This window comes from Puma concolor, chromosome E1 (genome assembly GCF_028749965.1).
Source record: "Puma concolor isolate L17-30 chromosome E1, mPumCon1.1.hap2, whole genome shotgun sequence".
In the NCBI taxonomy this organism is placed as follows: domain Eukaryota; kingdom Metazoa; phylum Chordata; class Mammalia; order Carnivora; family Felidae; genus Puma; species Puma concolor.
In genome coordinates, this window is record NC_141680.1 from 40,979,669 (window position 1) to 41,051,448 (window position 71,780).

The 71,780-nt window shown below is 42.7% G+C and overlaps 1 protein-coding gene and 1 pseudogene across 3 annotated transcripts; both read right to left on the reverse strand.

Moving 5' to 3' along the window:
• Positions 1 to 9,850: 9,850 nt before the first annotated feature.
• On the reverse strand, positions 9,851 to 10,816 carry LOC112854158 (nucleoside diphosphate kinase D, mitochondrial pseudogene; annotated as a pseudogene).
• A 30,258-nt stretch (positions 10,817 to 41,074) lies between these two features.
• SMARCE1 (SWI/SNF related BAF chromatin remodeling complex subunit E1) lies at positions 41,075 to 60,152 on the reverse strand. 3 transcript variants are annotated; one of them, XM_086687258.1, is made up of 11 exons: positions 60,013 to 60,097; positions 57,944 to 57,995; positions 57,727 to 57,770; positions 54,670 to 54,774; positions 49,639 to 49,719; positions 48,572 to 48,703; positions 48,148 to 48,319; positions 44,987 to 45,159; positions 44,125 to 44,226; positions 43,285 to 43,495; positions 41,075 to 41,350 (listed from the first exon to the last, which is right to left on the reverse strand). In XM_086687258.1, the coding sequence occupies exons 2-11, from the start codon at positions 57,948 to 57,950 to the stop codon at positions 41,142 to 41,144; spliced, it is 1,236 nt and encodes a 411-aa protein (XP_086543384.1). In that variant the 5' UTR covers positions 57,951 to 57,995; positions 60,013 to 60,097; the 3' UTR covers positions 41,075 to 41,141. The 3 variants fall into 3 exon arrangements, with proteins under 3 accessions (XP_086543384.1, XP_086543385.1, XP_086543386.1); XM_086687259.1 differs by lacking the exon at positions 54,670 to 54,774; XM_086687260.1 differs by lacking the exons at positions 54,670 to 54,774; positions 57,727 to 57,770 and having other exon boundaries at positions 60,013 to 60,152.
• Positions 60,153 to 71,780: the final 11,628 nt, after the last annotated feature.

Below are 71,780 nucleotides of genomic sequence, written 5' to 3' on the forward strand. Positions count from 1 at the left end.
ACCTGTTATTGTCTTTTGAATTGTAGTCATCTAGTGGTTATGAAATGGTAGCTCACTGTGGTTTTGATTTGCATTACCCTAATGGTGTTGATCATTTCTATATTTCTTTGGAGAAATGCCTATTTAAATCATTTGCCCAGTTTTGAATTGGGTTATTTGTTTTTTTATTGTGAGTTGTAATAGTTCTTCATTATTCTGGGTATAAGTCCTTTATCAGACATAGTACTCATAAATATTTTCTTCCAATCTAGTAGATTGTCTTTTCATGTTCTTTTTTTTAAGTTTATTTATCTATTTTGAGAGAGAAAGAGAAAAAGAGAGTATGTGTGTGTGTGTGTGGGGGGGGGGGGGGGACAGGGGAGGGGCAGAGAGAGAGAGAGGAAGAGAGAGAAAATCTCAAGTAGGCTCTGCAATGTCAGAGTGGTGGCTGACACAGGGATCAAACCCATGAACCATGAGATCATGACATGAACCCAAATCAAGAGTTGGATGCTTAACTGACTAAGCCACCCAGGTGCCCCTGTCTTTCACCTCTAACATAAAATTTTTAAATTTTAGGTCCCAATTCATTTATTTTATTTCATCACTTGTGCTTTTGGTATTCTATCTAAAAAACCACTGCCTAATTCAAGTTCAAGATTTAATTTGTTCCTATGTTTTCTTCTGACAGGTCTATACTTCTAGCTCTGACATTTAACTCTGATCCATTTTGAGTTAATTTCTATATATCATGTTCTCCTCTATTCCCAATTTGTTGGAGTTTGTTAAATGCTTTCTCTGTTTCCATCTTGGTTTTTGTTTTTTTTGTCTTTTATTCTATTAAATATGGTGTATTATGTAGGTTGATTTTTGTACGTTGAACCAGCCTTGGATACCTGGGATAAATTATTGGGTTATGGTGTATAATGTTTTTTTTTTTTCAAAAAAATTTTTAAGTTTACTTATTTATTTTGAGAGAGAGAGAGAGAGAGAGAGAGAGAGAGAGAGAGAGAGAAAGGAGAGAGCAGGAGTGCAGTGAGAGAGGAAGAGAGAAAATCCTAAGCAGGCTCCTCAATGTCAGCACAGAACCCACAGTGGGGATTGATCTCATGAACTGGGAGATCTTGACTTGAACTGGGATCAAGAGTGGGATCCTTAACTGACTGAGCCACCCAAGAGCCCCTAATCTTTGTTATATGCTGCTGAATTGGGTGTTAACATTTTGTTGAGGATTTTTGCATATATGTTTATAAGGGATAAAGGTCTGTAGTCTTATTTTCTTGTGATGTTTTTGTGTGGTTTGGGTATCAGGGTAAGTCTAGTTAGAGATCTGTCAATTTTGTAAATCTCTTCAGTATACCAGTTTTTGGTTTTATTGATTTTCCCTACTTTTTTGTATTCTCTATTTCATTTGGTTACATTCTTGCCTTTATTCTTTCTTTCCTTCTACTTGATTCAGGTTTAGTTTGGTCTTCTTTCTCTGATTTTTCAAGGTAAGAGCTAGGTTCTTTATATGAAATCTTTCTTCTTTTTTCCCCAATATAGTCATTTATAGCTATAAATTTCCAAGCACTGACTTAGCTGCATCCCATAGGTTTTGATATGTTGTATTTTCATTAGAAGCATTTTCTAATTTCCTTTGTGAGTTCTTTGGTACATTGATTATTTACAAGTGTGTTATTTAATTTCCACGTATCTGTGGATTCTGAAATTTTTCTTCTGTTACTGTTTTTTTTTAATTTTTTTAATGTTTATTTGTTTTTGAGAGAGAGACAGAGCACGAGTTGGGGAGGGGCAGAGAGCGAGAGAGGGAGACACAGAATCCAAAGCAGGCCCCAGGCTCTGAGCTTTCAGCACAGAGCCCAACGTGGGGCTCGAACTCATGAACCATGATATCATGACCTGAGCTGAAGTTGGATGCTCAACTGACTGAGCCACGCAGGTGCCCCATTCCTTCTGTTACTGATTGTGATCAGAGACTATAATTTGTGTGGTCTTAGTTCTTTTATTTTTTAAAAATATTTTTATATGTGTAATGTTTATTTATTTTGAGAGAGAGCAAGAGAGCAGGGAAGAGGCAGAGAGAGAGGAAGAGAGAGAATACCAAGCAGGCTCCACACTGTCAGCACAGAGCCCAACACAGGGCTCAAACTCACAAACCATGAGATTATGACCTGAGCTGAAATCAAGAGTCAGACCTTAACCAACTGAGCCACCCAGGCACCCTGATCTTAATTCTTTAAAATTTGTTGAGATTCATTTTATAGCCTAACATATGGTCTATTTGGAGAATGTTCCATGTGCACCCGAGAAGAATATGTACTCTGCTGTTGTTGGGTGAAGCAGTCTATGGACATCTGTTGGGTTCAGTTGATTTATAGTTGGTCAAGTTTTCTGCTTCCTTATTGATCTACTGCCTAGTTTTTTAGTCCGTTATTGAAAGTAGGGTTTTGAAATCTCCGATCATGATTGTTGAATTGAATATTTCTCCCTTTGATTCTGTCAGTGTTTGCTTTATGTGTTTTTGGGCTCTGTTTTTTAACTGCATATATGTGTATTTGTTATATCTTCTTGATGGATTGATCCCTATATCATTACTAAATGTTCTTCTTTGTCTCTATAATCAATTTTTGTCTTAAAGTCTGTTTCGTCTGATATTAGTATAGCCTTTCAAACTCATTTGTGGGTGTTGTTTGCATGGTATGGCTTTTTCCATCACTAGGGTGTTTCCTTCTCTGCTTCCAGTGGTGTCCCCAGCAGTGGCTTCATGTCTGTGACCCTAGAGTCCATCAGCCAGGACCCTGCTGCTGTGGTGCCGGCACCTGATGAGTACCCCCACCTTGGCTGCAGCTCCTGCTCTAGTTTCTGGGCTTTGGTAATACTACTTTCTTCCTGTGTCCCTCCAGCCGCAGGGATGCTGGAAACTTTCTACTGTTATTAATCTCTGGGCAGCCTCACCATCCCTTGTTTGACTTCTCAGCTCTTCCATCACCTGGATAACTAGCCCCCCATATTAAATTGATTTTGTTTTAAATATCTAGAGTGGGTCTTGCTTGCTTCAACCCTGACTGATACAAGGTGATTCCTGTCCCCAAAGAGTTTAAGGTATAGAAGAAGTTAAGGTTAGATTATACCCCTGTTCCCTACAGTTATAACCAAAACCAAGCATGAAATGATGCTTTACCTAAGATAAGGGGGAAAAAAAATCCAAGATTTCACAGAGTAGATGGGCAAGTAGATAGAATAGGATTTCTTCTCCCCAGACATATGAACATTCTTTTGGGGTATAGTGCAGTGGGCTTAGCTCCCTGTATGATCTTGGGCAAATTGCCTCCCCTCTCTGGGCCTCAGTTTTCTCAAGTGCAAAGTGAGGAGACTGGGCTGCCTAGAAGATGCCTAAACTTTGGCGTCTGAGACTCTGAAGTGCAGGACTTTTTTTTTTATGGCATCCTGCTTATTGCTTAACCACTCCCTGTTATTCCAAATCCCTAAATGGAAGCATGAGAAGACCTCATCGAACTTTTCCTCCAGCCCAAAGGTTTTGGCTACTCTCGTCATTGGCATCTGGAACCCATTTGCTTTTAGGGATATCGCAATCTCTTGAACCAGGTGGAAAGGATCCTCAGGGGTTATATCTAGGCAGGGTGTTGGTAAGGAATGTCAGGACAACTTCAGTTTGGAATTATTCTGGAAGCTTCCTCCTGGAGCCCTTTTCCATGTGCCAGATGCTTCTAAGAAAAAATAAATTCAGAGGCAGAAGATCTGTGTTCTAGTCTTGCTTCTGCCATACTTACTATGTGACTTTGCTCAAGTCACTTCCTCTCTCTGGTTCTTGGCTGCCCATCTAAAAAGTTACGGGATTAGACCACATAAGCTCCAGACTCTCTTTTCAGGATATTCCTTGTTATCCTTAGGGATTTTCTTGGTTGTCTCACTGATATAGGCCACCATGGAAAGTCCACAAGTACACTGGGAAGGACTAGAGAATTTTGTGGCAGATACGCCATGTTTTTGGGGGTAGAGAGGTAATGGGCTGCTACTGATTCTGGTCTCCTTAGTAGCTTCTGCCTGATGCTAAGTGGTGGTGCTCGCTTCAAAGCCTTTTCCTCCTCTCACTGTACTGCCAAGCCCCTCCAGCTCTGGCTACGTGGATGTGGCATGTTGTGGCCTGGGAGCCTTCAGTTTCAGTTTCTTAGCTGGTCTCTGAGTGAGACGTTGGGGATTCCCTAGTATTTTCAACACTGATTATGAGCTTTCCCTCATAATCCCGCATGCGTGTTAGCATGCAGTCAGTGACTATTTACTGTGAATACACTCTTTATGGGAGGTGCAGTGTAGGAAGAACTCAGTATGACTTTCCAAGTCCCATCCCATCCTTGGAGACTCAGGATGGCCCACCTCCTCTGCCCTTTCTTCTCTGCACTTCCATAGCATTTTAGTTTGGTGACACCCAAATTGGTATATACGGCCATGGCACGTGAACTATTTTCTATTCTGGAATAGACTCTATGCTTCTTGAAAACAAAATTGTGCTGGGTACTTTTCTGGGTCGTCTTTGCATTGTCTCAAACAATGCCGTGATTTAAACAACAACAACAACAACAAATTTTTTATGTAGTTTGGTATAATTCAATAGTAGTTCAATAATGGGTCCCACAGTGATATCCTCCATCATGGAGGGTTCTGTCTCATCGCACTTGTTATGGAGCATGTGATGCACGTTGAGCAAGAGACTTGAAGCCAGCTTCTTGAGACTGTTGCCTCTTTCCCTCTGGAGAATCTTAGAAGTCAAAGCAGAGACTCTAGAAGTAAAGCCCCTTACTGATGCTTAGGGGCTCGTGGGAGTGGCCACGATCATGTTCAAGCTGTGCCACGGATGCGCTTAATCTTATAAACTGAAGGAGAGGTCTTTGAGCTTATGTTCTCCATTTGGAGTGCCATGAATACTCCAAAGTGTCCATACAAAGGACATGTCCATAACAGAAGCAGACACATAGTGCTTGCTTATATCCAGGGCATCTTAGGACCACTAGGTCTTTGGTCTTTTAAAGACTGATTGCCGGGGCACCTGGATGGCTCAGTCAGCTAAGCGTCTGACTTCAACTTAGATCATGATCTCACGGTCCGTGAGTTCGAGTCCCACATCAGGCTCTGTGCTGACAGCTCAGAGCCTGGAGCCTGCTTCAGATTCTGTGTCTCCCTCTCTCTCTGCCCCTCTCCCACTCGCACTCTGTCTCTCTCTCTCTCAAAAATAAAATAAACACATAAAAAAACTAAAAAAAAAAAAAAAAGACTATTGCTTTATAGAAATGGAGGCTGTCCAACACTGAATTCCTAATAAGCGGGTGCCTGATAAACATTTAATTGGTCGCTAAAGTGACTTTCTTAAGATGCCAGCACTTCCTGCACTATTTTCTTGCGAATTCCCTTTTCTCCTCTTAAATTTACTTTGTTGGGAGTTGACTATAGATGGTGGTCTCAGCAGCAGCTTGAATAGGACCTGTATTGTGGCAGAGCAGAGAACACTTTGGTCCCGGGGAATAGACCCGAGGACATCGGTTTTGGTTCTGCAGTGACTTCGTTTTCATTCATTTTACAAATATTTGACAAGCACGTATGTGTCAGGCATGGCTGTGGAGTCTACAAAAATGAACACCCATGGTCCCTGGCCTTTCCTAGCCCACTTGGGGCACAGTGGATGTAGCAGTCAGCTCAAGCTGACAAAATACCATACATTGGGTGGTTTAAACAATAGAAATTTATTTCCGCACAGTTCTGGAGCCTGGAAGTCCCAGATCAGGGTCCAGGAGAGTCAGCGTCTCTTTCTGGCTTGCAGATGGCTACCTTCTCACTATGTCCTCACATAGCCTTTTCTCAGTGTGTGCAAAGGGGTGGAAAGAGAGGGAGAGGGAGAAGGAGAGAGAAAGTGAGGCCTCTGATATCTTTTCTTATAAGGACATTAATCCTATTGGATCAGGGTCCCACTCTTACGACCTTATTTAACCTTAATTACTGCCTTAGAGGCCCCACCTTCAAATGCAGTCACCTTGGGGTTAGGGCTTCAACATATGGGTTTTGGAGACACACAAACATTTATTCCATAATAGTGGGGAAGATGGAAAAATAAAGAGGCAGTTAACCCATAAGCACTGAAAGTACAAAAATGTGCATGGCAAGGCATACATTAAACTCAATATGGAAAGGGAAGAGGTTGCAAATGGAGAAGTATCTAGGAATATGATTGTATTATTCGTTATACCTTTATATATTTAAATATTTCAGAATATTTTTAAAATAATGGAAGACAAAATATAGTACAATGTTGTAGGAACGAATGGAGTAGGGGTGGGGCAAGCCCAGGAAGCCACTAGAGCACACAGGAAGGGAATCAGGAAGGCCATGAAAAAAGTGCCATCAAAGAGGAGTCGGAGTGACCCAGGGGAAGGAAGGAAGGTAGTGGTGAGTGATCAGTAGCGAGTGCCAAGTCCAGAAGTGTCGCCCAGCAGACCTTGAACAGGTTGCTTACTTTCTCAGCATCTCTCAGTTTGGGAGTTCAGGACACAGGGAGAGCCACACTGTTTAACTTGGCCTTCTTGCAGGGAACACATAGCCTGTGGGTCAGGTTTCTGGTCTTTGTTACCTGAGCGATGGGTAGGTTGTGTTTGGCATGTGAAACATCTTTTGCTTTCGCTGTATCTTTGGAGTGAATGAATCTCTCTCTGCTGTTGTGATGTGTCAATAGATGGTGTGCAAAGCATTTCCTAGAGTTAACTGTTCCTCACGACTCTGCTTGTCCATTCGTCCATCCATCCATTCACCTGGCATCCATTTACTGAGCCCCTACTCAGCCAGGTGTTGAGTCAAGTGCTAGGACTTGAAGGCCCGATAAACCATAGTCAACTAATGACCAAAGAGCATGCCAACTAATGGTAAGTAATAAGTCTCTGCATATGCATGGAGCTTGCATATTTCTAAGCACATTCTTATATCTTATCCATGTAACCTCCAGGGCTACTCTGTTTGCTACGTTTCAGTTTTCTGATTAAGGAAACTGAGACTTCCAAGAGAGAAAATGACTTGACCTTTGATTCCAAGCTAAGGGGCTTTTCCCATCATGCCAGACTGACGCTAGGCATGACCTGACATACATGAAAGACAGGTCCTGGCTGTCCCCCTCCTTGCTTGGAAAAGATGCCCTCATACTACACTTTCTGCACCCTGTCCTATTCTCGGAGGATGTGCGTACTGCTTTTGGGGAAGTCCTGCCCATGAGCAAAGGTTTCTAAGAAGGAGCAGGGAGCAGGATCTGCAAGAAACTTTTGTAGTTATTCGGTTCAACCACCCATATATATATATAAGAATATACCTTAGCTGAGTTGTCTCTGTCTGCAAAGCCCTGAACGTGGTCTTGTCGTTTCTTCCCAATTCTCGGACCCACCTTGTATCCTTTTGATGAACTCCTTTTTCGGAATCAATTGGTTAGAGTTGTGCTTTCCAATTAAGAAGTCGGCTGCTAGACTTTGTAAAGAGTGAGATACTATCTACTGATCTGATCCATCAAGTTTTCTCAAGTGAAACGTGGTCCATGTGCTAATTCTGACAACAAACTGGGAAAATACTGATTTTTCAAGATTAGTTTTTAAAGGCCTAGGTTAGACTAACCGGTCTACTCAGGTATATTATATAGGACATGCAGACTAGATGATATTGGCTGAGTACAAAATCCGGAAGAAATTAAAATATACCAAAGGCATGTCTGAAAACAGTATTTAAAAGTCTGGATTTTTCCCTCTTCGCTGAAATCTCAAAAATGTTAATAAAAACACATTTATCTTTGTCAAACTGAGGCGTCAGCTGAAACATGAGACCACAAGACAAGGTGGGAAGAGTTCGGGAGCAGTAAAGACTGAGCAGGAGTGTGGTAGGAAACATGGTCACTGTAGGCAACCCTGACGGACAGTATAGTTGAAAGTTCCTAAGAGAGTAAATCTTAAGAGGTCTCATCACCAGAAAATTTTTTTTTCATTTCTTTTTGTATCTACGAGATGATAGATGTTAACAAACTGTGGCAATCATTTCACAATATGTGTAAATCAAAGTCATTGTGCTGTGTACCTTGAACTTAATACAGTGTTATGTCCATTATGTCTCAGTACAAGTGGAAAATGTAAAAAATAAAAATAAATAAATACAAAGGAATAACTTAGCTTACCATAAACTCACCGCCCCCCCCCCCCCCCCCCCGCCCCATTACCATCAGAAAGAACAGGGTGAGTCTTGAAAAGGGCAAGAAAGAACAGAGATCTTCTCTAGAAGGTCTGATCTGGAGAGACCTACCAGAAGGAAGCATGCCCAGAGTCCCTTGGAGGGAGCCAGATCTGCAGGAACTCAGTCCTGCCTTTCCTGCAGCTGGAGCCCTGGTCAAAGCACCAATTTCCTGACTCTCCCGAGTGTCCTCTGGCTTCCAGTCCCTCTGGGCAAGTAGATCAAGTCCACGATCATATCTCTTAGTCCTCCCCCAGCTCCAATCCCTGTTTTAGTTTACTTGGGAACAATCTACTCCCATGTGAAGCCAAGCAGAGTGGGCTTCCATCAGTGCTGGGTAACTTGGTTAGTTAGATTTAGGGCTCCAACCAGACAGGGACACCCCAAATTTGAGAAACGTTCTGCTTTGAACTTACCTAGAATTTTGTAACCCAAAAATCTAAAGAAGCAGCTCTCTTAATTCCAGCGTGTGTGTGTGTGTGTGTGTGTGTGTGTGTGTGTTGGTTGGCCAGTGTTACAGATTACATTTGGAGAGCGGCTATAATCTTTTTAAGGTTTGGGGCCTTTTAAGGTCTGAATCAGGCCTTGGGCCACCACGAAGGGCAGGAGCAAGAGGTATGAGGTGAAGAGCTGTCAGGCTGCAGGGGGAAGGAGGCGGCTGTCCAGGAGGAAGAAAGGGAAGGAGGGCCGGGCACAGGCTAGCAGGAGGCGTCAGGTCACCCTGACACCTGTTGCCACGGCCCGGTGGCGGTTTCCTGCTGCTTGTCGGGACACGCGTGCACGGAGAACACAATGGGTTTTGCCTTAACAAGAAGATGCTTCCTGTTTTGCCACCTGGGTTCAGTGCCGAGAGGAAGAGTTTATAGGTCTGTGTTTTTCACGTCGCCAAGCTCTGTGAGGGAAGGAGTGGGGGCAGGTGAGGATGGGGGTCTGAGGAAAGGTGAAAGGGAAAGCAAGGGAGCAGTTGTTCTAGAATTGCTCAGAGAAACCTCATGCCGTTCTAGTTTCGGCCCGTGGGGAGAAGGGATGGCCACACTATGCCAACTGTCCCAACAGCTCCGTGCCAGAGCCCCTGTGTGTGGTGGAGGGCTGCCCAGAATCCCCTTGGCTCTTTTTGTTCCTTAGTGAGAACCTGGTGATGACTTCTGCAGTGACCTTTATCTCGGGGAGGTGGTGAGGGCGACTGGAAACTCGGGCTAAAATAGCCTCTGTGGTGAAAGCAGGGGCCGGAAATGGTGAGGTTGATCTTAAGGCAAGTGATGGGTGAGAAATCCACAGTGCCAACTCCCCACCCCCCAGACCGAGCCCACCATTAGGCTAATCCTACATATTTCACAATGGAGTCTCTACATGTTAGTTAGTTCATTAATTAATTAAGGTGTGTGAGAGGGTAAGCTTTATTTCTACTCTCAGACTCTTACAACTTTCCATAAAGTCTTCATCGTTACCTCAGACATGGCAGAAAATAATAAATGATCCACCTCTGTGCATGACACACTGAATTTTAATGTCCACCTCCTCTCGGGGAAGGGAGGTCACACTACACACTTTTGGAGACACCCCAAAGGTTTTCTGGCACTTTGGTACAGAGAGGATTTGGTCCGAGTCCTTGCTGGCTTAGGATACTTGAAGGTGCGTAAAGTTTGGTTGCTCAACCCCCCCGGGCTGCAGTGGGGCAGAAGGTGGACATGGAGGTGGTCTGGAGCAGATAGGTAGACCATGGATGTGGGCTCGAGTTCTTGTTGACAGAGGTAGTTGATCCTGGGTGGCTGATGGGGTGGCTGAGGGCAGCCTGAGGGCTCAGGCTGGGTAAATGCTGCTTTGGTTGGCTTCGTCTGCCCAATCCACCAGCTCACTGCTCTGGAACCATAGCTGGATCTCCGTCTGGGCCCCCTCCATGGAGTCACTGGTGTGGCTGATGTGGATGCTGAAGTCCCCTCTGATGGTGTCGGGGGCAGTCTCTGCTGAGTCACTGTGTCCTATCAGGGCCCTTGAGGACCAGACCACGTCGAGGCCTTCCCAGACCATGGCTGCCACCAGCCAGAGCTCCCGCAGCTGAGGAGGGCTCATTAGAAGGGCTTCGTCTGCAGGTCACGACCGTGCTTGGCAAGGAGTCTGGTGCCTGTAGCATCATCATCCCCACCCGGCTTGAAGCCCCTCCTCTCAAAGCACAGGATCACATCCCCAACAAGCCGCTGCTGCATCCCATCTGACTTCACTGCAGTCAGGGTCCACTCCTGGGTCCTGGAGGACCCTCCTGAATTGGGGCATATGAACAGGCTCAGGCCCAGGGCCTAGAGCCACTCAGCAGTCCCCACCGCACATTCCAAGAAGCTGCCCGTGATCTCTCACCTGCGGGCTGCTGGCTCAGTGCCTGGAGTTTGTACATGTTAGTTATTAGAAAGCCCAGTGTCTTTATGCTTGTTTAGCTCAAGACCATCTGTTGTGGTGGGAGAGTTTGGAGTTCCAGTCTCAGCCTGGCCCGCCAAGTTTCCAGGAGCCCCTCTCTTGCTTCCTCCTCTGGGGGCTGAACCAGATGATCCTGGATGTCCTCTCTGGCCTCACGGTTGGGGATTCCATTGATCATCTCCTTGATCAAGGAGGGGCTGTGGCATTCAGAGAAGCTCCGTTTAAGCACATTTCGGAAATCCTAGTAGAGCATTGGTGAGAAAGAAAACACAGGAGGAGTCTTGAAACCATCCTTCTCACACAGTTGTTTAGGGAGACCATGTCTACTTTGTTCTCCTCTTGTGCATGCAAAGCCCTTCTCAACACAGCTCATTCACCAGCCCTGGCCTCAGTCTCCAGCCCCAACCTGTACGGAGCCTTTCTGGGCCAACTTTGAGTTCTCCCAAAGCGCTATGCACTTCTCAAGGGGAGAAGTCTCTTTCTTCCCCTGTTAGACTCTAACTTGTTATTTAAGACCCAACTCAAACAGCCCTCAGCTCCTGAGGAATTTCTGATGTCTCAAGCCCACAGCACGCCATTCGCACCTGATGTCCACACCATGCTGTTCACACTGCTGTGATGGCACCCTCAGTCTAATATTTATCCTAGGCATGTATGCATCTTTCTCCATCAGGGTACAACTAAGTGGCACCTTATTTATTTCTTAGATGTTTATTTCACAGCACCTGGCATATTTTTGGTGTTCAACTAGTGGATGTTAAGTCACACCGAAGGGTTTTTCTGTTGAATTGACCCCAAACAGGATTCACCTAGAGCTCATGAAATCGTGGCCACTCTGGTACAACAGGGAGGATTTGGGTGGAGGAGGGAAGCTTAGTGTGCCTATCTCTACCTAATTGCATGGCTACCTGCCCCTGCTCCTTACAGGTTAGCGTCAGCTTTGGCTTCTGAGTAAAACTCATAGGGTCTGTACTCTGGGAAGGCTGGTAAGGCAGGGCCATTAATTTCAAGGATCTTACCTACCGTTTGAGGAAGGAAGGGAGCTAATACTTATTCGGACTCTGCGGCATGCCAGACCCTGCATCACCTCATTCGATCTCACAATAATCCTGCGGGGTAAGTATTCTGCTGCCCATTCTGCAGATGAGGAAATAGAAACTCAGAGAAGTTAAGGACTTTCCCAAAGGGGACTCACAGCCAGTAGCCGAGAGCAAGGAATGGAACTCCCCCATCCATCCTCTTTCCCCTCTACACTCCACCACCGAAAGCCCCAGAGTGGACCGCCTCTACTGCCAACACGTCAGCAAAAATGTAAGCCCCTTACTGTCTGGGTGTTCACACCTACTCACTTCGAAATCAGTCTTCATTGCATTTCTGATTGGCAGAGAGTAGGTCACGTGCTCGTGTCCTAGCTTCAAGGGAGCCTGGGAGTTTGAGTTCTTGACTTCTTCCTGGGGAGGCAGGACCTTAACAAGGGAATTTCCTCCAGAAAAGAAAGGCTATCCGTAAGATGATGGGCATCTACGAATGTGACAGATGTTCGTGACACTGACTCATGCTAAATGTCACACTGAAGGAAGTTATTTTGGGTGCCTGAACATATTTCTCTTTCAAATCCTGCTCCTTTCTTAAAATGTGGTTTGACGAAAGAACTTTTATTACATAATTTTTTGGGATACAATTTACGTAGAGTAAAGTTCACCTAGTTTAGTGCCCACGTCTAGGGGTTTTTATAAATGCATACAGTTGTGTAACCACTGCCACAAGTGAGACACAGTATGTAACAGTTTCATCATCCCCTATAGCTCTCAGAGCAAAGATTTTTTAAGCAGAGAACAAAAATAGAGCTGAAGAGATTCTATGTGTAACTATCAACATATGCACATCAGAATCTCCCCCTCCTTGGCTCCTGCCCCGGGGGTAGAGAAAGACAAAGATTACTGCAAATAGACTGAAATGGTCAAAAGTAAAGTTTCCTTTCAAATGTCAGGTTTACGGCTTAACAATAGAAGAAGGATGAGGTTAACTGTCGTGCCAGCTCACTGCATGAATTCCTGCTTAGTAGGACAGGCACACAGTGCCTTGACCACACGCAATGCTATCCGCAGATCCGGGTAGAAGAAGACCCATTTCTGGCCTTCTGATGGCCCTCCTCCCTGTCGGGCAAATGAGGGGCACGTGGTGGGTCTGTGTCCCCACTTCCGCGTCATGCTCCAGGTCACAGCATCCAGAAACTCCCAGGTTTACGAGGTGGCCAAAGGCTGGCAGTATGTGTAGGTGGTGGTGTAGACATAGCTTAGATGTGCAGGCAGGGGCGGAGAAAGAGAAAAGGGGAGTGGACTGCAGGCCTGCGCTGAGGGCTGGGAGGGAGGCTCTCCATGGAGTCTGAGAACTCTAAATTTGAACACGGCCTTTTAGGTCATTATAAAATACATTTTTCATTATGGAAACATAGATTTTCAAACTAGGATAGAACCTATGTTATTTAACAGTTTATTGGCTTGATCTATAACATAAATATCTGGGCATGTGGTATGTAGGCCTCCATTGCTTGGTACTCTTGCCTGGGCCCTGCAGATGTTTGAGGCAGGCCTAAAGGAATCCATTCAGCTTCCTCAGAGATAGTTACCAAAGCTTCCCGTGGGCCCTGCTCCCTGGTGGTAGCCTTGTTCCCCTCTCCCGGGGAGGTAAGAGAGGAAGAGAACGAGCAGTTTTTAGACATCAACTATGTGCTGGGATCTGACCTGGGCCCAACTACCCTGACAAGTGGGTATATCATTGCCAATTTATAGATAAGGTAATGGAGGCTTAGTGACGTGTAAGTGCCTCCAGGGTGCAAGCCGGGATTCCAGCCTGGATCCAGCTGCGGTGCCCCATGTCACTAGAGAGTTGTACCTCGCTTCTGTTCTCCTTAACACCAGGATTTGTATGGGGCAAGCAGTCAGTCCCTTGGATGGGTTGGAATCAGGCCTGTGCCACTGCTTTGAGGGGGGAGGAAAAAAAAAAAAACAACCTTATGTTTCCAGAACCTTCCCTGGGTTGACCCTATTTTTGTTCCCAAGCATAAAAGGGCAAGGTACAGGTAGCTAGGGCAGAGAGAGTGCAAACACTCAGGTCAAGGAGGTACGTGGGAGTTGGCTGTGAACAAGAGAAAAGAAGGGAGGCGGGAAGGGTTTGGCACAAAAACCCTGGGTTTCGAGTCATTCCTGATTTCAAATCCAGGTTCCACTACGAACTGATTGATTTTGACAGTCATGTAACTACCTGGAACCTCGATTTCAATACCTGCGAAGGTACGATCGCTCACAGAGTTTCCTCTGTCTCTGGAAGGACGACACGAAACCGAACCAGGAAGGTACCTGGCCTGAAGCAGTTTCTCCACGGGGCTCGGTCCCCTGCAACTCCTTCCCCTTGTTGACTGAATCACTGAACTCATTTTGGCATCTTGTAGGTTTCTACAGCTGAGAAATCTAAAAATAAACTTGAATATGGTGGGTTTAGCCTTGAGGTCACTGGCAGACACTTCTGCGTAAATAGCAGAAGTGAAAAAAAAAAGGCCATTTCATTTCTAGTATTTGGAACCTGAGTAAAAGAACTCCTATCATGTAGGCGACTCATAGTAGAGGGGCGGGAGCGGTGAGGGGGCAGGTTTGGTATTTTTTCTTTGTTGTTTTTGTTTTTGTTCTGTGTTGATGTGTGGGACTCTCCAGGGACATGTATCACAGAGCTATAAGGAGAAGGGGCAGGTGGGAAATTTCATTCTGTTCCTGACGTTATAGGACAGATCTGAGGAAAGGGGGAGTGTAGGTCAATGGATGGAAAAGGGGATCTCACATTCAAAGGTCCTGTGGCTGTCATGCCCTTCATACCTCTGGGTTCAGGTCACGGTTGGGCAAGTTTCTTAATTCCTTTTTCGTGAGCTTCTGAAGAAAGGCCATCTTTGGGGACTTGCCTTATTCCTGAAATGCCAGTATGTCTGAGACTTTAAAGTTTAAAGTGTGTGTGTGTGTGTGTGTGTGTGTGTGTGTGTGTGCCACAGAGACTCATAAAAAGAGAAAGCGAGAGGCTGGCTTACTTGGCCATTGCCCACATTGATGGGAGTTACAGGTTCTTCATCTCATTGTTATTTTTAACAAAATGCTTTCCCACCCCTCAAATCTAATGGTCATGATTCCTACGATCCATTTTTATAGGCTCAGTGAGATGAAGTGAATTCTCCCATGGTCTTAAGTGGAAGAGCCAGGACTTAGACTGCCTGCCTTCCTCTTTACACGGGGCTGGCATGGGCCATCCCAAGAAGAGTGTACAGGGTGGGCTCGGGGCCTGAGGCCCGGGGAATCCAAGTCACTCAGACTTTTGCCCTGTGACCTGGAATGCTCTGACTCACTTTTAAAATGGACATAATGACATTATATGTCAGTGTTGCTTTAAAAAAAAAAAAAGGAGTGAATAATCCAAATAAAAACATACCATACCATGCTTGATAGTGCATTGATCTAGAATTCTCTGAAGGTGACTGTGGACAACCAAGTCATCTCCTATTCCCATTGCGAATAGCTGGAGGGAAGGGATTTAAGTGTCAATAAGAGGTTGTGGGATGATGGATCTAAGGGGGAGCTTCCTGACTGCAGGAGTTGTGAGAGCCACTGAAGCATGGAAGTGACACCTTTCCAGTCCCTGAGCCTCTAGCACCTTTTGGTGTTTGCCAAATACCATCACCTCTCACCACCTGTTGGTGCCTGTATTCATCCCTCTCGAGCCAGCTCAAATGCATCCCAACCCCCACACCAGACTTCCCCACATCATCATGAAGAATTTCGAGCTTTTCTTCCCTGCTCCGCAGCATGCCTTTCCTACCTGTATTTAGCATCCATGTTCTCCTTGACTTAAAGCCAAGCCCTTGAATTCCTCCCTGCCCTGAGTGCTCAGATGGCAGGTAGGTGTTCCATTCTTCCTTATCTCCAATACCTAAGGCAGTACTGGCACATAGTCAGTCCTCATTAAAGGGATGCCAAACTTCACTGTGAGTTGCCTGTGGGTGGTTTTTTTTTTTTTTTTTTTTTTTTTTTTTTTTTTTTTTTTTTTTTTTTTTTCAACCTGGTTAAATTTGAGAACTCAATCCCCAGGGCTAGCATGCATAAAAATAAGTACCCTCATGCTCTGTTGGTAAGAATGTAAACAGGTTCGACAGGAGAGTCATTTGAATTACTTTGAATCTGGTATGCCTCTTGACTGTATTGTTTTATTTTCTCTTTCCTTCCCCCCCCCCCCCATCTTCCTAAGGGGTTAGTGAATGGCTTTTCATAAAGATATTGCTATTGTTATGTTCCTAGTGATTTTTTTTAAACAATAGCAAAAATGGGACCAATATTCATATGGATTTGGATAAAAAAGTTGTGGTTTATACATGTGATAGAATACCAGGTAGCCGTGACAATCGGTACATGAATGGGTATTAACCAAGTAAGCAAAGTGACAAAAATCCATCACAAAATAGGAAGCATGGTATGGCCCCAATTTTGAACAAAACATAAGGCTATATCCACGGGAAAGTGGGAGGATTTACATCCAAATGTTTTAATTCTTTTTTGAGGTGGTGGGATTTTAGGGGATTTTAACTTTCTCCTTTTTATTTTTCTGAAATTTCTCCATTTCCTACATGTTCCTATTACATTCAGAGCACGGCAAAACATCTTCAAGTGCTTGAGTTGATCCCCTAAGTAAACGCCTTGGTCCTTGAATTCTGAATACTGCAGAAACGAAATCAAATGTAGGAAGTTAGGGTTGGAGGGGCTGCTGCAAGTTGTCTGGGCCAAGAGGTTCTCAGACTTGGCTGCATATTAGAGTTGCCCGTGGAGCCTTCAAAACTCTGCTGCCTGGTCCACACCCTCTGCCAATAAATCAGAATCACCTGGGGGTGCATCCGGGCATCGGAGTGTTACATTTGTCCATATGATTCTAATGTGCCGCTTTGAGAGCCACTTCTGTTGAGTCGCATTGTCCCACGTGGCAGCCACCAGCCTCATGTAGCTATTTAAATTTAATTAAGTAAAACTAAAAATCCGTTCTTTAGTCACACTAGCCATGTTTTCTTTAATTAAAAATTTTCTTTAGTATTTATTTTTGAGAGAGAGGGAGAGTCAGAGCGTGAGCAGGGGAAGGGCAGAGAGAGGGAGAATCTGAAGCAGACCCCAGGGCTCTGAGTTGTCAGCACAGAACCTAACACGGGGTTCAAACCCACGACCCGTGAGATCATGACCTGGGCTGAAGTTGGACGCTTAACCCGCTGAACCACCTAGGCGCCCCACACCAGCCACATTTTAAGTGCTCAGTAGCCACATGTGGTTAGAGGCTACCATATTGGACAGCACAGCTCTACAGCTATCCTTCAGTTTTCAGGACAGGAGATCAGAAAGGCCTCTTTCTTGGAGGCCTGATGCTCATGGAAAGAGAAAGTCCCTATCCTTGCCTGCTCCAGGGCTGCCTGGGCCATCAATAATCCTGTGCCTAGAAAGTTCCTTATGCTTTCTTGTGTCTACCCCATCCTCCACCTTGAGCATGGGGAAACTTTATGCCACATGTTTATTTTCAAGGGCTCGACAGGCCCAGGCCCTTCCGACCTGTTCAGCCGGGTCAGGCCAGCAGGCGAGCTGTTTACATGGAATCCAAGTGCTCAGCGGAGAGTAGAACAGGGCTGTGTTTTCCACGGCTGCTGAGAAAGGTGAGTGAGCCGAGGCAGAATAACAAAAAGCCACTTCAAAAACATGCCAGAAAAAGTCAGAAAGCAGACACAATCAGAGGTTTGAGAGACACACACTCCCCCCACCCCCCTCCAAACCCTGAAAGAGAGCAAAAACAAGTCACGGGGGAGCCTCTAGCCCTGATAGTTTCGAGACGGTCGCGGTTGCTGACTTGAGAACGCGCCTGTCCCAGCAGTTCTGTGAGGGGCCGGGAGCTGAGACTGTGGGGGCTCAGAAACTTCACCTTAGTTCTGAGAACATTGTGGCCTGGGAGGTGGGACAGTCCCTGAGCACTTGAAGCTCTGGGAAGACAGAGGTGTGTGGGAATGGCAGGGCCAGGCTGTCTGGGTAAGAGTGTTTTAACCCAGATACTGGTAATCTGTTAGGAAGCAGAATCCCACATGGTCCTGAGCTTTGGGAACTTACCACCTGGGAGGGTGAGGGCCCCATGGACATAGTTCATTGTGGAATTCAAAGCTTAAGGCCACCTATGTCCAGGAAGCCCTCCTTTAGGACCTGACATGAGGACCCAACCACAGAGACACCAAATCAGAAAGGGAAACCTCATTCTCCCCTCCCCACTCCCATTTTCCAAACTACTGTAGGCCAGTGAAGTACAGTGAAGGGATCCTTGGAGTTGGAGACTTGGGCTCAAGTCGCAAGCACTGTCATTCCCTTGCCATGTGAGTTGGGTAGATCAGTTTACCTCTTGGACCTGAGCTTCTTGACCTGTAAATTGTAGGGTTGGTGTCACCCAATAGTTCTCAACCCAGGTTATGTATTGGAAAAACCTGGTGAGATTTGAGCCGTTCTGAGATACAGAAATTTTCAAAGCCCCTTAGATGATTCCAGTGTGACCAAGATTGAGAACCACTGGTTTATCCAGGACATCTCAAATGTAGCATAGGAGACCGTAGGAGCCATTGTGTTAAAATTCAGATCATGATTACATAGGCCTGGCGTAGGTTACGAGAGTCTGCATTTCCAACAAGCTCACAGGGGATGCCCACGGGCCACACTTGGTAGTAGCAAGTCTATCTTTTAAAAAAAAAATTTTTTTTTTAACATTTATTCATTTTTGAGAGAGAGAGAGAGAGACAGAGCATGAGCAGGGGAGGGGCAAAGAGAGAGGGAGACACAGAATCCAAAGCAGGATCCAGGCTCCAAGCTGTCAGCACAGAGCCCAATGTGGGGCTCGAACTCATGAACTGTGAGATCATGACCTGAGCCGAAGTTGGACGCTCAACCGACCAAGCCACCCAGGAGCCCTGCAAGTCTATCTTTAATATCCACTTGTCTCTAACTACCAGCGCTTCAATCTATGTTGTATTTCGGGAACTGGCACGGGTTGCCTATTTCTGCCAATAGACACCATCACTTCTAGGCTCTTTCTTTTCTCTCCCTCTCTCACAAGAATCAATGAAATTCTCACTTTTCATTTGAATTCTGACAGATTTGAGTCAAACACGTCTCTTCCCTCCAAGGGCAGAAGATGAAAGATAAAGCCAGGTGGTGATGTGAGTTCCAGGGGGCGGGCAGAGTCCATTTTGCTGGGGCAGGGGCAGCAGGTGGAAAGATACCCGGTAGCTGATAATAACAGGCATTGAGACCCCACTTCTGCTGGGCACTGTTCAAGTGCTTTTTACAAGTTGTCTCACTTACTCTTCACAACAATTTTACGATAAGTACTGATAGGGCCCTTGTTTATACACGAGGAAGCTGAAGCTTAAAGAGAAGCAGAGACTTTTCCTAGCAAGGAGCAGTCCGGGAGTTGAACTTAGGTGTCTGTGTTGACTACTAGTCCATGTAGAGCAGGGGTAGTATTTCAGCTCCATGCCTGGACAGACCTAACCAAACGCAACCAGACCTGATCAGACTTGACCAGACTCAACTAGACCTGACCAGATCTGACCAGACCTGACTAGATCCAACCAGATCCAATCAGACTCGGCCGGACGCAACCAGACCTGACCAGATCTGACCAGAGTCAATTAGACCCAGCCTCTTGGCATCAAGTTGTTGGCAGGGAGAGGGTTGGGAAGGGGTTTGCATAAGTCTAGTCTACCTAAGCAACCTCTCCACTCACCTTCCATACCTCCCCAACCAGAAAAGGGGAGGTGGTAACAGTTTTCCACCCCCTGCTGCTGGGGCCAGGCCTCAGGGCCCTTGCGTGGAGTTTGGCACCTAGATTCACACCTTTCCCCCCCCCCCCCCCCCCCCCCCCCCCGCTTGGCTGTCCCTGCATAATTCTCTGCTGCCTGGATATTTTTCTACTTGTATCATCTTCTTTTCTCCAGGGGAACAGGCAGTGTGTTCAGCTTTGTGACTGTTTTATCTTCCTTTTGTAGGCTTGTCCCTTCCTAGGAGCCTAGAGTAAGGCTTACCCCCAGCCCACTCCCAATAGTGCCACAGAGAAGATCATCTGGGCAACCAACATTACTGCACACTCTAAATGTCTCAGATTCTACTGGGTTCTTAGCCAAAATGGTAGCCAACAGTCCAACCCAATAGTTTTTCCAACTTGACTCAACCCAGGCTTGTCTTACTTCCTGATATCAGGGATATGGGACTGAGTGGGGGTGAGGGGGTGAGAAAGAAAAAAGGGAGACTTTCTTATTGCCCTAGTAGGTCTTGAGACGTTGGAGACAAGGACTTTGTCTTTTCATTTTTGTATCCCCAGTATAGAACATGGTGCCGGGGAGATAAATGTATAATGTTTGTCAGATAAACGAATGAAGGTGATAAGGGGGCCTCATTGCACCAAATGACTGGCAGCACTGATAGCTTGTCCTGCTTGACAGGAGAATCACCTGGCATAGACAGAGCTTGCGAAGGCCCCGGAACCACGTGGGCACAGTTACTGAGAAACTTCTCTCTTTCACCACATCTTCTCAGATTCTGCAGAAGCTCAGGAAAGTGAGGTTTCCTTACAGAGCCCCAGCCCCTTGATACACTGGGTGCATTGCAGAATGCTAACATTGAGAGCAATTAGGAGAGGCCAGGCACTACTTAGGCAGCCCTGGGATTATAGGATGAGGGAATGAGGGGACCCCTCTCTTCTTTACCTTCTGCAGAAGGGGATCATAATATTCTCAAAACTGGGTTTGGATATCTAAACTTGGAGGCTGGGATGAAAAAGGTAGCGGGTTCAATCCACATGGAAGAAATTTTCTCTGCAGATAGTTTTTCTGCTACCAAGAAAGAAAGAAAGAAAGAACAAAAGAGAGAAAGAAAGAAAATAAAGAGAAAGAGAGAAAGAAAGGAAAGAAAGAGAGAGAAAGAAAGAAAATAAAGACCCAAAGAAAAGAAAAAAGGAAGAAAGAAAGAAGGAAAGAAAGAACAAAAGAGAGAGAGAGAGAAAGAAAGAAAAGAAGGAAAGAAAGGAAGGAAGGAAGAAAAAAGGAAAATACAGAGAAATCAGATACATGCCAAGGTGCTAAATGTGGATATGAATCTAAAGTGACTTTGCATTGGCCCCAGCCAGGGAAATGTTCCCATTTATTCGGTTTGTGCAAGAAAATGTTCTCAAGTCAACTCCTTAAGACTCTGTCTTGTGTCTTGAGCCTTACAAGAAATAAGCCAATGAGAAGTATGCCCCCACTGTTCAGGTACCTGTTCTGGTAGGAGTGGGTCCAGCAAGAGGGGCAGAAGTTAGGAGAGGGTCCCTAACCAGACCCTCTGGATTCACATGGGTGCTACTGTTGGGATCACGTTATTGCTGTAGACCCAACTCTTTTCCTCTGGTTTTCCTGGGGGACTGTGAGGTTAATTCACTTATACCATCTTCTCTGAAAGCATCATCCAGTCCAGGGGCATGAAAACTGGTGATTGGTGCTATTTCTATCCCCTCCTTCAATAAATAGCTGGTTTTCTTTATTTAAATTTTTTTTAAATTTTATTTATTGTTGATAGAGAGAGACAGAACACAAGTGGGGGAGGGGCAGAGAGAGAAGGAGACACAGAATCAAAGCAGGCTCCAGGCTCTGAGCTGTCAGCACAGAGCCCGATGTGGGGCTCACACTCACAAATTACAAGATCATGACCTGAGCCAAAGTGAGACGCTCAACCAGCTGAGCCACCCAGGCGCCCCTGCTTTTCTTTATTTTAATTGCCAGGGTTAGAGTTTTTGATTGTGTGGAACCATGAGGTGGGCCTGGGAGAATGGATTAACATTTCTTTCATTTAACAAACATCTCTCCTGGAGTGTCCATCTCCTCCCATGACTTTTATCTGTATGTTGCTGACTTTTAAACCTATGTCTTTGTTTTGACCTCTCTCCTTAATATTAAGCTTACATTTCTTCTTCTTTTTTTAAGTTTATTTATTTACTTTGAGAGAGAGAGAGAGATATTGAGCAGGGGGAGGGGCAGAGAGAGAGGGAGAGAGAGAATCCTGAGCAGGCTCTGCACTGTCAGCACAGAGTCCGATGTGGGCCTCAAACTCTGAACCGTGAGATCATGACCTGAGCTGAAACCAAGAGCCGGTTGCTCAACCAACTGAGCCACCCAGGTGCCCCTAAAATCACCTTTCTAACAAAAGAAAAAAGAAAAGAGAGAGAGAAAGAATGGAAATTGCACGTAAATGATTGCTGTTAGCTTGCGGAAGTCATTCTGCAATACACAGTCAGTGACTCCATTTCCAGGTGCAGAGGCTGAGGCCACGAGACTGGCTAGATTTGCCTAAAATCTCAATAGAAAATTCGTAGCAGTGCCTCTGTTCTGAGATTCACCTGCATCAGAAACAAACCAGGTTCCCCAAAGGGGGGAAAAAAAGGGAAGAAAATTCATGGCAGAATTGGGAGCAGGGCTTCCCCACTCAAAGCCCTGGGTAGAGCCTGAAAATCAGGGCAATGGAATTGATGCGTGTCATCTTGAGTCCCTATTATTAGGCACAGTCTGCCTTCCCCAGGGAAGGGAGCTCTCCTTTGTCTTCCTCTCCCCTGCACCTCCCAGCCCAGTGGAGGGCACATGCTGGGGGGCTCAAGGGGGATGTAGGGAGTTGAAGCTGGTGGTTAAATCTGACTCGTGAAACTCAGTCGTAAACAGCATTAAGTGAGGCAGCCTGACCCCTCCCCATCCTTTCCACTCAACTGTGTCCAAGAGGCTTAGCTCAAATCACCCCGTTTGTAAGAAGACCTTCCAGAAGAACTTAGTCTCTGGTGTTTGAAACAGTTCCTGCCCGTTCCCCTCATTGAACACCTTCTCGATGTGCTAATTTATGTGGGGAAGGGGGAGTGTGGCATATTGGTTTCAAGCGTGGGCCGTGGCTATGAAACCCGTGGTTAAGCCCCAACTCCACCACTTTCCAGTCCTGTGATCTCAGGCAACCCCTCTGAGCCTCAGTTTCCTTATCTCTAAAATAGGTCAAGTCATAATTCCTCCCTTCTAGGCTTTGTTGCGAGGATTATTTGGGACAAGTCACACGGCCTGTGCAGTGCGTTGTCAGGCACTCGGTACATTCTGGCTGCTATTGTCACAAGTTTCCACAACGAAATGTGTTGTTCTTCCACCTTCTTGGAGGATGGTTACCTGTCCTGTGAACCGGGGGAAATAATACTCAATCTTAGTGGATCGTCATGACAACGAAACCAGAGGATACAAATGCTGTGTGAACTTCCTAGGTTTGGGTGTGACGTGTGACTGCCCCCAAGGTTACACAGCTGGCACCGAGTGGCGCCCTCCTGGAACCGCCACACCCTCCCCCAGCGGGGACACACACCTACACGCAGACACAAACGGGCCCAGGGCCACAGCCGCACCCCCTGGGAAAGCGGAAAGCTCTCGGCGGTCTGACCCCTACCGGCGGCCTGGGGAAGTTGTTCTTTCGTCCGGGGATCCGAGCCGGCCCTGGCTGCGGGGAAGCAGAGGGAGTGAGGAGTGGGCCTCGCTAGCACTCAAGAAGCTTCCGGCCTGGCCTGGCCTAGGCCGGGAGAAGTGTCAACAAGTGTGACTCTAAATGAGGCCAGAGGACACAAAAGTGGTGGCGACAGAAAGGTGGAAAGAGGGACAGTTTGGGGGTGAGAGGAGGTTTTGGGGCAGGGCTGGCATTTGAGCTGGTCTTTGGAAGACCGGTAGTGTGTTAAGTTAGTTGGGCTGCTAATTTGATCTTAATTCCCTCTTAAAAATTTTTTTTCTTAATGTTTATTTATCTTTGAGAGAGAGAGAGAGCATGAGCAGGGGAGGGGCAGACACAGAATCCGAAGCAGGCTCCAGGCTCTGAATCATTAGCACGGAGCCCGTTGTAGGTCTTAAACCCATGATCTATGAGACCATGACCTGAGCCAAAATCAGATGCTTAACAGACTGAGCCACCTGGGCACCCCTGACCTTAATCCCCTCTTTAAAGGTCCTGTCTCCAAATCCATTCTGAGGTAGTAGAGATTAGGACTTCAACATATTAACTTGGGGAAGGGCACAACGCAGCAAATAGCAAGTGGGATGTTTGCTTATTACATTCGTTCAATTGCAAAAGTAAAATGTGAAATGCTGAGAAGTATGGAAAGGAAATAAACCACTAAGAGATGACCATATCTGCTCAATCTTTTTTTTTTTTTTTTTTTTTTTCCTAAGTAGGCTTCACACCCAGCCCAGAGCCCAAACTCGGGGCTCCAACTCACAACCATGAGATTACGACCTGGGCCGAAACCAAGAGTTGGACGCTTCACTGACTGAACCACCCAGGCACGTGTCTGTCCAATCTTTTTTTTTTTTAAATAAAAGAAGAGACGCCTGGGGGGCTCAGTTAAGTGTCTGACTTTGGCTCAGGTCATGATCTCACAGTTTGTGGGTTTGAGCCCCGTGTCGGGCTCTGTGCTGCTGGCTTAGAGCCTGGAGTCTGCCTTGGATTCTGTGTCTCCCTGTCTCTCTACCCCTCCCCAGCTCGAGTTCTGTCTCTCTCTCTCTCTCTCTCAAAAATAAATACACACTAAAAAACTAAAAAATAAAAAAAGAATATATGCCTTTCAAAAATAGGTATATAACACCTGTTGTTTTGTAATTGCTATTTTCATTTAACAAATACATCATGAACTTTCCTCCTTGTAATTATTCTTTCACAACGTCACTTTAAATGGCTGTATATTGGGGCACCTGGGTGGCTCACTCCGTTAAGTGTCTGGCTCTTGATTTCTGCTCAGGTCATGATCTTGTGGTTCATGAGTTCGAGCCCCAAGTTGGGGCACTGACAGTGCAGAGCCTGCTTGGGATTCTCTCTCTTCCCCCTGTCTCTCCCCTCCCCTACTTGCTTTTTTCCCTCTCTTTCAAAAATAAGTAAATAAACTTAAAAATAAATGAAAAAACAAATCTATGTCTAAAAAAATAAATGGCTGCATATTGGTTCATTATAAGGATGTATCCACTGTATTCAAGCAGTGGGAGGTGGGATTTTGATCAGCCAAGCCGGGGTAGAGAAGTAGATTTGTGGGAGGGAATGATATGAGCTCCAAGAGCATAGTGTTGGTTACATTTCAGCAGAGTGGAACTAGCCAGAAGAGTTCCCAGAATCAGGTAGATTACACTTACATGTATGTGTAATTTTTTGGGGTGGGGGTAGACTGTGAATGTGACAGTGCTATTTCTTCTGAGAATTCCTGAGGGGTCCCGAGAATTGAGACAGCTGTACAATTTGTGTCTGACTAATCAGGATCTCAATGACACCCCATAAGGCAACTGAAATTCAATATTTGACTCTACAGGGTGAGACTGAACTTAAACACCTACAAGTTTTAATTGAGATGCTATTTTTTTTTTATATGAGTGACTCTTAGTGATGAGTGACTATTGTTTTTCCCATTTCTCATTCCCTTCTCTCCCTCCCAACTGTTTATCCCTGATGAGAGAAATCTTTGATAACACGAAGCAAAATGACAGGGACTTAATGATAAAAATTTGTTTGTCTTGTTTCACACTGAAGACTCTGAAGGGTCCAAAGGGGAAGTTCAGGGTGGACGAGGAGGGCCTCTTGGGGAGACAGGTGTCAGGAAGCACATCTCCAGGATGCCCACCCACTGTGGATTTTAAACAACTCAAAGGGCCATTCAATAGAGAAATAATGCTTAGCCCTGTTAATTTCAACACCTGAGCCTTTTAAATTATGTTATAAAGCCCACAGGCTGTTAGGTTTCATGTTTTTCTATCATGCAAGTGGGAGATGAGGAAATGGGAATGGCTTTGTAGATGATTTGATAGAGAAACTGACAGAAGAGCGTAGAAATACGAAGATGTCAGTTTCTAGATAACAGCCCATTCTCAAGTGAGCAAACCAGTCAGAACTACAGATGTCTGTGAGGGCTTTTGGTTTTTTTCTTTTTTAATGTTTATTTATTTTGAGAGGGAAAGAGAGGGAAAGAGAGAGACAGAGAGAAAGTCCCAAACAGGCTCCACACTCAGTGCAGAGCCCGACTTGGGGCTTGAACTCATGAACTGTGAGATCATGACTCAAGCAGAAATCAAGAGTTGGACGCTTAACCAGTTGAGCCATCCAGATGCCCTGGGGCTTATTTTTTCTTATCTTTCCTTTCCTTTCCTTTCCTTTCCTTTCCTTTCCTTTCCTTTCCTTTCCTTCCTCCTTCCCCTTCCCCTTCCTCTTTTCTTTCTTTCTTTCTTTCTTTCTTTCTTTCTTTCTTTCTTTCTTTCTTGGACATGGCAACCACTTCTAAAGCCTTAGGAATCTTACCAGACCGCTTTGTTGAGTGTATTCATCCAGGGACAAATTTATTCTAACTAAGAGAACAGTGATGGATACCCAAGTCTACACCCTGCCCTGGAGAACAAGATTTATATTTTTGTAAAACTTTTCATCCTAACACCTTGTCAGATCTGATTCTTTGAGTTGGTTTTCTGATGTAGAGTGGCACCTCTCCCTCCTTAGCTGTGTGGGGAGAGAGGCCATTGTTTGCAATCCCTTCTTAGGGACTTATGTTCATGATGATGGCTTGCATTTTGAAGGCAGTTTCATCAGTTAGCATTATAAGAAAAAAAGCAGGCCTGCTGAGCTCAATTTTCCTGGCAAAAATGGGAAAAGAATGAAGGACTGACTTACTAACTGTGAAATGCGGAGCATAGCTTGTTTTGTTTACCGACACCATCGTTTGTATTCCCTTTCATGGTGGAAATTCTGACTTTCTTTAAGTAAAGGGATTAGGTTTATACCCTTCCCTAGTGCTGTGGGTATGATAAGGATTGTGTAACTGATGGCTACTTTTAGGAGCTGTTAGCCCCTTGACTTCAGGGAGCCCATAGGAGAAGTGAATCTGGAAGGATGCAGTTCACTCCAAATCTTTAACAAATCCACATCCTGAAAACTCAATTAAGATGATTTGCTCTACTGAGAACAAACTCAGGGTTGATGGGGGTGGGAGGGAGGGGAGGGTGGGTGATGGGTATTGAGGAGGGCACCTTTTGGGATGAGCACTGGGTGTTGTATGGAAACCAATTTGACAATAAATTTCATATATTAAAAAAAAAAAAAAAAGATGATTTGCTCTAGAGGGGCACCTGGGGGGCTCAGTCGGTTGAGCATCTGTCTTTTGATTTCAGCTCAGGTCATGATCCCAGGGTCATGGGATAGAGCACTGTGTGGGGCTCCATGCTGAAGCATGGAGCCTCCTTGATATCCCCTCTCCCTCTGCCCTTTGCCCCCTGCTCTCGAGCTCTTGAGCTCTCTCTCTAAAAAAAAAAAAAAAAAAAAAAAAAAGACTTGCTATAAAAAAGGATTTAACCACGTTGCAACAATTCACCACATGATTACTTTAAATAGACAGTTCTTCTTCTGCATTTTGTATCTTTTTTTCTTTTCCCAAAAATGAATTTTTTTTTTTTGAGGCTGCACTGTGTGCCTAGCTCTATAAGAAAACCACATAGGCCAGATCTTTAAGGCAAACAGACGCCCCCTCATGCTGTGCAAGCATGTTTTTTGGTGTCTTTGAGCACCCACCTCCAGTGCCTAGTGAGATAGTCATGCCACCCAGGAAAGTGGGAAATGCTGTCTAAGAACAGCGCCCACATCCCAGCAGACAGTCATGCTGGGGGGTGGCAACCCCTCTCCAAATGCCTGTAACACAACAAACACGTGGGAGGGCTAACAGACCCCCAGGCAGAAACCGGGTAGCCAGAGGAAGAAAGCTGGGGCAATGCCGGCATGGTGCCCAGGGCCAGGGTGGCCATAGGGACATTTCCGCATCACTCAATTATGAAAGCTGATTCAATTTAGTTCACTTTAAGTAAAACAGGAGGGTCAGTTCTACCCCTGGGTGGAAGACACTGTCTGGGGATGCAGAATGAGATTTGAGAGCCAGGAAGCAAAAGTGTCACCTCCCTTGCCCCTGTCACAGATGACAGAGATGGCCCCATTCTACTCCTGTGTTGCCCTTTGTGAGTCACTTGTCTGTTATCCTTTCTGAGGAACGCAGATTTTCCTGGAAGGAAGCAGGGCATCACCAGTGCCTCGAAGGGCTAAAGTCTAGGGCCTCGGACAAACAAGGAGAAGGAATGAAAGGAAAGGGGTTTTTAAATATTGACTGAGGGGCACCTGGGTGGCTCAGTCAGTTGAGCATTTGACTTTGGCTCAGGTCATGATCCCGCAGTTCAAGGTCTCATGATCTCCTGAGTTTGAGCCCTGCATCGGGCTACCGGCTGTCAGTGCAGAGCCTGCTTTAGATCCTCTGTCCCCCTTCTCTCCGTCCCTCCCCTGCTCATGTTCTCACTCTCAAAAACAAATGAGCATTAAAAAACAATGTTGAGTGAGGTAGTCCTTCCAATGAGGTGGCTGCTTCACTGTGAAGCCCTATGGGGACAAAAATGGTGTAAGGTAGGGTGTCTGTCTTAAGGTCTGGCCATATGCTAGCCCTGTAATCACTTGGCATTCATTCATTCATTCATTCAAAGAACATTTACCCAGCCCCTCTTCTGTAATATACTACCCATCACCAGCCAGGCTCTGAGGTTACCGTGGTGACTCACGTTGGGACCACACCCTTCGGTAGGTAGACATTCACTGGGCTGGGGTGGGGCTAAGGGGAGCATTTAGACAGCATGTGTCAAGGCCCACAGTCTCTCAAAGGCACACTGGGACCACCTTCCAGCCACACCTCCTCACTCTTCACTTCCCCACTATTGAACCCACTGAACATGACCTTCCCTCTTGCTAGTCCTTCATTGTTCTTCCCAGCTTTGCTCACCCCCAGGTCCAGCACAATAGTAAAGGAATAGCACAGATATGTGTTACTATTAATCCCAGTAAATGTAAGAACAGCTCTCAGAGCTTTGTGACATTATCCGTGCTGGTATGGCTACGGGACTGTGACTCCCATTTAGTGGCTGCTCCTTGGTCTGGCTTCCTTGGGAACTTCTTGTGGGAGGGGGAGCAGGCTTGGCAGGATTGAGTATTTCTGGGCTCTCTGTGCCATTGAAATACCACCTGGCCCCCACCGGAGACCAGTGGGTGGTAGGTCCACGGACTCTAGCATAATCCAGAGACAGTGTCTTCACAGAGTTGCCTGAAGACAGTAACAGTGTGGGGATCATTTAGAGGCATCCACATCCAGGCTGGAGGGGCTTTGACAATATGGTGGTGCATTGGACCAGAAGGCATTACCACTCACATAATTTGTTTTGGTCTCGTGATTCTTTTGGGCTTTGCATCTGGAACGTCAGAACCCAGTCACGTGGCTGCCACCAGAAGATACTGTTAAAATGCAACTCGAAATTTATTTTGGTATTTTTATACATCAGCTGCAAATCTTTGCAGGATTTTCCCCTTCCCAGGGTAAAGAGAGAGAAGAGGAAGTGAAAACAGGAGGGGAGAATTTTCTTACAGCGCCTCTTGCCCTGAAGACAACAACCGAAAACCCCCTTGGGTTTGAGCAGAGCCTTGTACTTTTTAGTAGCTTGTGCCCATCCATGGATTGCCTCATCTGGTTCTCAGAGCTTCCCCCAGGTGGGAGGCGGAATTCTGAGCTGCCCCAATTTCCCTCTCATTTGCAGATAGGAGGCACTCCTGGGGTTGGAGGCGAGGGCTGGACACTGGCTATTTCTGGAAAAGGAGGTAATTCTTCAGAGCTATTCAGCTGGGGTTTCTGAGTTTCTTCAGGAAAGCTCATCCGTACTGGATGGAGAAAGGTCTGTGTGAACAGGGATCCCAGCCGACTATCCTCTGGGTGGAGCCATTCGGCCATGGAAGACAGAGGAGCTGTGCTCCCCAGCCCCGAGGCACTATCTGCTCATTACTCTCAGCTCTGGGACTCTCCTGGATGCTGGGGATCCCCCACCCCAAAGCCCAGGGACTTTGAGAGCTCCTAATTGCAGTATCTGCTCCCAAGAGAGGGCTGACTTCCCCAGAGTCTAGTAGGCATGCATCCAAACTTTCTGGTTGCTTTGGCAGACTTCACTGACAACTTGATATATGCAACAGGCTGATGGGAAGGTGGGGAGAATAAAGAGCCAAGGGATGAAGCCCCTGCTTTCCAGGAGATTTCAGTCTCCTGGTGCGGACAGACTTGCACACAAACACAAGGGTTAAATAGAGGAGTTGGGGTGGGGAAGGGAGGGAGTGCTAGAGATGACTGAGGCAGCCTGATGTTGGAACCCCGAGGCCAAATCCCAGGACAGAGTCTCTGGACCCAGTGGCCCCTGCTCCTGGGACCACATACTCTGGGATGAAAATCAGCAATGCATGATAGGGCAAGTGTGAAATTCCAAAGCAGCCAGAGTGTTTGCAGTTCAGATGGTCCCATTCCTATTTCCCCTTGGGAGCACTCCCTCGTATAGCTTAGTTGAACTGAGAATAAAGGTCTGGGACATGGAGGATGGACAGGGAGCTTGCTGGGGAGGGCACATCATGGTGGCCCTCTCCTGCCTCCCGTGGGTTTTGGCTTGTTTGGGGTTTGGGAGCTTGGGGCTGGAGAAGCTGGGGATCAGGGTTTCTGGGAGGGAAGGGTTTATTCTTCCCTTTGTTTGACAGATATCAAAATACAGGGCTACTGGGCATGCCCACTGGACTACAAACCAAAGTGCCCCAATGGGGAAGCATGAAGATCATCGTGCAGGGGGCCCTCTGCCCCTCCACACACCAAGGTTTGCTATGTCCCTCCTCCGAGCTCCTCTGGCTCAGGGGCCAAGAATGTGACCCCAGCTTGAGGCATTCAGTGCATCTCTCTCCTCTGGTTTCAAGATTCCATCCCCTTGGGCCTGCGCCCAGGTCCCCCTTATCTCGGAGTGTACCCTATCACCCGGCTATCTATTAAGCTGTCAGTAAGTATTGGATGAACACGTGAAAAACGATCCATCACTGGCTCCTCAGCTACCATCTTCTTTTCTGGAGAAGAGGCAGTCTGTTTTTGTCTGTGTCAGAGGAAGAGGCTGGGGACAAGGCTGGGAAGGAAATTTCATAGCAAATCCTCCCCCTGGATCTGAGAGAGCTGAAATCTCATCAGGGTCAGGATCCAGACTCAGGAGACACCCAGCCAGGGCCACTGGGAGTAACAGAGCACTTTGCTCGTCTGACACAGGAGAAAGAGGGCAGAAATGTTTGCGATCTGGCCCTGGCATTGCAGGAATTTGCCTGGCCTAGGGGCTTGGGATGGAGGTCGGTTGGTTTTCAGGTGAGGCCAGGAAGGTTCTACCCAGGTGGATTCCAGTTTCTTCTGTCTTTCTAGGGTACAGCAAGTGGGGTGAATGGCAAGGGGCAGAGGTGCTAGGCGACCTCTCAGAAGGGCCACCTTGGCCCCCAGAACCATGTTTGCAAATGGATAAACTCTGGTACAGAGTTGACTCAATAACGGTTCAAATTTTCTACCAGCTAATACTTACTTCCTTGTCCACAATCCAGGCCAGACCTTGGGGGTGGGGGAGGCCTTGGGTCCTGGGATAGGCCCTGGGTGGAGAACATAATGTGATAGGGCTTTGCCGGTTTCCCTGCAGCATTGAAACCGGATGAACAGGACGCATCCTGTTTAAAGTTTACATAAACGATCCTAAGCCTTTTGGGAAGTTCCACGGAGAGGGGGTGGGGGGATCCGGGGGGATGTGTGAGGGGGTAGCACTGGACCCACCTCTGAGCCCCAGAGCCGGGCCCTCAGCAGCTGGGAACCTGTCCTGGTGGCCTCCTTGGTCATCCACACACACCCCAGCCCTGCGGGACCCCGAGGCTCAGTCTGGCCTCACTGTTGAATCAGAAGCTTCCATCTCTTCGTTTTGCTAGCAACTTGGATTTGTTATCCTCCCAAGACCATGTGTTGGAAGGACACCAGCCTCTTGTTACATCTCCCAGCCTGCCTGGGGGCAGCTGGGCAGAGCCGACGTCTTCACTCCGGGCCTGGGTGTTCCGACGCCAGCTCTGGCACCAGTTAGGGTGGGAAGATCAACAAAATAATTAACCCCATGAGTTAAAAGGAGAATTAATTCTGCTGTGCAAACTTTTGTTTCTTCTCTTCCTGGGGAACTTCAGATGCGTTCATCTAGGACTGTCCTTTCTTTTGTAACTGGTCTATTTCATAACATCATGGGTTTTTGTTTTTTCTTTTGACTTCATTTTTCATTAACGTGTAGGACATGTGAAGTTTATAACATTAAAGATATTTGTCCTTGTTTGTTATAAAATAATGTAACTTTATTAAACCCAGTTTTCAAAAGAGAAGAATAAAAGGTCACCCCTGATCTCACCACAAACACACTGGATCCAATTTCCCTTCCAGTCCTTGTCCAGACAGGTATTTAATTGTGCATGATATAATCCCAATATACATTTACCTTCTGAAAGAATCTAATCTGAGAGCACATGCATGGTCCCATGTCGCTACATGATCTTTCCCATCATGGATAACACACAAAATACCTCCTGTGGTTAGAGATTTGATTGCTTCTTTCACACTTCCACCAAGGTGTTCACCTGTCTTTTCTGGGCTCTGTCAATTCCTGTAAGCCAGGTAGAGAAGGTGGGCTAGCTTTGGGGATCTGGCAGGACTCAGGCGGCTCCAGCTGTCCCTCATATGCTCCCCCAACGCAGGCCCTGGGCCTGATTCCTGCCAAGCGGTTCTTGCTGTACTCAGGCGCCCATAAGGAGCTCCTCACTGCTCGGTAGGGTAAGGGCATTTCCAGGGCATATTTGGGCAAAGTTTTTCATCCATGCTGGTATTCACCCACTGGACTCTGACCTTGTGTATAGACAACTCCTCTACCAGGTGAAAGGCAGGGGCCAGGTCATACTGGATCTTTATTACTGGTGCTTTGAACGTTCTTGGCATATACTAGGTGTTAAATAGTTGTTGAGGGAACAACACTTGAAAGAATGATTCACAGCTCACCAAGAAAAACAGAAGTGACCAACCCCAGCTCTTTCCCCAGGCTGCTGCAGAATCTGACACATTTCTTTGCTTCAGGGCCGAAGGGTTTTGACTCAGGGAAAAGGGCTCTTTTATTCGATAGCTCACTTCCAACCCCCAGATAGCTCCTGCCCCTCTCTCCTTAGAATTCTGGTCCATCCATGCTCTCTCCTCCTCATTCCCTGATCTCAACCAAAAAGTGAAGGTGGTTTAATAACTCAGGATCTCTACCCCTTACACCCGGCTTTAGATCCCCTTTTAGTTAATAGGGTTCCCCTTTTAGTTAATAGGGTGGCCAGCTTGTTTCAGCTTGCCTGGGACTTTCCCAGTTTTAGCACTGAAAGTCCCTCCTCCGTCCCAGATAAATGTGTGAACTTGAGGGTTTTGTCCCAGCTTCCTGCATCCAGTTCTTGGCAATGTCCTGTAGAGGGTGCCGGAGGCACAGCCTGGGAGACAGGCACCCAGGTGGATGGAGCATTTGCCTCCCAGGTGCGAGGCAATACCTCCAGGACACCGTCAGACTAGGGATTCTGTCTCTGGCCAGTGTCTCAGGAAACAGCCCATCTCCTCCCCCTCCGGCAGGGAGCTCACACCTGTTGGCAGAAGAGGGCGTTACCTCATGAGACAAGCCTGGTGTTAAGAGCCCTCTCTGTTTCTTGACCCCGAGAAGGGAAATCATGTATAAATATATTGCACTTCGTCTCAGGCTATCAAACTACCCAGTGTGTTCTAGCTGACAGCAGCTCTAACGCCCCTGACAGCAGGATACTCCAACTTGTGTTGACTAGAACAACTTGGACCACAGCAGAACAAATCAGCTTGCTTCTTTTTAAGTGTGTCAATTAACTATCCACCTGTCCTTGGTCTACAGACCAATCTCGGGAAGTGGGAAATCATAAAATTTACTTTCAAAGTCGGTAGGGTTGGGGGGGGGGTGTGTGTGTGCGGTGTGGGTAAAGATGAGATAATCTTGCTGCAAGAGAGGAGACCCAGGCAGATCCTGCTTTGGGCCTTCTCTTGGCTGTAACCAACAGTGAGTCAGCTATTCTGATAAGCACAAATTTCCCGCTGCTTCAACACATGAGTCCTCTGCTTCGGTGCATGACACCAAGTGCTGAAGTGTTGGTGTGCTCAACTGGGTTGCGAAGTGTTTGGAAACAGATATTATGGTGGCGGGATCCTGTACCAATTCTTGCATTTGCTCACTTTTTGTCATGAAGCTACACGCTTTGGTGATCATTACAGTTCAGTGAGAAGCCTAGGAGAACTGTTTTGCAAGGAGGGCCTGGCTGAAAACACCAACAAAATGATTAATGATTTTCTTCTCCATATCACCCTGGGAAATTGGTACTGCAGTCATTTTGTCCCCATTGTGCAGATGACAAAACGGAAATGGCGTCACTGGACTTGAACTTGGAATTGCACGAAAGCAATGTTTTTGACACCACTCTTCACAGCCTCTCTTCGCGTGGTGGATCTCTCACCCTGTACAGGTTGGATTTCACTGGTTTTGCTTCTGGAGAGCACATCAAACTCTAGGATCCTGGATACCGGTCACAACTGGTTTTGGGTTTCTGATGACAACTCATGGTGCTAGCCTCTGCTGTTTAGTGGGGAGAAGTAGGAAGGTTTCTTTGCAAGGAAAGTGATCCTGATCTAAATAAATTGGCAGGTGAAGGATGTCAAGCTTTTGGCAAAGTTCAGTCCAGCTGGGCTTGCACAGGTTTTTGAAGGTCCTGAAGATCTGAAGGAGGGAGAAGCTGTAGAGAACAATTCTAGGCCTGGCTCCCAGATGGTTGGCTCCCGGATGAGCCAGTCGCTCAGGTCTCTTCTTTGGGCCTCAGTTTCCCCTTTTGGAAAATGAGGGGATTAAACTAAATTGGTGGTTCTCAAAGCTTTGATGTGCTGGATTCCTAGGCTTCCACTTGGCAGGCTTTAATTGGGTAGGATTAGGTGGGGCCCGGGCAGCCTCCCTGGGGAAATTTTAATGCCCATTAATTTGAGAATCATCCATTTGGACCATGACTGATATTTGATTTGAAAGCTAATGTCCCAGGATATGTGGAGTGTTTTTGGAGGAGGAGGAAGACCCATCCAAAGCTCACACACAGGAAGAGGTGGGTAAAGTTTACAGAGTAAGTAACTGCATGGCAGCCATCTGATACTGGTACTTCCGAGACTCAACCAGGAAGGTCTTTTCAAAGGGTTCCCAAAGCTCACAGACTGACAGGAAACCACAACAGGGGTAAAATGCAAACACAACACACCCTATCAGACATGGGAGTCATTCTCCATGCCGCATGATAACTTGTATCATCAAAGTTTACAAGTCATTAGTTTTAAACCGGTGCATTTTTGTTGTTTATTTTGGTGGTATGGAGAACTCTGAAGGAAAGAAGACGACGATTAAAAAGGGAATATGTTTTACGCATACAACTCCCAGTGTAAGAACACTGACCTCCAAGTAGATTCTTTTGTCTTCAAGTCTTTTGGGTTATTGGTCTGCAGTGATGAAATCCTAGGACACAACTTTAATCTCCATATCATTTTAGTACCTTGTGCTACAGCCTGAGGCTGTTTTTTTCTCCAAGGAAAATGGTTTGTAGGGGTTAACTTTGGCTTAAGATTATAAATACAGATTTCATTGGTAAAGTGATCTATTCTAATATTAACTTTAGGAAATTAGAAAATAAGACTCAAAAGTATGAAAAGCACAGAGGCATATGGTAAGTGCTCAACAGATGTTGGTTTTTAATATTAGGTGATCACGGGGTCAGCTTTCACTACTTTGTCCTTGAATTACAAACTGCTGTTGACCCAGGGATAGTTTCCTGGGATTCCAGGTAACAGGAAGTATACCTTCCTTTTATTGCAGCCTTCCCCAAAGATCTTTATCCAGTCTACTACATGGGAGCCTTCAGATGATTTTGGATGATGTGCAGATCTTTTGAACTCGCGAATTGCGAGATCATGACCTGAGCTGAAGTCAGATGCTCAACCAACTGAGCCACCCGGGTGGCCCTGTGCAGATCTTTTAAATAATGTTCTTTAAAATAATGTGATTTAAGTATAAACACAACCAGCAAAATATCTGTATTTAAGATTATTTTCGTTTTATGACAAAAGATAATGGTTTCACATTTATGCTGATATAAAGTTTCCTTCTAAACTAAATGATTCAAGGGGAATGAGTAAGTTGATTCAGAGAAAGCTATTAAGTAATAATGGTACAGGTGGTACCTAGAAATGGTAGTTGTGGTGATGTATGCAAATGATTGAGCTTTGAGAAGTACCGCGTTAGTGAATCAAGCCCCCTTGCTCCCCGTTTTGGTCCATATGAAACTATTAATCAACACTCATTGTACGGAGTTTGCATCTATACCATAGTTATAAAAATTTTATGCCAGACAGGACCTTAAGGGCATCATCGAACAGCCCTCCTTATTTCAGACAGGTGGTTTCTGAGGTCTCGACATGTGCCTTGATTAAGTGCAGTACACGGCGGAGGAACTATGACTTTACCCTTTTAGAGAGAACATTAGTGCTTTCTAGCAGTTCAGAGCTGAAGAGTAGAAAAGACATAGTCCTTTGCCCACAGTTCATCAAGAGACACTGGACGGGAGAAACTGTGTCCTATGGCAGGATCTCAAGGGGCACTGGTCTTGACATATTTGAAGGTGTTTTACTCAGGAGAAGATTACATTTATTCTCTTCGATTTCCAGGTGTGAGAGCAGGACAAGAGGGTTGACATTATAAGAAGGCAGATTTTAAAGCTCAATGAGGAGAAATACTTTTGACTTAGCTAAACAAGGAAAGCTCTGTCTTCAGAGTGGATGGGTCCCCCAAGACCAGAGATTATTTATTTTAGCAGCACATGACAACTCTAGGGAATACGGGGAAGGGGATGCTCTCTGTCCTAAGGCTGGATGAGACCTAAGGTCTTTGCCACTTTTGAATGTCAAGGAGTCTGGGGCAGTCTTTCCTTCCTTTCAAATGGCTCAACATAGGAAGCCATTATCTGCAATTGTCTCAGTTTTATGTAAAAAGCAATTAAATCGTTGGGGAATTTCCCCTCCCTACACAATACTTTTTACTCCTGATACATGCAAAAAAAAAAAAAAAAAAAAAAAGAAATAATAAGAAACTTTTTGGTGCTAAATGAGAAAACATGTGAACGTAAACCTGTTGGTTTAACTCTTTCCTGCAGTGTATTTTCTTTTTTTTAATTAAAAACATTTTCTTTAGGGGCCCCTGGGTGGCTCAGTCGGTTAAGCATCCGACTTCGGCTCAGGTCATGATCTCGCAGTCCGTGAGTTCAAGCCCCGCATCAGGCTCTGTGCTGACAGCTCAGAGCCTGGAGCCTGCTTCACATTCTGTGTCTCCCCCTCTCTCTGACCCTCCCCCATTCATGCTGTCTCTCCCTGTCTCAAAAATAAATAAACGTTAAAAAAAATAAATAAATAAAAAATTTTCTTTAATATTAATTTATTCTTGAGAGAGAGAGAGAGAGAGAGAGTATGAGCGGGCAAGGGGCAGAGAGAGAGAGAGGGAGACACAGAATCCAAAGCAGGCTCCAGGTATAAGAGACTCTTAAAAAATGAGAACAAACTGAGGGCTGATGGGGGGTGGGAGGGAGGGGAGGGTGGGTGATGGGTATCAAAGAGGGCATCTTTTGGGATGAGCACTGGGTGTTGTATGGAAACCAATTTGACAATAAATTTCGTATATTAAAAAAAAAAAAAAAACCTACACAACAGATCTGAAAAAAAAAAAAAAAAAAAAAAAACACAAAAAACAAAAAACCCAAAGCAGGCTCCAGGCTCTGAGCTGTCAGCACAGAGCCTGATGCAGGGCTCAAACTCACAAACTGTGAGATAATGACCTGAGCTGAACTACCCAGGCGCCCCGCCTGCAATGTATTTTCAAAATCAGTGGTTAAATACTTGATAGTTTGGGATTTGCATTTGAATCAGGGTTTTATTTAACAATATGCAGTAATTATTAGAGAAGTATATAGATCAGCCTGATAAATCGAAGGTTCTATCATTTCACACTCAGAAAGCTGCTATTTCGAGCTTATACTTGGACTATAAAATGCAAAATTACTAGGCTGAACCAGTTGAACTTGTCATTTTGTAGACAAAAACCTACATTGACAATTTCATATGGTTCAACCTAATATTAAAGACATTCATAAATATAGTTTTATAGTTTCTAATACATTTAGACATTGTTTTCTACTAAATTCAGAATTTTCCTTCCCATACTGATCAAAGAAGCATTATCACAGCAAGCCAAATTATAATTCAGCATGATTTCTTCTAAAAAGCCTCCTTTTAACAAGTTCCTTTTAACTTGTTTTGCACAGTGGATTTTTCATTCACAAAGACGTTAAGCCCTTTACTGTGCAAATCATTAAGAAGCCAATTATTGTTCCAGCAAGGTGTGCCCAGTGGTCAGAAACAAGATAAAACCCCTGCGTATGCTGAAACCAGGTGGGGAGACCATGTGTGGTAGTGCTTGGGGGAAGAGGGGGATTATTCATGAAACGAGGATTTAACAAAGCATAATCCCAGCTTCCTTGCCTGTTCACGTGAGAAACCAAAGCTTCAATTTAACTGCAGGCAGTGGGAGTTTCACACTGTCAGCACCAACTGTCTGAAACCCCAAACTGGTAACTAAATGTGAAGGACCAAAACTAAAAATTTAGAGCAACTTAGTCAAATGTCAGATTTCCCTTTTCAAATATACAAAGTATTTTATCTTTTCCATAGGACATTCTACTATGTTCAAATGGGATAGCTCCTAGTAACTTTCTCCCAAAGTTCTCTTTTACAGAATAATGTTCGTGTACTGTAGGAGAGCCATTTAAAAATACATGCTTGTTGACAGACAGGGTAAAAAATGAAATTTGAAACTCCTGTAAGAAAACCGGGGGACTGTGGGGGATTCCCCCTCCCATTTTTTTTTTTTTTTTGTTAAAAATTAATGAAAATATAAGCCCTTAAATTCTACGCATTCATCCTCAAAATAAATGCACTAAAGGTCATGGCTCTTTGGAGCAGGAAGATACGGAGACAAAGTAGTTCAATCTATTTTACAGTTGAAATAGGCTGAGAGTTTATGTGACTTGACCAGTGCCTATGGGAATATGGAAAACAAAAAGAAAATCAAAGACCTCAGCTCTATCCCACGTTGTCAAAGAAACATTGGAACATCTCCAGCATTGGTAACTTCTACACACATCGTTCTGACAAGTGGGAGTTTTAATTCAATCTTCCCTGCCCTGTGGTTAAAAGCAGTCACATCGGATCTGACTGAATTCATTCTCCAGCCAATTGGCCTAGCATGGTGTGGGCAGGAATATGTAGATAGGCTTGTTTTTCAGGGCTGAATCCAGCCTGGCAAAAGGCACTGATTCTGTCATCTTAAGACTTCAATACCATGGTGAATGACCCGAATCTTGTTCTGGCATGCTTCTTCACGCATATATTTAACTTCTCTGCCCAGTTTTGATGGAGGGAATACACCAAGGCAGTTATCCAGTTTGTTGGGTAGGAGATGCCTACAGGTGTTGGCCTTACGATGTCCGACACCCAGAAACTGATCTATTTGACCGGTTGGTTCTTCAATTCACAAACAGAAGAAAGATCCCATGTGCTATTTAGAAAAAGAGATCGAGGGTTGTTCCCACCCAGTATCAAGCTTCCTTTCCCCTCTCATTCTCTGGCGCCTGAGTGAGTGGAGTCAGCCGTGGTTACTATGTGCTGTGAGCTCAACAGCAGGAAATTATGAAAAACACCACTATGAATTAAGTCCTGTCCGTATGGAGTTCTCTCCATGTAAGTTGAGGGCTTATTTATTTACCCACTTTTTCAAAGGTAATTTAAATGTAGAGGGGCGCCTGGGTGGCTCAGTCCCTTGAGTGTCCAAATTCAGCTCAGGTCATGACCTCATGTCCGTGAGCTCGAGCCCCGCGTCGGGCTCTGTGCTGACAGCTCAGAGCCTGGAGCCTGCTCTGGATTCTGTGTCTCCGTCTCTCTCTGCCCCTCCCCTGCTTGCACACTCTCTCTCTCAAAAATAAGTAAATGTTAAAAAACTTTTTTTAATGTAGAAACATACTTCCTTTTAGAGTCAAAGACCAACCTTTATATGTGGCATGACTATAAGGAGATGGATTTTTCTAAGTGTCTTGTACAAATGAACTTACTACTGCAGCAGTTTACAGACATCGTTGGGTGATAGAAGGGCCCTGAAGATACAAATCTATAATGGCTGTGTGAGGCCACTCCCTGATGTCACAGTAACAAAGTATTTGCTTTGCATAAAAATAGTGCATTAAAAACACAGAGACATTTTTTTCCACTTATTTATTACATTTGGACCTTTAAGAAACATATACCATCAGATATACCACTATTCAGTAAAAATCTACTCTAGTTTTTGGGACGCATACGTGTCACAAACTATCTTTCTTCTAGTCTCCAAGACTTTACTAAGAATTTATCAAAAAGGTAGACTCTGATCTATGGGATCCTGAGCCTTGAGGTTTTGAACGTTTTGATTATTGTAGAACAATTCCAAGTGGATGAACTTAATTCCCAGCTGTTTTCCTTCTGGAAATGGGCTAATCATTTTGAAGTTGTCTAGTCCACCGCAAGGCTATTCAATTCCTTAAGCTTTGTGATCTATTCTGTCTTTGGAAAACTTGATAAAAAAGTAATTTTTTTTTCCTGTACAATAAGGATGAATTTATCAGAACACACCCAATATTAATCATAACAAAAAGCAGTATACGTAATGTGTATGTGCCATGTTGACTTTAATGACTACTTCAGAAGCTGGTAACTACTCTACCTATGGAAACTATTTCTGGATCAATACGACCCAAGCTCAGTTGCAGTCAACTCCTTAACACAACTCTTGGTATGTGACATTGATTAAAAATAAAAAAGGGTAAGTGAACAAATACATACTCATACATGATAACGTTTTCAAGAAGCTACTCTTTGTGGAAGGCTACAGGAAAGGGGACTTTCAGGAGACTGTTGACAGGGACCGGGAGGTTTAAAGCTATGGCTTTGGTAAGCACCCCAGTGAGCTATAGGAAGGCATTCGTAAGAGTCGGATTGTGCAGCATCAAAGGAGAACTCTCTAAAAGAGGTGGGTGTTTTCCCAATTCATTTAAATTCTGAGGCTTTCAGTAGTCGAGGGCTAGAAATAAGACCCAAAGAAAAGAACCATCTTCACAACGGCTTAAGAAAGGTGACTGTGCCATTCGGCTCATGATGTTAAATGGTCCAAAAGCATTTGGTGGTGTGATATGGACAAGAAAAATATTAATACACAAACCACATAACACCATTAAAACTCAAAAAACATCTTTTTTTCATTTAAAAAAGTATTTAGAACACATAAAACAAGGCAACATTTATTCTTTCTTCTCGTCTTCCGGTGTGGGGTCTGCTGGTGGTTCCTCCACGGTTGCACTGTTGCTCTCTGAGCCAGTGTTACTATCACTGGTCCCTTCCTCAGCCATACTGTCCACCCCCTCTTGCCCGCTCTCCTTGTCCTCAGGAGTAGATGTGCCTTCTTCACCATTCTGTTGGCTCTCCGTCGCTTCTTCAAGGTGTGTCTCCTCTGTAACCACACATCTGTCACTGTTAGTTCCAAGACACAGATTCATTCTTCTAATTATGCTGACAGTCTAGAGCTGTACCGTCCAACATGGTAGCCACTCACCATGAGTAATATTAAGAGCCAGCATGACTGAGGAACTGTTAGCATCCCTGAAACAATTTGGGTTTGCAAATCTACTTTTTAGCTGTAAATTTACAAAAGCTAAATACAGATCAAGTATTTCTGATGAAAATTTAGCTTCTAAATTTAGATGTGCTACAGGTATAAAATACACATCAGATTTTGAAAACTTAGTATGAAAAAGGAATGTAAAAAAATATTGATTACATGTTAAAATCTTGTTCAAGACATACTGGGTTAAACAAATAAATATCTTATTAATATTAATTCATTTGCTCTGCTTTACTTGTAAAACATGCCGTTAGAAAATTTATAATTACACAACGACTTACATTTTATTTCCATTGGACAATGCTGTTCTGGAGTGCTTTGGATTTAATTAGTAAGAAAGCAGGTGTGGAAATGATAAAAGGGCGATATTTTAGGTACTTTGTTAAATGTCATGCTGGGTTGTTTTCTGTACGAAATTAAGAGCACGAAGTTTTCGCTCTAATATTCTCAATTTCGTCTTTTTCTTTAGCTAGAAGGATAAAATCTAAGTAAATACTATACAGGCATGCTCTACTCATAGAACAGAGGCAAAGGACAGAGTGTTCTGTCTACTTGCAAAATAAGCAAAGAATCATACTCCATACCCTAATTCTCAAGCTCCTGCTTTAACCACAAAAATGTGCTCATGCTCCAAATTTGTTAAGATAAAAAATATGTTCAAAGCAGAAAAAGAGTCAGATAATGAAACTTAAAAATCTGACTATCTGAAATGCTAATCTGCTGAATTAGATCTTGTAGAAACATCTGGTAAAGAGATCTATATTCCATGAAATGTTTTCCTGATGTCAAATCAGAAACTGTCAGCTGAATACCAAGTATGAAGACTGTCCCTCCCCCTTTTGCAGTGATGGTCCAGGGAGCCTTTAGCTGTATCTCCCATGATACTTTGAGCTCAGTCCTGTTTGCACAGGGCACAGGACAGGGTCAAAGTAGTACCTAAGATGAGGCGATCTCAAAATTTCAAGTAATTGGTTTAATCAGTATTTTATGTGAGTTTGACATGTTATTTTGTGCTTTGAGAAATGCTTTTAAACAGGAAAACCAGTAGGCTTGGTAGTAAGAACTTTTCTCAGATGGGGTCAACAAGCCTTTTCCGTAAAGGCTAGACAGTCAAGTATTTCAGGTTTTGTGGGCCAGGCAGTCTCTGCAACCACTCAACTACACTGTGGTGGCCCCAAAGCATCCAGACAACATGTAAGGCTATATTCCAAAAAAGTTTATTTATGACAATAGGCGGTGGGAAAGGATTTGGCCTGCAGGTGTCCCTTGCAGGTGTCCCTGATCCTTAAAAGCAACAACCACAAATCACATTTTAGCAATAAAGGCTAAAATACTGACTGCCAACACTACATCAAATCCAATACTAAATGATTTTATATACATTTCCTTATTTATCCTTGGGCACTCCTTCTCAGAGGCTGGCACCAGAGTACTTACACGAAGAACCTGTGATTAAATAATTTGTCCAGTCATATGCTAGCAGGTGGTGAAAGAGTTCAGACCCAGATCTGTCTGACTCCAGGGCCAGGATCCTAACCTTTGTATCATTATACTTTATATTCCCAAGCTAGAAAATGATGCCTCGATCTGGGCAAATACCTGAGACCTCAAATAGCCAGACTAAACACCAATGCGCACTGCTGTTTTGTGTTGACACCAACATTTTAGCTGAATCTAGGACAGAGATTAAGATTTGCAGAGAAATGTGTAGATCACACAGAGAATAACCCTGACATTCACTTTGCTGTCAACTGGCAGCTCACCTGTCTCCATTGGGACACTCTCGTCATCCTTCTTGTCCTCGGTCTTACTGGCAGCTTGCTCTTCCTCAGGAACCATGCTGCTCTGACTGCGTTCAGCTTGCTCTGCTGCCTCTTTTTCTCTTTCCTCCTGCCTTTTGCGAGCTTGTTCCTCTGCCTGTGCAATTTCAGCGGCAATTTTTTCCATATCCACTTCCACTTTCAAACCGCACAACTAACGGAAAGAGAGAAAACTCTCTTAGTAATGTTCTTTTCTTACAATCACTGAACCAGAGAAATTTTATTTCAAAAGGGGGCTTTCTTGGCTAGGAACTATGTACATGTATACAGGAAGGGAAAAAACAGGGTTCTAGGTCTGCTCTGAAACTCTGTGTCTACAGGAAAAGAAAGCAGCCATGTAACCCCAAGGACTGCAGAATGGTTGGGGAGGCGATGCTGAAAGTACTGGGTTATATACAAGGCTTCCATTTTTTATCTCAAGCTACCTAACATTAGATGTACTTGTTTTAATACAAAGTACACACTGTAAACTAAATTTAATGAAAACATTTAATGAATAAATCTCAATAAAATGAAAACAAACTCATGATTGCAGGAGTTTAAATTAAAACACCAGAGGGTCCAGAGTCTACGGACTTAGCACGTGTGTGTTTTTATATTTTAAACCTACTGCAATTTTGCCAGAAAATGGGAATAATTTGATAAAACAAAGATCTTACTGGTTATAGCAGAGTTAATTCTATTTGAAAGTGAGTAACATTCAATAAAAACACTATTTTAGAAAAAAGAATGAGAAAAAAAATAACAGTGATAAAAAGTACAGTGAACACATTAAATTGATACCCTTTTAAGTTCATTGTTAAATGAATCTGTGCTTTCCAGGAATTTCCTCTTCTTTTCCTGGTGTCTCTCCTCTATTTGAAGAAGTTCAGCTTCTAGTTTTCGCTGAAAGACACAGGATCCAGCTTTCTTATTACTGAATTACTTTCTCAAAAGCAAATGTCAAACACAGGAAATACATCTCATTTTGTAGCGGTCTATACTTTTTAAAAAAAATGTTTATTTATTTTTGAGTGAGAGAGAAAAACGGAACCAGCAGGGGAGGGGCAGAGAGAGGTGGAGACACAGAAGCTGAAGCAGGCTACAGGCTCTGAGCCGTCAGCACAGAGCCCAACGTGGGGCTCGAACTCACGAACCATGAGATCACATGACCTGAGCTAAAGTCGGACATTTAACTGACTGAGCCACCCAGGCACCCCTGTAGTAGTCTACACTTTTTAACAGTGTGACAAAAGTTTTGAATTTTTTATTTAAATCATTTATTACACAATGTGTCTAGCTAAGATCTTAAAAGCAAAAAATGCAGTATAGAGGAATGATTACAATTAACAAGTAGCTGTTAAAGAATATTGTTTCAGGCTTAATTTCCTCAGAAAAAAATATTTAGTTAAGCAGTAAAGGTTGATAGGATGTCTTAAAATTGTGAATGGACATACTTTCCATCACAAGGGTCTTTGGTACAGTTTTAACAACTTATTAAATCCCTGGGAAACCTCCATTTCCTCTAGCTCTTCTCCGAATCAGGAACAGATTACAACGAACACAGAAATACTTAACAGGCACACCGCTGCATGGTATAGAATCACGCCACTGGGGGTCTGTGACACAGGCCCAACTTATTATAACAAATGGTTTGTGACTTTACCTGATGAACCATTAAGGACTGGACCTGTCGTTTGAGGACCTGCATTCTAGCTGTTGTGACAACTGACCGAACGTCTGGCACCACACTCTCACTAAGGATTTCACTGATGAGGCGGTGGTTTCTCTGGAAACGGGCGGTGGCTGTATGCTTCATTGAAAAGCCATCATCATAATCTGGAATAAGCAAGATGTTCTGGAAATGAGGTCACCAGTAACCATAAACAGGAGAGAGTAACAATGTTAATGCTTTATTACCAAGGAGCCATGGCCCTCACTGGTCTAACAACGGGGCCTAACAAGGGCATCGTGGGAGCACCGGGGCAGTCACGTGATAAAAGTCATACAGAGGACGTAACATGTTCACTGGCCAACGTATTGGTTTTTCTCACAAAATCTTTAAGTGATGATATGTGTCTAGAAGGATTTGGTTGAAACACAAATGAGATAAAGCCATGTGTCTTCTGGCCTGGAAATCCATCAACGGGAAGGCTGCATGTTACAGCAAAAGTGAAATGCTGCTGAATGGTTCACTTTCTTGGTAGTAATTTAAGGCATTTACACCTAATGACAACATCTGAACCGGGCAGTTTCTTTGTCCCTGTTTAATTTTAATAGTAAAGTAATGAAAATGCCCACCGCGGAGAAAACATTATCTCTAGCAATACTGTTTCCCAGACCAGCATATACATTTCATTCGATTAAAAAACCATTAAAGCCCTAAAGTAATTTTATAGGAAAAGAATGTTTAATACCAAATTTTACTTTTATTAATCCACATACAAATATAGTTGTTGCCAGTCTGTAAAGCTATTACTTTGTTTTCATTCACTCGAGTTCATATATAGTATGGATCAGGCTTATATGCTTATTTTTAATAGCTATGAAACAGTATTTCCTTCTTCTCAACCCTTGCTCTATCACCTCCATGATTTTGGACATACCTGATAATAATCTGTACTATTTTTATTTAACATATTTATTTAAATTAACTCACTTAAAAAAAAAGCTCCCTCTAAAGCAATACGCATTAAAATAGAAGTTCCTCTCCGACCCACCTAAACTATCTTAGTGGCCCACCAAAGGTGGAGGGACCATGGTTTAGGATACTTTGCTAGAGGCCCGAATTGTGTGGCTCTATCATAGTTTCGCACCTCCGTTATCATTTGGTAATCAAGTAGTTCCTAAAATGCCCATCATCATAATACCACTGCTACAAACTGCTGTGCAAATTACTTTTTGTCTCCTTTCGAGTAATTTCTTTAGGACATATACTTCTAAAATTAAAACTACTGAAAGAAAGAATACTATTTAAAAAGATTGTGACCTTTTCTATTTGTTAAGGAAGTTTTCCATATTCACACTTGAGATTATACATGGTATATTCATGCTACCTCTAAATTATATATATATGTATTTGCTTTTTGATGTTTTCTTTCATTACTTGGAGCCAGTGTTGACCACTTGGAGGGGAAATCAAGTCTTAGCAATCTAGACTTGTCTTTCCTGCCACTTCTAGTTGTCTAATTTGGGTTTTTGGGGGGGAAGGAGTAGGCTTATATTTTCTGGTTATTTTCTAATTTCCAGCTATTTACTTGATCTCATGAATATTCTCTAAATGCCATTTAAAAAACCTTTCACTGCTTTGTGTGGAAACTGTGTATGCCTTCTCTGTAACAGAAGCTGGCAGCTGCTGTGCTCACAGGGACCACCCTTCTCTTGGCCTGATGCTCATCCTCACCTCCCAAACCTTCCTCTTTCTACTCGGTTCGGGGGCATAAGTCCAAGGTCCAAAGTTATTCTTATCCTGGCATCTTTATTTTCACCTTACTTTCTTACCAGCAGCTTTAAGTTCCTATCTTAAACTTACAAAACATAATGGGCCAAAGTCTGAGGAACAGAGATCTTTTGAAGACTGTTTCTGAATGAATCTCTGCAATCCTGCTCGATGTTCATGCAGCCACCTTTCACCTAACAAAAACTGTTAACTGTTTCTACTTGTGGCTTCCGTGTACTCTTATACTGAACCCTCACCATCCTTTCAATTATTTGTGGACTGGATCTTCTTCTATTTTTTAGTTCAGTATGTTTTTCTTGCATTAATCATCCAATCTGAGTAATTTTTGGTCTGTGTTTGCTAGTGTGTCCTAAGCACTGCTGACTCTGTTAAACAGGGTTTAACACTAGGCATTGTTCCTAGTCTGTATTCTACTCTATTATTATTAATTACAGTATTCTATTCTACTCTGTATTTACGTGAATATCAATATCCCAGTCCATTCTTTCAAAAAACCATTGTTTTTCCTCTCCTTCTGGGTATATGTTTATTCATTGTGTTTAGGTGACATCATTGCTTCCTCCATGTTATTTTTAAAGTTCTTACAAGCTTCCTCTTTGTTACCACTATGGAATCTTAAATTATTTTCTTGATGTTTTTGTTACTTGTAGCTAGAGCTTCTGGCCTTTTCCACATCACAGCCACACAGGGAGAAAATGTTATTTGTACAGCAGGCTTGATTCATGGAGGAGAATGCTCATAGCTGCAGGAGGCCAACTCTGAGGCTCCTTGCAGTGTCAGACCCTGCCTGGCTGTGGAGAACCCGGGATTAATCTGTACGCCTGCAACCTAGTCACAGATTGCCCATCAGGAAGCTCTGCTATTTGTATGTGTATACATTTGTACATGTGCATAAAATTTGTATGTGTTCCCTCACGTGTCACCATGAGTTATGTTGGATTTCTGAATTAAATGGCAAACAAATTTGTAATACTTCTACCCACTCAGTAACCTTCTCCCTTAAGAGCCTTTAATTCAGCAAGCTTAAGGAACCAATAAGAAAACAGGACATAACAAGAAGGCATTCAGATCTTTAAAAGCAGGTAAGGCAAAATTCTGACTCAAAAACCTTTCCTGCATTCTGAGTATAAAGATTCTGATAAACAATAAATAGTTTTTGCTATTTTCTGCACTAAGATATCTTTTTCTTGTGGGAAATTCATACACAGATCTTAAAATAATTAATGAAAATACTGAAATGGCACTTAAATATGCTTTGTTTTCCATTTAGGATAGGAAATAAAAACAAACTTAAAAGATTCCTTGTAATTTTACTTCTCAGAGAATGCATAAACAAAACCCCACTTTTTTTTTTTTTTTTTTTTTACCATCTGGATCTTCAGCAGGCTGAATGCTCATGTAAGGTTCTCCTTTCTCCATGCGAGACTGTCTCTGTCGACTTTCTTCCTCTAAAGCAGCTTCTGCACGACTTTTTGCATTTATATAAGCAAGGTATGCGGGGGAATTATGATAGGCCTTCATAGATTCATTGTACTCTATCTGAAATTCAAATGTTTTTCAGTTTTATAATTCACATATTACAGGTTATATGAATCTCATTCGAATATCAAAAGATAAAACGATTTCCTTTTTACAGACAAGGAGTCTGAAGCGTAGAAAAATTAAGGGACTTGACCCAGGCAGACAGACAGTGCAGCCTTAGCTGATTAGATCTTTTGTTTCTTTTCTATACAACAAGCAAATGTTTATGCATTTTATATTGTCTCCATCCCGCTGTGGTCCCCATTCTACCTTTTCTGCTTCGTATTCGTTTAAATATTCTTGTTTTTCTTCATCAGTGAGATCTCGCCACATGCCACCAATAATCTTGCCAATCTCCCACAACTTTAGGTCGGGGTTGGAAGCTTTTACTTGGTCCCAGACCTTAAAAAGGAAACATGAAATTTCAGTATTGATGCCTAAAAATATAGACCTTTAACAATACTTTTTGATACAGAAACTTTTAAACATGAACAAAAGCAGAGGGAATTGTATTAAACTCCTGTGTTCTGATCAGCCCGCTGCAACAATTATCAATAGCTGGCCAATCTCATTTCATCTATACTCTGCTGGATTAATACACAGCAGATCTCAGACATCTCCAATCACTGTTAACAGTTCAGATGAACTAACCTAGTAACAGTCTCTGTCTCTTTAAAGGTTCACAGAATTTAGAAGGAAAGTGGTTAATCTGCTAACACAACAGACCTTATCTTCAAATACATGTACAGTAATTATGACCCAAAATTTCTAAATAGTGGCGAATATGCTAAATGCTCTTGTCATTAATAAAGACACTGGCTGTGTTTGTTATTTTAAGAGAATATAGGTTTGTCACCAAATGGAACTAAACAGAACAAAATAAAAACATGAGGGAAAATTTAAGAAATGTAAAGAAAATAAAAATTACCATAAGCTTACACTGTTTGGAGACAACTACTGCCTTCTGGGCTTTTTTTCCTTCAAACTAACATATAGCTGCCACTGTTTTAATAAAAAATATGACACAAATAAATAGATGTAGTCCTGTATTCCTTTTTTCACTTCACACTTTTCTCATGTCACTGAATTTCTCCAAAAGACTATATATTGGCTACATAACATTACCTTCTGGATTTAAACCATTTTTATTTAATCATGTTATTCTTGTTGGATTTTAGTTCTGGAATTCTGAAATCAGAACTAAGTTCTTTAAAAACTGCAATTCCTTATCCTTCCCTCTGGGCACAGAAAAACTGGCTAAGCCATTATGAAATGTGATGGAAAGCAAACAAGCAAAGACAGCAGTCCTCACTCCCCTCTGGCTCCTGGGCACCTACCTTTCTGCTGTACCTCATGTAGGGCATCAGCGGCTTATCTGGTGGCTTTGGGGGTTTTGGAATCGTAATACCAGAGGAGGCCTACAAAAGAGTTAAATATATTCATTATTCAATCGCAAGTAGTTCACCAGCAAAATGAAAAGAGAGTCCCTTAACAAATTCTAATGCGCCTTTCTTCTACTCGTCCATGGATACAAGATTCTTATATTTTCTCCACTGAAAATAGCTATCACTGCAAATTCAGAAATGTTCACATCAAAAGAAAATAAAGAAAATGACTTTAGGCACAAAATTTTAAAATATTTTACTTAGCAGTTTATTGCTACTGCTTTGACAACCTGGCTGTAAGAACAAAGTATTACATAATAATCCATACATCAAAAATATAGAGTTACATATCACATGTCTCATGTTAGGACATTACCTAGCACCCTTTTGTTGTGCTTAATTTACCATTACACATACAGTCAACACTTGATTATCTGCCCGAGTCTGGGCTCCTTCAGCACTTACCACACTCACAGTCTGAGGGGGGGCTTTGTATCTACTCGGACAGTTTCAGGAATACACTGCACCCCCACATGAATGACACCCCTACAAAAACTACCTCCTAGGTTCAAAAACAGAAAAAAAAAAACAACCCTTATTTCCTTTATCAGGACTACACATTTTATTTTTCTTAAGGTTCTGTCTGTATCTAGTGGTTTTTATAGAGGGGATCCAAAAGCGTAAACTAAAGTCATGCCTTTTCTTGTCCTGAGTCGTAGTAACAGTGCCGGAGTAAATAAATTATCAGGAACAGAGAAATGGCAGACACAGGGCCCAATTAAGTTATTTCTGAGGCCTTACCTTATATTGATTTAAAAATTTTTGGGTTGGTGGGAACAAAGAAAAATGAAAACAAGAGGGAAGACAAAATCTTTTTTAACAAGGTAAAGAAAAAGGTGAGCTAGAGAAGAAAAAGGTGAGTTAGAGAAAAAAACAAAGCAAAGAAAATGAGAGATTGGTTCATTCTATGGGCTAATATCTAGGCAAGAGATACCAAAGAGCTTCTAGTGAGCACCCCAGATAACTCCAATCCAAGAGTGTTTCTTTCTGAACTTAGTTTCATTTTAACATATATGACTACATTTGATGTAGGACCCAGAATAAATTAATCATGGCCAAATCATTATTTCCCCCCAGTTTCTAGGAGACAACTGATAATGATTCTCCTTGCCAGGCTGGGGGGAGGGGGAAGAGGAGCTGGCTTCACTCTAATTATCAAAAGACAGAGACTGGCAACTCTTTATAAAGAGACTTAGTGACATTTTGTTCCCCTGCCCTTCAGTTGTTATGATAAAACCCTGGACAAACGCCTCTTTTGAGTTGGGACATCAATTACAACCTTATTTTTTGTCCAAGGCTCAGAGATTAGTGTATCTGTGCCCCAATTCCACTGCTTTCAAACAACGCTTCCTCCTCCAAGGAGGGTCTTTCTCCATCCTTATATATTTTTCAGTAACTCTGCTTCTTCACACATGAAATTGTTAGAAAGCATATCACCTTTGAGGCAGGATTTCCACTCTTCTTTCCACTCCTCCTATACATTTATACAATAATTCATGCTGGTGCCCATGCAGACAGACCCTGTTTTGTTTTGTTTTAGCCAGCAGCGGGCAATGGAGGTGAGCCACAAGGGATAGAAACTGTAAACAGCAGTGATCTGAACAGCCAGTAAGAGAAGATCTGTCTCCAGGTCTGCAGCAGTTTCAACGAGGGGTGAGGGAACTCCTACAAGGCTAAACTTAAATCATGGGTTCAGAGCAAGACACACAAAGGTCTGATTTTTCATTCATAAAGTTATTAGACAGCATCTCCAAAATAAATCTTCAGAATTCCATGAAGTGGGTTACAAATAAAGTTGGAATTATGCCAATAACTGAAGTTGGTAGACCGCCACTCACAGATTTTTTTAAAGAGATAAAGAATTCTAAAAGGTCTCTTTAAATAGATCGAATTAAAACACTTTAAAAACAAATTCTAGTAATATTTGCTCTGATTACTTTTCAGAGAACCACATTTGATAATATTAATGGATTTGCTTATTTCTCCTCCTTTCTTCCAAAGGAAGGTACCTAAATCGTCTACAAACTGAGGCTGTATTTTCATTACAACGATAGTCAATTTATAAATACAAACAAAAGAAAACCCAAAACAAGAATCACAAAGTTCAATTCTAGCAGGTTTTCAGGACACTGAAGATTTATATCACTAAACATCCCTAATTTATTTGCCATCTCAGCAGACTTCTACAATGTCTTAAACATTACTCTTAAAGAAAAAACACGCACACACAAAAAACCAGTTTGCACTTAAGACACTTTAACCTTGTTTTGAGAAGAGTCCATTAGAAACACCCCCTGCTTTCCTGTAGTCCTCTAGCTTGAGGAGTGAAAAGCTGCTGGCCCCTTTACCAAATGGCCCAGTGGTTATGCTTTTGGAGGGTTTTTTCACGTGTTTCTATCAAGAAAGCTACCTCTAACCGCAACTGTCCACCTTTACATTTTCTAACTGGCAATGAGTTGGGGAAAGTAACTGTGTCACTATGCTTGTCACAACTGTGCTCACATGAGAGTAATTCCTGGGAATCACCATAATTTTATGAAATTTATTTTGGCCACTCAAGAGATTTTATTGTTGTTTCTTCCAATTCCCTGCTTTCTCTGGCAGGGTCTCATTTAAGGGTTTCCTTCTAGGATGGAATTTCCATTGCAGCACAGAAATAAGCGGTGTTTAACATCTTGTCTCTACCAGGTTTCACACCTGTACTTAAGAGCACGCTAATCACCTTCGGGAAGAAGGACTGACTAGGAATGGATTCCATCTCACAGCTGTCACTGGTGCTCCAAGAGGTTTCAACACACTGCATATAGTCTCGAAACCATTCAAGTGCATGAGAGTTACCAGGGAAACCAGATGTTCTGTAGAGCCTAAAGGAAGCTACTTGATGGGGTTTCACAGAATCATTCCTTCAAATCACTGACTTAAGACTATTTGCATACAATAATACCAACTAAGAGCCAAAAAGGGGGGGGGGAAGGTAACACATAATTGGGGTCATTTGAAAATAAAACACTTTTATCATGGTCAAAATCAGATCTATTAAGTCATAACAAAGCTTAAGTTAGATATACAAAAAAGGTGTATGAAACTTCAGGCATAACTAATTTTCTTAGACAGCGATTCAGTGACCTAAAGGAGAGATGACTAAAAGTTGAAGGGGCTGGGGTTAACACAGGCTGAAATCCTTCAGTTTCTAGGCCCTTCAGGTTAAGTCTAGCCAGCAGTTTGATTACCCTTCAATCTGGTGTTGAGAGGACAATGATACCAAGAAAACCACCACAAAGAAGCAAGAGACTAAATTTTCTATGCCCAACAACCCTCCTGCACTAATCGACCCGGAAACTCGTGCCCAATGCAAATGCTGGGTTCTAACATCTCCAAGAGGGAATGAGAAACAGATCATTGACTCACAGGCCCTGAGACAGCGAGTGACCTTTCCTTTTTCTACTGAATGATCTCTCTTTATTAACAGAGAATTCCCGCAGATATATCCAAGTTAGGAACAAAATGCTTATACAAACTGAAATACAAATGATTCTAGTATTACACTTATCACCATTTCTATGCCATTAACATAGATAATCAAGAGCTGACTGTATAGAGCTATTAAAATGTAATCATTCTCTTGTTCACTCCCCATGAATAATTTTCTGCATTAACATGAATGATCCAAAATTGATTCTGCTCCTTGTTTAAATTAAATGTTCTTTATCATTGGATAACCTTGCCACCCATTATACCTGTGAAACACATTTAGGCCAGGGAAAAACACGTACCGATGCACATAAAAACTGTATGCATTGTGAAATGCATACATACACACACTTGTCAAAATTCTTTCCAGATACCATGAAATATGCATGGCACATAAAACTTGATATGCTTATGAAGTACAAATTATGCAGAAACAATGAAAAATTTAGACAAACAAAACTATCCAGTTAAGCAATATGCTTACCAAGATAGACATACAGTTTGATAGTTACAAGCTTTCTGCTCTAGCTTGACTACAGGGTGAGAGGGCTCTTTTGAAGTCACATTAATTCAATTATTTATGAATACAGCAAACAAAAACCAAGTATTAAAAATTTTACAGCCATTATGGGTTGTAAAAATTCTCACCAATGCCACATTCCAATGTATGTAGGTATTTGGCTTTTGGATTTATTTTTATTTGCTTTTGGTAAATCATTTTCACATTTATGTTTCTTTGGTACTTAAGCTTCTTTGACTGTAGTTTAAGATGATTCTAAAATGAAAATGTGAAGTACATTACCCAATTTGGGTGTCTTACGTTGATCATTTAAATGAAACATCGTCAGTTTCAGAAATCATACCCTTGTCCTATGGATTATAAATGAACTTCAAAATGGTCTGGCACATTCAACTTGCATTCTGCAATTCTTTGAAGTGATATGAAAATGTTTTTCTCTTTTTAACTGGAGAGAAATGAATCTCAGAAAGTCAGCTCTTAAATCCAAAAGACAAACAATTATGTGTAGCAGTTCAAACTGGTGGGCCACCGAAAAAAGCTCAGGTCCGTAAGCCCGGCTTTTATTAAGAAACTGAGTCCTTGAGCTTGACGTCAATGACCTTAAATGAAAGATACTCTTTATCTCAAAAAGGGTATTTTAGCTGTAATAAATTCTAGGTTTGTCTACATATAGTATAAGCAGTGCCCAGGGCTTTATCTCTACCAACCACCAAACAGAATGGATTCTTCTTTTCTTCTATATACATATCCAGATCTCACTACTTTTTTTTTCCAGTGTACAATCGTACAACGAATGTTTAAAATACTGAAAAAGCCAGGTTAAAAAAATTGTTTTAGATGGCTGTGCTGATGACTCAAAAGGACCTAACTCTGGAGGCATTTCTGGTCAAATCCAGTTGTTTGCCGGATGCTGTAATAGTTGATTCTCCTACCGTGACCCGGCTGTTGGTGCCCGGGTTCCCTCCCAGCCTGTAGTTGTTGTAGGCGAGATGACTGTATGGATTGTATCCCACAAACCCTGGTGTGCTGGGCATTTGCTGATGGAAACAAATGAGACAAAAACACGAATGAGAAATGAGCTCAAACGAGGAAAACACAGAAATGAAAAATGATCTGCATATGGCATGCAAAAGCAACCTGAATTTAAACAAGCAATGATGTGTTGTAATTGTTCTTTTTCTTTCATTGAGAAACCAGTCTGCAAGTGTTTTTTTTTTCTTTCTTTCTTTCTTCCTTCCCTTTTTTCCTCTTTGCGGGGGGGCCAGTGGTGTTTGTTGTGAGTGAGAATGTGTGTGCTTTTTCTGAAATAAGCAACACACTGAGGTGTGTCAAACACTCAGGATTACTTTATGTTCAATAATATGATATAACAACTTAGCAATACATGTCTGAGATAGGAAGGCTTGAAGTGTGATAAACTAGAAGTCTGAAAACACTTTACATGCAAAACAAAATGTGATTTATTTGACAGTTATGTAGATGCTGCCAATGTATTTATCTATTAAAAACAAATAAAAACAAGAAATGGACTGTTTTCAAAGACAGTTTTAAATCATTCTATATAATGTGAGAAATGAAAAGATACTCAAATCAGGAAGCCAGAGTTGTCAATAGAAAAGAACATATGTGGGATTCAATGGATGTCACATACATGATTTCAAAACAAAGACTTGTAAGAAATGCATGGACTTAATTCTGGGGTGCTATCTGATCTTTTCAACCCAGTCTTTCTTTTTTAGACTTTCTCTTCCATCTCTTCTTTGATCCATCACCCAGAGGTCAATCATGAACACTTTCTGCATTTAGTTTTAATGCAAACTACTTTTCTAGTTGACAGATTTGAACTCTCCTTTTTCATCTAGTTTCTTGATAGCTCTGACCCTTTCAAAACACAACTGCTCACTGCAGCAATGGAATTTTTCTTTTTGAATTGTATGTTGATGTAATCACAAACGGGCTCTTAGACAGTAGTGCCCTCATGGTTAAAACAATGACATCCGATGTTCATGAGAATCAAGGTAGAATGCATAAAAAGGATGTAGCAAAGAGAAACCAAAAGTAGGGTATTTAACCTAATGAAACTCAATCAAAACAACTAATTTAATTTTAACATGCAATTAACAATATTAGTCTTCACGTGTAGAATGTAAAATACACTTAACACACCCCAACTAAGCTGAAGCTGTTATAAACACAATTTTCTAAAACATGCCGCTACACATATCCTAAGTGTCCAAAAGAAAGATATTCAAGCAGATATTACATTTGCAACTCTTTAGGAGAACAACTGAGCAATTCTAGTCTGTATAGGTATAAAAGACGCAAATTAAGCATATTTAAGTAGGCAAAACACAGATGAAGTATCAAAGGCACAAAAGAAGTGTATGTTACTTGGAGTGGTACATTTGGGTGGTGGTGGTATTGGTGGTGGTATTGGTGGTGGTGGTGATGGTAAATAGGTAATGGAAAAAAAAGAAAAGGAAGGAGGATAATTCATTTAATATCCATTCTGTTGGATGTCCTAATCCCTAGTCTTCTGTATTTTATGTGTCAATGTGAAATTACAATGGTACAGAAATAGGACTAAAGAAAGGCCAAAAAAAAAAAAAATTCCTTTCTACATTTGAGAAGTCATAAGGGGACACTTGGTTTTCGAGCTATTTTTGTTATCTCAAAAAATCAAGTTTTTGTCTTCAAGAGATTATACAGTGTCGGAGGCAATATTTACGTCAAAATGACATCTTCAAAGGTTGCATAAAGAATGAGAATCACTTCAACATTATGAGGCAATAATGTAAGAAAATTAAGTAAGGGAATTAAAAAAAATCAAAACTAAAACATTACAATTATACCATTTCCAAAATTGAAGTACATGGTTAGCTCTTTGAGGTCAGGAATCTCAACTGTTCAACTCCACCTGTATAACCACTAGCAGAGTGCCAAGGAGATGGTCATAAGAAATGTTCTTTGATTTAAGAAAGAAAACAAACCAAACACAGGACTTTAAGAGTACTGGAAGTAACTTCTGAAATTGTATGTTACATAAATTGAAATGAGAACATGAGATACGGTATCTCTTTTAAGAAGTATCTTAGGAAAAACAAATTGTTGATAAACATAACTAAAGCATACATCTGAGGGTTAGTAAGAAGAGTCATGGAGTGGAGAAAAAAATTACACAAGGACCTAATTAGTAGACTAGCCTGAAATTTTGGGGCTAAGGGGTAAGGAAGGAGGGCTGATAGCTGTTAAAGAATTGCTTTTGTAGGCTATGGTCAATGTTAACAGTGTTTTGTTTTGTTAAGACAAAAACAAACAAAAAAAAAAACCCAACAAGGAATCCATTTCAGCAAGGCCTGAACAGTTCCTGTTATATCTGTTTTGTGGATTGGATGATTATTTTACATGCTGTCCAAGCTGGGCCAGAGCTTGTTGGGTGAAAAACCTAGTTCACAAGTATTTAGAAACTTTGAAACATTCAATAGGCAGGATCTGACCCACGGATAATGAAATCCTTACTTAAACAGCTTGAAAAATAAACATTTACAATGAGTGTTATTATAGAACTGGAAGCTTTACTATTTGATTTAATATGAAAATTATATATAAACAAGGAGAGAAAAATGTAACCACTTGAAGGTTAGGTTTAAAAATAATATCAAATGGCAGAATGAGTATTCACTCAATATTAACTTTTAAGAGTCTTGACAGAGATTAACTAGAAAGAGGTGTTAAACTTATCATTTATTTCCCATTAAAAAAAGAACTGAGCATAGGAGGTTGGAATTTCAGCAGTATGTTTCTTTTAATGTTGGGGTTGGTTCAAGGTAAGATGCAAAGAGTTATTTTATTTAGTAGGAAGTGCTGTTTTTTGGCTGAATTTTTCATCCTGTTGCTGTGATGACTGAGTGACTGTCACTGGAAGACATCTGGGTTTTTGTATCAAGGCCAGACTTGGCTATTACATTAACAAGAAAATTAAAACTTACTGTTGCAGGAGCTGGGGTGGGAGGTGGGGCATAAGATGGTCTTTCTGTTTGAAAGAAAATAAATAACTTCTTGTAAACAACTGAGATATAATACTATGCAACAAAACTACCAATGGTCCTGTTTTGAAGAAAAAAAATGAGAGTATTTTGGAATTCCCATTTGCTAGGGCATTAGTCTCTTATTAATAGATTGATAAATATAAAAAATGAAACTTACTTGACATTTTGGAAGGTTAAGTTCTCAGTTCCTTAAGAATGAATCTGAGACACTAAAATAAAAAAAGAAAAAAAAAAGAAAAAAAAAAAGAGAATCAAAACTCAGCAAGCATAAGAGATGTTTCCCTAAAGAATAGGGTAGTTTAAATTGGTACTTCTTAGTAAAATTACACTATCTTCTAATAATCCAATTTTCTGCATAAAACTAGTTCTTATAGGTCATTTGGCTCATCAGAATTAAACAACTAAAACAAATTACTGGGGATATTAGCATTAATATTAGACATAGACTTCCAAGTTTCTTATGATATTGGGCCACCTCTTGCATGGAAAACATATTGCTAATGACATGTGAACATTTAATTAAACTGATAAAAATACAATGACAATAAAATGTGATGTATTATCAGGGCCCACCCCAACAAGGCCTACCAGATACTGACAGATCACTGATGAACAGCAGCTTTACCTTCCTCTTAGAATAACAACTTCTATTAAAACAAGGCAGCATTTTATTCCTGGAGGCAACGCAAAAGGTAACTGGTATGATCATGAGCTTTACGTTCTCTAATGGTGGCAAATAACTTTATCTCTCCTGGGAATAACTTTGAGAGTCTACCTGAGAAACTCTTATTAACCCTTCACAGCCCATTTCAAAATATTATCTCCACAGTGGAAGATAATGATAAATTATCTTCATGATAAATTTCATGATAAATTACCCGGGAAGAATTGCTTCCTCATCTGTACTCCTATCCAATTTACAGATCTATAATATTGTTTATTACATTGTATCACACCTGTTAACATGGCTAGATTGTGGAATAGAGACCATCTAACTCATTATTGCAGTCCCAGAACCTAGCTCAATTCTTAATACATTTTGTCCTAATGTTACCAGCTCAGAACAAGACCATATCCGCGTGAGCTTGTTCCTCACCTCAAAATACATCACACACGATGTGTACAAAGAGACAAGCATTCATTTTTAAAAAAGAAGCAAATAACTTCTATGACTACTGGAATACTTTCATGGAACATTACGTGAAAACAAGCATGATGCTTTTGCTTCTATTCTACATTTTAAGGGAATTCCCTGGAGCATAAGGAATAAGAGGACTGTGTGGAAAGAAATTTTTCAATGGCCCAACCTGGGTCTCTCCCTCTTAAGGAAGGGGCAGAAACCATGGACTCCGGTACAGATAGATTTCCTTCCGCTCACATTAGGGAGTGGGTGGGGTGTGGGTGGAGGGACTGTCAACATCCAGAAGGCCTTGCTGCGGGGATCCCTGACAATAATTGGCAAAGCTCCCTGGTACATCACACTTTATTGCTAATATTTTTAAATTATTGCTCTCGTCTGCTACTATAAATTCTAAGCGTGAGCTTGTACATTTGTCTGCCACTGGATCCATCCCCCGTGCCTGGCATAAAATACTAGCTATTTGTTGAACACTTTATACGGGGCAGACTTATCACTTATTTCGGTTCATGGTCACAACTACCCTACGAGGTATGTATTGATAACCCACGTTACACAGGAATAATGGGAGTCTCGGCGAGTTTAAGTAACTTGTCTAAAGCCACACAGCCAGGAAGTGCCAGAGCCGGGTTTCAAACCCAGGCCAAACTGTTTCAGAGCTCTCGCTCTCCACTCTAAGCCACAAGTTCCTCGGTCGTTGCCGAAACACAGGGAAACCACCTTCCTGCGGGGGAGGGACCAAGGGCTTGACTCGCCCCAGGGCTTCCCCTGAGGTCGTTTCCTTTAGGTTGTTGTGGAGAAGGCACTTCACCAGCAACTCCACTAAAGAAGGGAATGCATGGGTGCCTTGACCAGTTTGGCGGGGCTAGTGGCAGGGGCAAATCTTGCCGCCGAGGAGGGGCCCGAGATAGAACTCCCTCCCGGCTCCGGCTCCGCTAGGCCTCAAGGAGGCCGCAACCGGCCCCCAGCTCCGGCCCCGCGGCCCAGCCTGAACCTCAGCAACCCCCGGGAACTCGAGGTCCAGCCAAGCAGGGACACCGCGACTCGCCACCCTCCCGACCCGATCGGGCCCAGTCGGAAACACTCACCCGCGGGCAGAAAAAGCGCCCGTAGCTCCGGCCTCGTTTTCCTTTGTCCCGCGCACGCCCCGCCCCTCGCGTCCGGAGCGTCCGCACTCGCACTTTCCACACTCTTCTTAATTGCTTTCCAGCCCTCACCCGACTCTTTTGCAAAAGGAAACCTCCAGGTGAGGACGCGGTGGTGTCTGGTCCAGTCAGGGATTTTTTTTTCAGGCCACAAACGTTCCTCAAACCCCCCGAATGTGGGCACTCTCCAGGCCTGGCGCCGATTCGTCACGGCGAAGTGGGCGGAGGGGCCCGGCGGCGGCCGAGGCCCGGTCGGCGACCGCGCGGAGCCCGAACGGCGGCAGGTGGCGTGGCGGAAAGCGTGGGTCTCGGCTTCCACGAGCGGGGCCGAAAGACGGCGGGGCTCGCGCCGAGAAGAAAGGCCCAGAACCACTACGGCCGCGTGGGCCAGGCCCCCACCGCGCTCGCGGCGGTGGGGGGGAGTAGTGGTTGTTTTTTCCGGGTTCTTCCTTGCTCTTTCTCTCGGAACAAGAGTATATACTTCAGCGAGCCGAGGGGTGGAGGCTAGGACGACTCGGTTCGCGGAGTTTCGGTCCCCACGGGCGCCTCGCAGGGCTTCCTGCTTTAACGGCTGGGCAATAACCCTTGACCAAAAGCAACACGGACCTTTTCAGTTTTTCCAAGCGCGAGTGGAGTCGAATTGCCAGGTTTCCGAGCCGGGGCCCAGAGATGTAAATCCCCTCGCCCGAGGTTGTGCGCCCTTGCGGCGCCGGGATGCCACCCGTGTCTGCCCAGTGCTGCCTTGCCTTATCCCCACTCTCAGCTTAAACACCTCTGTCCTTCCGGATCCTGCTCAGATTCTCATTGTGGTGCCCTCCTGGAACTTTCCCCCAATAGTCCTTCCTCTGAATTCCCACGGTAGTTGGGTAACTTTATGATACTCTGTACCCACTCTCTTGTATCAGACTGTGTTTGCTATCTCGAGCGTATTGTGGGCCTTGAGAGCAAAGGTTCAGTCATCTTCCGTTGATCATCTTTCTATTTCCAGTGCTTACTTAGGGCTTGGCTCATTGTTAGATGCTCAATAAATGTGCACTGAGGCAGCTTTCTGGTCTAGTCCAGGGCTCTTTCCACCAAACCTTGAGTACGTTGGTTTACCGGGTAGTACCCTGTTCCTTGGGTATATAAACACCTGACCCATGCTGTGGGCCGCTGTGAAGGGAGAAGGATCTGTAATTACTTGAAAACACTGTTGACATTTGACTGAATTTTTGGGTTGCTCTTAGCCACCATCCTGGGCATGCCAGCAGAGATGAGGACATTTCTAGAAGTCTGCAAAGCCAGGCATAAGTGACATTTTGTCTAATTCTTCCACTCTCAATATTTTCATAGTCATAAATGGAGATAAGTGAAATTGAAGGGGACGACTAAAAGGTCATCAAAAGATGACAGGTAGTCTGGTGCTTGAGATAATGTACAGCTGACTTTGAAGGAGGGAGATTAGGGGGATGGGTTAGAGATGCCCTCCCCCCCCAGTAGAAAATCCAGCTGTAACTTTTGATTCCCCCCAAACTTACCTATTAATAGCCTACTTCTGATTGGAAGCCTTACTGATAACATGAATAGTTGATTAACATATTTTATGCCTTGTATTATACACTATATTCTTTTTAAAAATTTTTAATGTTTATTTTATTTTTATTTTTGAGACAGACACAGAGCATGAGCGGGGGAGGGGCAGAGAGAGGAGACAGAATCCAAAACAGGCTCCAGGCTCTGAGCTGCCAGCACACTACCCGTCCTGGGGCTCGAACTCGTCAACCTGGAGATCATGACCTGAGCCGAAGTTGGACGCTAAACCGATTGAGCCACCGGGCGCCCCAATACATACTATATTCTTAACAGTAATACCTAACTTTGTCTTTTTTTTTTTTTTTTTTTTGGCATTTCTAGGCTATGCAGTTCCTCTGCAAGTTTTTTCAAATAGTTGCAAATCTCCAAAAATTTTACCAATATATTTATTGAAAAAAAGTCCACGTGTAAGTGGACGTGTGCAGTTCAAACCCATGTTGCTCAAGGGTCAATTGTACTTGAAACCACCTTTTTAATGTAAAAGCATCTAAGACATATAAAAGATTAATGTAAGATACATGAAAGCCTCCGCAAGAATCTCAGTACCTTCTTTCTCTGGTTTTGTCCAGCACCTCCAGCTTGGTTTCTTCCCTGCACTTGGGGTTATGGTGGGGGGATTGGGCAAATGTGGTGCTGGGGCAGGTGTTCCTCTGTGTCATTTCCAGGCAGTCCTGCAGGTGCCGGATGTTACACTGTAGTGGGAAAGAGGTGGCACAAAAATGGCAGAAAAAGAAAAGGGGATCTGAGTGGAGTAGTGACGTTGATACACTTTCCCACCTCCTGGTCTTTGCTTAAATGTCATCTTCTCAGTGGGTCTTTTCAGAACTATTTAAAATTGCAACTCATTTCCCAATCTCTGTCCATGGTCTGTGCTTTGCTTTGTTTTGTTTTTCTATAGCTCTTATCACCACATGGCATACTATGTATTTATTTTGTTGCCTTTTTCTTCCCATCAGAATGAAAGCTCTTTGAGGGTGGGGACTTTTCATATCCGGAACAGTGTATGGTACATCCACGTGCTCAATGTTTGTGGAGTGAATAAATAGTTACCTCCTTTTCTCTGTTTGGCTCTTTTTCCATTCCCAAAGATTTGCAAAATTAAGAAAGGAAGAATACAGACAAAATATAATGGACAAAAAAATCTATTCCCTAGTCCTGAAGAAATTAAGACTGAAGAGTGAAATATTCACCAAGATTGACTCTACTTACACTGTGTTGTGTCTCCCCCTCCCCCCCGCCCCAAGGCAAACTCAGGTATGATCTTGTATGTACTAGGGTGTTTATTGGAACAACAGGCCAGGCTTTTGGAATGGTGACTATTCCTGGAAAATATGAGATGCATCATTAATATGACTATTGAAACTATTGTAACTATAAAGGGTGTTGGGAACCCTTACAGAAACCTAGTGGTAAACCCCCGAGATAGTCTTAGGCCCAAGTAGTTTAATTTTCTTTCTGGCAGCAAGATCCAGGAACTTGGTCTGCTTTCCTCTCTGACACGTACCCATACTTTCTCAAACAGGGAAGCCAAAACTAGTAAGTGATTAAGCTGGATTTAAGCCCAGGTCTCTTTGATTTCTTTGCACAGTGCTGTAGGAAGAAGCTGGGGAAGGAGACAGAATGAGGGATAGGAAGAGAGCCGTGGCTGGGAAGGAAGAAGGAAAAGGAGAAAATGGGAGAACAAGGGAAAAATCTACAGTCCTTAGATACTTAGGTAGTCCAAGAATAGGCCCTAATGAGGTCTATCAACCCTTTAAAATTATATGCAATTTTTTGTACTTTTTTTTTTTTTCCAGGTACAGGGTTAGTAGTTCAACAGATTCTCAAAGAGATGTGACTCCAAAAAGATTTTGAACCAATCGTTGAACCATGCAGTTTGTAGTATTTTCTAATGAATCTATTTTAAATGGTTGTTTTCTTTTTTTTTTTTTTTAAGTTTTCTTTTTATTTTAAGAGAGACAGAGACCGTGGGGGGGGGGGGGGGCGCTGCAGACAGAGGGAGAGAGTGAGAATCCCAAAAGGGCTCTGTGCAAAGCCTGAGCCAAAACCAAGAGTCGGACACTTAATAGACTGAGCCACCCAGGCACCCCTGGAATTTTTTTTTCTTAAAATAGGGAAAGAGAAGACAGAGTTCTCCCAGGCCAAATAGCTTATAAAAGTCTGGTGATAGGCAAAATGGTGAAATAGGTTAATTTTCTCAGCTGTGTCTGTGAAAGCAGAAGTTCTGGGTATTCAGTTTCTATCACTAGAAATAGTTGTGAAATCTTGAAGCCTGGTAGATTCCAGGACAGAGTAATTTCACAGCGTGTTGTAGAATTTGACAAAGTATGGTTTGTTTTTAAAAGCTTCTGCATTGCCTACAAGATACCTTGAGGATTTGGGACATGAGCTTTGGGACATGAGCTTTGACACGTGGTATGGAAAAGGGTGAAAATAGGATGGTCGTGGAGAATCTGAAGGTATGGTCTGGCATCCACAGACCTTGTCTGAGGATCTGGGGAAGATACCAGCAAAGGACTTCTGTAGGCCCAATCTGAGCTGCCCCCTGTTTTTGTAGTTTATTAGGACACAACCATGCCCATTTGTTTCCATATTATTTATAGTTGCTTTCAGCTACAAAAGCAGAATGTTATAGTTCCTACAGGGATCATATGGCCTGGAAAGCCTAAACTATTAGCTACCTGGGCTTTTACTGAGAAAGTTGGCCAACCTTGGCCTAGGGTCTAAGTGTGTGAAGGAAACCAGAAGAGGCTTGTACTGATTTGCACACATACCTTCCTTCAAAATCTGTAGTATGTCCATTAATATTAGCAGTCGGTGTGTCCATGCTGATCATCATTTATAGCCACAGAAGCAGATTCTGCCCTGTGTACAAACTTTCCTTTGATTTTATGTGTTGATCATTTGAATGATGTGTCTATGCATTTAACTAAAGTTTCATTTTGGCCCGTGTCCCATAATACATTTCTTTTTTTCTTTTCTTTTTAAAATTTACATCCAAGTTAGTTAGCATATAGTGCAACAATTATTTCAGGGGTAGATTCCTTAATGCCCCTTACCCATTTAGCCCATGCCTCCTCCCACAACCCCTCCAGTAACCTTTGCTTGTTCTCCATACTTGAGTCTCTTATATTTTGTCCCCCTCTCTGTTTTTATATTATTTTTGCTTTCCTTCCCTTGTGTTCATCTGTTCTGTGTCTTAAAGTCCTCATATGAGTGAAGTCATATATTTGTCTTTCTCTGACTAATTTTGCTTAGCATAATACCCTCTAGTTCCATCCACGTAGTTGCAGATGGCAAGATTCCATTTTTTATTGCCGAGTAATACTCCACTGTATATATATACACCATATCTTCTTTATCCATTTATCCATCCATGAACATTTGGACTCTTCCCATATTTTGGCTATTGTTGACAGTGCTGCTATAAACATTGGGGTGCATGTGCCCCTTCAAAACAGCATACCTGTCTCCCTTGGATAAATCCCTAGTAGTGCAATTGCTGGGTCATAGGGCAGTTCTATTTTTAACTTTTTGAGGAACCTCCATACTGTTTTCCAGAGTGGCTGCACCGGTTTGCATTCCCACCAGCAGTGCAAAAGAGATCCTCTTTCTCCACATCCTTGCCAACATCTGTTGTTGCCTGAGTTGTTAATGTTAGCCATTCTGGCAGGTGTGAAGTGGTATCTTATTGTGGTTTTGATTTGTAGTTCCCGGATGATGAGTGATGTTGAACGTTTGTTCATGTGTTGGTTGGCCATCTGGATGTCTTCTTTGGAGAAGTGTCTATTCATGTCATTTGCCCATTCTTCACTGGATTATTTGTGTTTTGGGTGTTGAGTTTGATAAGTTCTTTATAGATTTTGGATACTAACCCTTTATCTGTTATGTTGTTTGCAAACATCTTCTCCCGTTACATCAGTTGCCTTTTAGTTTTGCTGATTGTTTCCTTTGCTGTTCAGAGCTTTTTATTTTGATGAGGTCCCAATAGTTCATTTTTGCTTTTGTTTCCCTTGCCTCTGGAGACATGTTGAGTAAGACGTTGCTGCTGCCAAGATCAAAGAGGTTTTTGCCTGCTTTCTCCTCGAGGATTTTTATGGCTTCCTGTCTTACATTTAGATCTTTCATCCATTTTGAGTTTATTTTTGTGTATGGTGTAAGAAATATACCACATGCAGGTTCATTTTTCTGCATGTTGCTCTCCAGTTTTCCTAGCACCACTTGCTGAAGAGACTGTCTTTATTCCATTGGATATTCTTTCCTGCTTTTTCAAAGATTAGTTGGCCATAAGTTTGTGGGTCCATTTCTGGGTTCTCTGTTCTGTTCAATTGATCTGAGTATCTGTTTTTGTGTCAGTACCATACTGTCTTGATGATTACAGCTTTGTAATACAGCTTGAAGTCCAGGATTGTGATGCCTCCTGCTTTGGTTTTCTTTTTCAAGATTGCTTTGGCTATTTGGGGTCTTTTCTGGTTCCATATAAATTTTAGGATCATTTGTTCTAGCTCTGTGAAGAATGCTGGTGTTATTTTGATAGGAATTGCATTGAATATGTAGATTGCTTTGGGTAGTATTAACCTTTTAACAATATTTGTTCTTCCTATCCAGGAGCATGGAATCTTTTTCCATTTTTTTGTGTCTTCTTCCATTTCTTTCATAAGCTCTCTATGGTTTTCAGTGTATAGATTTTTCACCTTTTTGGTCAGATTTATTCCTAGGTATTTTATGGTTTTGGTGCAATTGCAAATGGGATCGATTCCTTGATTTCTCTTTCTGTTGCTTCAGTGTTGGTGTATAGGAATGCAACCAATTTCTGTGCATTGATTTTATATCTTGCAACCTTGCTGAATTCATGAATCAGTTCTAGCAGTTTTTTGGTGGAATCTTTTGGGTTTTCCATATAGAGTATCATGTCATCTGCGAAGAGTGAAAGTTTGACCTCCTCCTGGCCAATTTGGATGCCTTTTATTTCTTTGTGTTGTCTGATTGTTGAGGCTAAGACTTCCAATACTGTGTTGAATAACAATGGCGAGAGTGGTCATCCCTGTCCTGTTCCTGACCTTAGGGGGAAAGCTCTCAGTTTTTCCCCATTGAGGATGTTAGTGTTGGGTCTTTCATATATGGCTTTTATGATCTCGAGGTATGATCCTTTTATCCCTACTTTCTGAGGGTTTTTATCAAGAAAGGATGCTGTATTTTGTCAAACGCTTTCTCTGCATCTATTGAGAGGATCATATGGTTCTTGAACTTTCTTTTGTTGATGTGATGAATCACATTGATTGTTTTGTGGGTATTGAAACAGACCTGCATCCCGGGAATAAATCTCACTTGGTTGTGGTGGATAATTTTTTTAATGTATTGTTGGATCTGGTTGACTAATATCTTGTTGAGGATTTTTGCATCCATGTTCATCAGGGAAATTGGTCTATAGTTTGCCTTTTTAGTTGCATCTTTGTCTGGTTTTGGAATCAAGGTAATGCTGGCTTCATAGAAAGAGTTTGGAAGTTTTCCTTCCATTTCTATTTTTTTGGAACAGCTTCAAGAGAATAGGTGTTAACTCTTCCTTAAATGTTTGGTAGAATTCCCCTAGAAAGCCATTTGGCCCTGGACTCTTGTTTTTTTGGGAGATTTTTGATTATTAATTTGATTTCTTTACTGGTTATGGGTCTGTTCAAATTTTCTATTTCTTCCTGTTTCAGTTTTGGTAGTGTATATGTTTTTAGTAATTTGTCCATTTCTTCCAGATTGCCCATTTTATTGGCATATAATTGCTCATAGTATTCTCTTATTATTGTTTTTATTTCTGCTGTGTTGGTTGTGATCTCTCCTCTTTCATTCTTGATTTTATTTATTTGGGTTCTTTCCTTTTTCTTTTTGATCAAACTGGCTAGTAAACCACTAGCCAGTCAATTTTGTTAATTCTTTCAAAGAACCAGCTTCTGGTTTCATTGATCTGTTCTGGGTTTTTTTTTGTTTTTTGTTTTTTGTTTTGTTTTTTTTTTTTGGATTTGATAGCATTAATTTCTGCTCTAATTTTTATTATTTCCTGTTTTCTGCTGGTTTGTGGTTTTATTTGCTGTTCTTTTTCCAGTTCTTTAAGGTTTCAGGTTAGGTTGTGTATCTGAGACCTTTCTTCCTTCTTTAGGAAGGCCTGAATTGCTATATACTTCCTTCTTATGACCACCTTTGCTGTGTCCCAGTGGTTTTGGGTTGTGGTGTTATCATTTTCATTGGCTTCCATGTACTTTTTAATTTCCTCTTTAACTTCTTGGTTAGCCCATTCTTTGGTCGCCAAGTATTTGTTACGTTTCCAAATTTTTCCTTGTGTTTGATTTTGAGTTTCATAGCATTGTGGTCTCAAAATTTGCATGGTATGATCTCGATCTTTTTGTACTTGTTGAGGGCTGATTTGTGTCCCAGTATGTGGTCTATTCTGGAGAACGTTCCATGTGTACTGGAGAAGAATGTATATCCTGCTGCTTTAGGATGAAATGTTCTGAATATATCTGTTAAGTCCATCTGGTCCAGTGTGTCATTCAAAGCCATTGTTTCCTTGTTGGTTTTCTGATTAGATGATCTGTCCATTGCTGTGAGTGGGGTGTTGAAGTCCCCTACTGTTATGGTATTATTATCAATGAGTTTCTTTATGTTTGTGATTGATTGATATATTTGGGTGCTCTCACATTTGTAGCATAAATGTTTACAATTGTTAGGTCTTATTGGTGGATAGACCCTTTGATTATCATATAATGCCCTTCTTCATCTCTTGTTACAGTCTTTATTTTAATGTCTAGATAGTCTGATGTAAGTATGGCTACTCCGGCTTTCTTTTGTTGACCAATATCATGATAGATGGTTCTCCATCCCCTTACTTTCAATCTGAAGGTGTCTTGAGCTCTAAAGTGGGTCTCTTGTGAATAGCATATAGATGGATCTTGTTTTCTTATCCATTCTATTACCCTATGTCTTTTGATTGGAGCATTGAGTCCATTGATTTTTAGAGTGAGTACTGAAAGATATGAATTCATTGCCATTATGATGCTTGTAGAGTTGGAATTTCTGGTGGTGTTCTCTGGTCCTTTCTAGTCTTTGTTGCTTTTGGTATGTATGTATGTATGTATGTGTGTATGTATGTATGTATTTCATCTTTTCTCCCCTCAGAGAGTCCCCCTTAAAATTTCTTGCAGGGCTGGTTTAGTGGTCTCAAACTCCTTTAATTTTTGTTTGTCTGGGAAACTTTTATTAGTCTTTCCTATTTTGAATGACCGCCTTGCTGGATAAAGATTTCTTGGCTGCATATTTTTCTGATTCAGCATATTGAATATATCCTGCCACTCTTTTCTGGCCTGCCAAGTTTCTGTGGATAGGTCTGCTGCAAACTTGATCTGTCTTCCCTTGTAGGTTAAGGACTTCTTTTCCCTTGCTGCTTTCATGATTCTTTCCTTGCCTGAGTATTTTGTGAATTTGACTATGATATGACTTGTTAATGGTTGGTTTTTTTGTTGACTCTAACGTGAGTCCTCTGTGCTTCCTGGATTTTGATGTCTGTATCTTTCCCCAGGTTAGGAAAGTTTTCTGCTATGATTTGCTCACGTAACCCTTCTATCCCTGTTTCTCTCTCTTCCTCTTCTGGGACCCCTATGATTCTGATGTTGTTCTTTTTAAATGAGTCACTGATTTCTCTATTTCTTAAATCGTGCTCTTTTGCCTTAGTCTCCCTCTTTTTTTCTGCTTCATTATTTTCCATGAGTTTTTCCTCTATATCGCTGATTCTCTGCTCTGCCTCATCTATCCTTGCTGCCGTTGGCATCCATTTGAGATTGCAGCTCAGTTATAGCATTTTTTTATCTCATCCTGACTAGCTTTTACTTCTTTTATCTCTGCAGAAAAGGATTCTAATCTATTTTTGACTCCAGCGAGTTTTCTTATTATCGTGATTCTAAATTCTGGTTCAGACCTCTTGCTTATATCTGTGTTAGTTAAGCCCCTGGCTTTTGTTTCTTCCTGCTCTTTCTTTTGGGGTGAGTTCCTTCATTTCTTCATTTTGAAGGGAGAAAAAGAATTAATGAGGTAAAAATTTTTAAAAAGTTAAAATTAAAAAATTAAACACACACACACACAATCTAATAAATGATGCTAGATCCTAGGTGTGTTTTGGTCTGGGTGTTGACAAGGGCTTGATAGATTAGAGAAAAAAGGGGAAAGAAAAAAAAAGGAAATCATTGGAAAATTTGAAAAAATGAATACTGAAATAAAATGAAATGATGGAAGTAAAATAGAATTTGAAAAAATTTACACAAAAGTAAAAAGTATAGTAAAAAAAATTAAAAATCTTTTTAATAAAAATTGAAAATAAAAATAAATTGTGTCTGTATTCAAGAAAAGAAACGAAAAAAAGAAAAAAAAAGAAAATTGAATAGATGGATCAGCGAACAGATTGAAATACAATTGAAATTACTTCATTTTCCCCTAGAAGTCAAACTATGAAGTGCTTTATAGCCCATAAACTAAGCAGGCGGAGAACACTCTTCTGTGTTCCTGAAGAGTGAGATTGGCCCCGTTGGGTGGGGCTTAGTGTAATGGCTCTGTTCTCCACTAGATGGCGCTGCCTAGCTTACTGGGGTGGATTGTTGTTGCGCGTAGGTGTGTATGCGCATGCGCGGGAGCAGTGAAAATGGCATCACCCAGCTACCCAGTCTCTAGCATCGGAACTCTGCTCTCCCTGACCAGCAACCCTGCACCTGTCCTTTGTCTTCGGCTTCCATCCACTCCCTGCTTTTACACTATCCATGACCAAGCCCCAGGCAGCACCTCCCTCCTGAGTTTTATCTCAGATGCGGCTGTGTTTCCCGACCCCTTTCTTCTGAGGGACTGCGGCTTTGACCCGTTCTGCCCCTCTGCCGAGGGTCTCACCGAGCAATGGCCGGGTGCCAGCTGCACCCAGGAACATTCATGGGACCATGCTGCTGCCAATGCTCAGAGATTGCAGCAGGGTGCCAGCCTGCCCCAGAAAAAGTTCACACACGATCGTGTAGCAGCAGCATTTCAGGGATTATGGCAAATCACAAAGTGCATCTGGCACTGGGCTTCACCCCCAGCAACTTTGTTCCAGCACCAGCGAATGTGGTTGTTCTCCCGGGTCCGCTGGGCCCTTCCCTTTGGGGGACCCACACAGCCTCTACCAGGTGTCGTCCCAGCAGGGGAACCGCCGCTCCCTGTGTGGCTCGAAGACCCTCCAGACTTCATTCTGCTCCTGGGGATTCACCCTTCTCACCAGAGCACTGCCAGGTATCGAGCTGTGGTGTTTCAGACTCTATAGAGTCTTAATAGAATTTCAACCCTCTCCTTTCTCCTTTCTCCCTTTTTAGTTCAGTCCCTAAGGCTGTTTCCACTTTTCCACTTTCTCTCCAGCTGCTTTTGGGGGGTGCTTTTCCTGTATCCCCCCGTCTCCATCCTCTCTTTACATGAAAAAGCGGCTCCTTGCCCTCCGTGGCTTCTCTCTCCCCCAGTTCACCTCTCTGCATCCGTACCTGCTGAGTTCTGGGGTTTAGGTTGTGCAGATTATGTTAATCCTCAAATCAGTTTTCTAGGTGTGCAGGATGGCTTAGCGTTGATCTGGCTGTATTTCATGGACGCGAGACACACAAAAAACCTTCCATGCTGTTCTGCCATCTTGGCTCCTCCTCTCCATTATACATTTCCACTTGACACTTTCAAATTAATTTAAGCATTTTTTTTTTTTTTACTTTAGAGAACACTTTTGTAATTTGAAAACTATCATGGTAGAAGAGTTCAAATTAGGTAACTCACTGGGAAAGAATAATTTAGCAGCAATTGAAGAATTTGGAAAATTTCTTTACCATTTGTGTTTTGAACTATTACTTAATCACCACCATCAGCTATAACTGTCCTCACAAATTCCCAATGACAATTTTCATCCAAATGGCATTGTATATTTGAGTAGTGCTTTGTCAAATATTTTCACACGTATATTATTTCAAACAACTCTGTGCTGTAATCAAGGTAGGAATATTGCCAAGCATCACCTTTCCTTTGTTTTCAAGTGTGAACACTGAGGCTTAGGGGACTCAAGTAATTCCTTTCTGGTCACGTGGGGAATTAGTGATGGTGCCTGGGCT

What these genes read in the sequence shown, in the direction of transcription:
- SMARCE1 (XM_086687258.1), bottom strand. An exon ending in ACATGAGGTACAGCAGAAAG is followed by an intron (nt 48,704 to 49,638) that starts GTAGGTGCCCAG and finishes TTCCTTTTTAAG; the next exon opens with GTCTGGGACCAAGTAAAAGC. An exon ending in ACGAATACGAAGCAGAAAAG is followed by an intron (nt 48,320 to 48,571) that starts GTAGAATGGGGA and finishes TTTGAATTTCAG; the next exon opens with ATAGAGTACAATGAATCTAT.